General features: G+C 46.8%; 1 protein-coding gene across 2 annotated transcripts; it reads right to left on the reverse strand.

Moving 5' to 3' along the window:
• Positions 1-12,209: 12,209 nt before the first annotated feature.
• On the reverse strand, positions 12,210-41,341 carry FGF9 (fibroblast growth factor 9). 2 transcript variants are annotated; one of them, XM_086329737.1, is made up of 3 exons: positions 41,183-41,341; positions 29,756-29,859; positions 12,210-13,336 (listed from the first exon to the last, which is right to left on the reverse strand). In XM_086329737.1, the coding sequence occupies exons 1-3, from the start codon at positions 41,271-41,273 to the stop codon at positions 13,091-13,093; spliced, it is 441 nt and encodes a 146-aa protein (XP_086185863.1). In that variant the 5' UTR covers positions 41,274-41,341; the 3' UTR covers positions 12,210-13,090. The 2 variants fall into 2 exon arrangements, with proteins under 2 accessions (XP_086185863.1, XP_086185862.1); XM_086329736.1 differs by lacking the exon at positions 41,183-41,341 and adding an exon at positions 38,547-40,087.
• Positions 41,342-72,089: the final 30,748 nt, after the last annotated feature.

The raw sequence follows: 72,089 nt of genomic DNA on the forward strand, positions 1-72,089 counted from the left end.
GTACTTTTTTGTCTAGCTTCTTTCATTCAGCTCAATTATTTTGAGATTCATCCATGCTGTGGCATGTTTCAATAATCCACTCGTCTTTATTGTGGAGCGGTCCTCCATTGTACAGACACATCAGAGTTAATTCATTCCCCTGGAGTACATCTAATACATTTGGGGTTTTTCCCAGTACTTGGCTATTACCTTAACAGCTGCATATGTCTTTTTCTGTTGGGTACATACATAGAAGTGGAATGTCTGGATCATATAGAATAAGCATTCCAGTTCCTCTGAATCCTTACCAACACTCAGAAGGGTCAAGTTTTTTAAATTTTAGCCCTTTTAATAGGTGTGTAATGGTATCTCAATGCAGTTTCACCTCCCATCTCCCTAAAGAGCAATGATGTTGAGTATCTTTTTAGGTAATTATTTGCCATTTGCATAATCCTTGGAGAAGTGACAGTTTAAATATTTTGCCCACTTTACTGAGTTTCAAGAATTCTTCACACATTCTAGCTTCAGATCCTTAGGCAGGTAAGTCTGGACATAACTTGAAGATGTTATATTCTGGCAGTCTGTGGATTTTCTTTTCATTCTCTTAACAGTGTCTTTGAAAGAGATTGTGCTCTTCCTGTGTTGTATCTGAGAAATCTTTATCTAAGTTCACAGATATTTTTTTTCCTGTTTGATTCTAGAAGTTTCATAGTTTTTGGTTTGATGTTTAGGTTTATAGTCCATTTTTAGTTAATTTCTATATATGGTACAAGGTATGGATTGAATTTTTTGTGTATGATATATTCAACTGTTCATACCATTTGTTGAAAGGCTGTCATTTCTTCATTGAATTCCCTTTGTGTTTTTGTCAAAACTTAGTCATCTTGACTGGTAAGGATGTGAAGCAACAGGAACCCTCATCCATTCCTAGTAGGACTCTAAAACGGTACAGGCAGTTCGGAAGACAGTTAGACAGTTTCTTACAAAACTAAGCATACTGTTACCATATGACCCAGCGATCTTACTCCTTGATATTTACCCAAAGAAATGAAAACTGTGGTTCACCAAAAACTCTGCACAGGGATGTTTATAGCAGCTTTATTCATAATTAACAAAACTGGGGGAAAAAACCAGATGTCCTTCACTGGATGATGGATAAATAAGCTGAGGTCCATCCAGGCAATGGAATACTATTTAGTGCTGAAATGAAATGAGCTAGCCAGCCATGAAAAGACTGGGGGAAATCTCAAGTGTGTATTACTGAGTGAAAGAAGTCAATCTGAAAGGGCTATGTTCTGTATGATTTCAACTGTATGACACTCTGGAAAAAGTAAAACTATGGAGACAGCAAAAAGATCAGTGGTTTCTAAAGGCTTGAGGGGTGGAGGACAGAAGACTTTTAGGACAGTGAAAATACTCTGTATGATACTATTAATATAATGATGGATATGTATCATTATACATTTTCCAAACCCCAAAAACGTACACCAAGAATGAACTATAACAGAAATTATGGACTTTCGGTGGTTAAGATGTTGTATGGATTGGGGACGGGGGTAGTATATGGGAAATCTATGAACATAAAATTGCTCTAAAAACATACAGTCTTAATTTTTTAGAAGTATAGAGATAAAAATAGTTAATTTAGCACATCAGATCTCTTTTTCAGTCCTGTTGCTGCTATAATACAATTTATGTATGAGGATTTGCTTCTTAGCATAAAATAGAGAGTAACAATACAATTTTGAAATTGAGGTGTCTCCCGATTTGTGGGTCTTTTTATGGACTTTGTATTCTGTTCCAGTGATGGGTCGGCACAGTCTCAGCTACTGTAGCCTTATAAGCCTTGAATTTACATGGTGTCAAGACTCCAACTGTGTTCCTTGTTCTGGATGTTCTCACTCCTTTCTATTTCCATATGAACTATAGAATCAATCTCTAATTTCTAAAAAAATGAAAAGCCTGTGAAATTTTGATTGAGGTGACCTCTGATCAATAGGCCAGTATGTAGGAGATATACAGCTTAACAACACATAAACGTGGTGTATTTCTCCATTTATTTGACTTCTTTTATCTCAGCCACATTTTGAGGTCTGTGGTGAATTGGTATCTTGAGTATCTTCTGTGACATTTGTCCTTAAATATTTGTATTCTATTAAATGTTACTTTTATTTAAATATCTGATTGTTCATTAAGAATATGTAGAAATGCAATTGGTTTTTGTAGTGCCTGGTGGCTCAGTGGTAAAGAATCTGCCTGCGATACAGGAGACATAGGTTTGATCCCTGGGTTGGGAAGATCCCCTGGAAAAGGGAATGACAACCCACTCCAGTATACCTGCCTGAGAAATCCCATGGACAGACAGGTACACTACAATCCATGGGGTTGCAAAAGAGTCAAACACAACTTGGCGACTAATCGATAACTTGCATCCTTCAACCTAAACTCGTTTTTTAATTCTACTGGCTTTTCTGTAGATATCATCAAATCTTCTGCATAAATGGTAATGTCATCTGCAAAAAAAAAAAGATGGTTCTTCTTACTTTCCAATGTGGATGCCCTTCATTTCTTTCTGCTTAGGATCTCCAGGACAAAGTTGAACAGAAGTGGTAAGAGTGAACAACCTTGCTAAGGGTTTTGTCAGGAATTATTTTTAATTTTGTCAAATACTGTTTCTAAATTTACTGAGATGACTGATAACTTGCTTTTCTTTTTTGCATGGTAATAAGTTGAATTATACTAATTTTCAATTGCCAAGTCAACCCTGAATTCTTGGAATAAAGTCCTACTTTAGACATGATACATTCTTCTTCTTTAAAAAAAAAAAAAAGGTTGGATTCAACTTGCTAAAATTATATTTAGAAGTTTTAAATCCATATGCTCATGATGGATACTGATCTGTCATTTTTTTCTTCTTGTAAAGTCCTTCTCTGTCTTAATTCATAAAATGAGTTTTAAATATTTCCTTCTCTTCAATTTTCTGCATTTATCTTAAAGTGATATTTCTTTTTCTTAAACATTTGGTAGAATTTACTAGTGATGCTTCTGAGTCTAGAGGTTTATTTGTGGGGAGGGTCTTAATTGCAAATTCATTTACTAATTTTGTAACTAGTATGAATATCTATATCTGTTGGTAAAGTTAATATTTCACATTTAAATATTAATAGCAATGATATTAATCCTATTAGTAAAAATAGGGCTATTCATGTTATCTATTTCTTCCTGAGTAAGCTTGGTATCTTGTAGTTTATGTTTTTCAGGTAATTTGTCCATCTAATCTAAATGTTTTAATTTATTCAACATTAAACTTTGTCATCAATTGTTCCTAGCATTCCCTCATTTCATTTTAACATCTATAGAATCTATAGTAAAGTAACCTCTCCATTTTTATATCTCTAAATTGTGTCTTCTTACTTTTTTCTCTGATCAGTTTGGCTAAAGGTTTATCAATTTTATTGATCTTGTCAAAGAACCAGTTTTTTGTTTCATTAATTTTTTTTCTGTTGTTTTTATGTTTTCTGTTTCATTAATTTCTACTCTGATCTTTATATGTCTTTTGCCCTGCTCACTTTACGCCAAATTTTCTCTTCTTTTTCTAGTTTCTTAAGATGGAAGTTGAATTCATTGGTTTGAGGATTTTTTTCTTTTGTTTCTTCCTTTCCTTTTTCTAATAAAGGAATTTAGTAAATATCAATTTCCCCTAAGTATTAACTTAGCAGTGTTCCACAGTTTTTGAGCTGTTGTATTTTAACTTTCATTTAGTTCAAGCTACTTTATAGTTTCACTTCTGACTTCTTTGAGTCATGGGTTCAAAATCAGAATATTTAGAAGTTACATTTTCTTAGTTTTCAGTGTTTATGGATTATCCAGAGACCTTTTTGCTAAATTGGATTCTATTGTGGTCAGAAAGTATTTTATCTTACTGGTTGCTTGATATTTTTTATTTCCATAGATATTATTGAGCATTGTTTGGGGATAAAATTAAGCTTACTTTAAAATAGTTTCATATTTTTTGGTGTTTCTTTTTAAATATATTAGGTAGAACTGGAACAGTGTTTAGTCTAAGGCTAATTACTCTCCACCACTGACTGAATCAGACCTTTCTGTGTACTCCACCCAAAGCTCTGTGAATCCTGAGATTTTTCAGTCTATTCCTCTACCCTTTCTAGAGGGCAATTACTAATCAAATGTATTTATAAATTGTTCATACATCTGTCACACACTCCTTAATATAGTCCCTTCAGTGTGCTCAGAACCATTGGGTGTGGCTCCCCAGTAAGAGAGCCTCATGATAAGCCATCACATGTTTCTGAGATAAAAACAGTCACACAGGAATTTGGAAACTTAACGACTGTTCTGAATTACAAATATAGACTAATCATTATAAAACGTGCCCAAAATGTATGCCAAGTTACATCATACTGACTTTATGTATGTTTCATTTTTTGGAGCTACTTTTCAATTCCAAGTAAACCAAGAAGGAATACCTTTGAGAACAATTCTAAACATCCAGTTGAATGGGAATCCAAAGAAGATCTCCAAGCTACCCAAATCCATTATATTATAAAGCACCAGATGGCACTCTGCTTTAAACCACATCCCAGTCCTCTTCTCCAGAAAAAAGTGATATTTTATACAAAGGGGGCAAGAAGAAAAGTTACGACAATGAACTTATGACATTTTCACAAGAGGTAGGCACAAGTTGTGTTAGGTGCTCAGTTGTGTCCGACTCTTTGCGACATGGACTGTAACCTGCCAGGCTCCTCTATCCATGGGATTCTCCAGGCAAGAATACTGGGGTGGGTTGCCATTTCCTTCTCCAGGCACAGCTAAGTGAGTCCATATAGATTCATATTGTATATGAAAACAAATTTTAACAATTCTGTTCTGCTTTATAATCCCCCAAATATATTAATATTTGCTTGCTGAATAAATTAAGGAGTTTCCATTGAAAAGTTCCCTTCACTTAAATTTTGGTCAGATTCTAAATAATCAAGTGTGTATTATGTTGAAAGATCATGAGTTTCTCTAAGAATAAAACTCAATAGTTGACCAATTTTAAATGGCTTAAAATTTTAAAGCACCAAATGTGACCTTATGACTACAAAAAAAAAAAAAACACTTCTATTTATCCAAGCTACAATAATAATATTTATTCTTTCTATTTTAGTTTTAGTTTTCCTATAATTTGAGCTCCTGTTATTTGAAAAAAAAAAAAACATGACCCAAGGGTCCATAGCAACCAGCTAATTAGGATACAGAGCAGCTCGATGGAGTGCAGTTTGACTGTTTCAAGGAGTTGATGTGTTTGGCAACACGTGTAGTACCATGTAGAATGCAGAGCAGGGCAGTGGCTCTCAGATGAGGACTTGATGTGACTAGACTTATTTTCAGGCACGTTAATTCACGTACTTTGACAGGAAGCACCGCTGATACGACTCTTCCCCTTAATAATCCACATTTTAAGAGAAGCAAGCATTTTGCATCTGGAACCAAATGAAAGCTCTGAGATGAGAACAGCAGAATCCAGCCTTCTCGAATAGGAAATATGCCAGGAGGAGGCAACAGGAAGCATGGACATAGGCACATGAGAGTCACCTCAGAATTTAAAACTGCTTCTTGGAAGCAGATTATCAGAAAAAATCCAAATTTTGCACCCTCCCTGGTGGCTCCACAGTAAAGAATCTGCCTGCCAATGCAGGAGATCCAAGTCCAATCCCGGGGTTGGGAAGATCCCCTAGAGGAGGAAATGGCAACCCACTCCAGTACTCTTGCCTGGAGAACCCCATGGTCAGAGGAGCCTGGTGGGCTAAGGTCAGAGGGGTCGAAAAGAGTCAGACACAACTAAGCAAGCACAGGCAAGCACCAAAGTAGCATTTCAGGACTCAGATCAATCTCTGGACGGCACCACACTGGTGGACGGTCGTGTCAGGGAAATGTTCTGCCCTCGGGTTCTCTCCATCCAGGGCTGGTCATGTGTGTCTCCTGAGGATGGCACTCTCTCTTCTTGCCACTACACTCTGCTTTGAATGCCCCTGGTGGTAGTTGGTGCTGGTTAGTTGTTCAGTCATGTCTGACTCTTTGCAACCCCACAGACCATAGCTGATGGGATTCTCCAGGCAAGAATACTGGAGTGGATTTCCATTTCCTTCTCCAGGGGATCTTCCCAACGCAGGAATCCAACCTGGATCTCCTGCATTGCGGTGGATTCTTTACCATCCGAGCCACTAGGGAAGCCCTGCTTTGAACACTGCTCTAATTCAATTAGCCCTCATCCCCTAAACACAACATCATAAACTCCTCCAGAGAAATTCTAAAGACCACCTACCACATCCCACTCATTCCATTTATTCTGCAGCAGGCACTGAAGCATCTCTACTCTTCAAATATGGGACAAAGAGAGAAGACCCAGGAAAGCAGGAAGCCAGGGCCCCCTAAGCTAGAAAAGGATTAACTACAGATTTTTAATTCTGGTGAAGACAAAATGAGAAGTTTTATCCCCCTAACCACAATGTGTAATTTCATCTCTGCAGTATAAAAGTTGCTGTTAGAGGCCCCTTTATATTTCTCTTTTATTTACCTTTAATTGGAGGATAAATTGTTTTACAACATTGTGTTGGTTTCTGCCATTCATCAGCATGAATCAGCCATAGGTATACTTATGTCTCCTCCTTCTTGAACCTCCCTCCCACCTTCCACCCCATCCCAGTGCTCTAGGTTGTTACAGAGCACCGGGTTGAGTTCCCTGAATCATACAGCAAATTCCCACTGGCTATCTATTTTATACATGGTATTGTATATGTTTCCATGCTACTCTCTCTATTGCTCCTTTCTTTATATTTCAATGAGGTCGGTTGTATGGGAGATGAGGTTGTTTCCAAAGCTTCATTGGTTCTTGTACCTTCAGACTCCTGGTATCCTTAAAAGATATCACAAATATGGAACTGATAACGTTTTGAAATTCTGGTGGGTTTTCCTGTGGATTTGCCCACAGAAGGAAAAATGGTGCAGCCTCTGTTTCAGAAGAAACCCATTTACTGCCCAGGAGCAGATCATCTACAGAAAGAGTCTGTACCATCAAATTCAAGAACACTCTATTAAAACACTGTCCTGGGGAAGCAGGGGTGGGAGAGGGGTGGAGTGAGAGGGTGGGTCTAGCAGATGCAAACTTATATATAGAATGGCTAGCAAAAGGTCCTACTGTATAGCACATGGAGCTACATTCAATCCTGTGATAAACCGTAATGCAAAAGAATATGAAAAAAAGGGGGGAAAAAAACATTGTCTTAAAACAATAGGACTTGAATGGGAATACATCTAACTGTGTTCTTATATATTCCTGTAAATTGGATACATAGTTGAAGACGGGTGACGTTCATGGAACATTCTCCTAATTGCCTTCTCATATGGGCACCCCAGTCCAACAGGATCCAAACTGCACGCTTATATAACAGTCGCCATGGAACTCAGCCTGAATTTAAGTAACAAGCTCTGAATTTGACTTCTTTCCCTCCACTACATCTTTAGCACTGTTTCATGTCGTATAGCAGCTGCTCAATACATATTTATTGAAAGAATGTAGTGGATATTTTAAAGCTTGTATTTTCACCTCTTTTATTATTCTGTATTTTCAGTGCTATCCTGTTGTGGACTGTGCCTGTGACATGAGGTAAATGAGAGGGGGATGTTAAAGTAATAGTAACAAAAACTAATAGGGTCACCTTCCTCTAAACACAACGAAAGTCTGTGCGTGCAGCCCCCAAAGACACCGTGCAGCCAAGCTGGCCTGACTGCAGGCCGGCCACCTCCATCTCCAGGAACCAAGGCCCCGACTGGTGCTGGCCAATCAGCCAGCCCTCTCTACTTTCTCAGGGTCCATCACAGGCGTCCAGGAAACTCCAGTAAAAGACCCAACAAGCCCAGATTCTCCACGAACAAAGCACCATCGACACATCCAGAGGGCCGGCAGCTATAAGCTCTCTCTCCCATCTCTCCTGCTCTTTTATGTTTCATCCCAGACATGACGACCTCAGATCCTCAAAAGTCCACATGAGGCGCATGTACATATCCCGGCCCCCGGCCCCTCCCATCCCCAGGTTCATTGCAATACACCACGGTGCCTGTGGTTTAAGCTCCGGGACCCCTGGGGGACCCCGCCTGTCTCTTTACCACTGATGCCAGCTCCACACAACCAAAGAAAGGGGGAAGGAAGGCATGAGGAAAAGGAAAACAGAAAGGGAGGGAGAGAGGGCAAGATTTGCTCGGCTGTGGAATGAAGAGACATTCAGAGGACCGCCTGCTTCTGAAAGAGCAGTTATAGTCCTCAGCATCCTCATGGGCCAGGAGAAGCCCTCTTTTTATTCATCAGAAGCAGAAATCCCACAGAGCTGCCATCCACTTGCCCTGCACACCCGCAGACACTGGAAGCCAAAGACAACAGCCAGGTGGAGCCTCCAGAGTGCTCTGCCGCACCCCACAAAGTGTTCAGAAAGAAGCCTGCCAGAGTGTGTTCACAAGCAAGGTTCCCCAAGCCGGGCCACGGACATGGTCAGGACCACTTACCCACCCCCGGAGGCCCTGAGCAAAGCAGGCAAACTCAGCAGCTCAGCCCAACATGGGCCGATACACAATCTTGTAAATCCTTCATTCCCAGCATCAAATGTGCCCAGTTCAGTCCATGAAAAACCAATGGGAATCACAACCAAAACCACAGCGTAATCAGAAGGATCTTCAGAAGGGCTGGGAAAAACAACAACAGCCAGTTACAAGCACAGTTGGCCAACGGTTGTTGAGATACCTGGTGCTGTGCTCAGTTGTGTCCAACTCTTTTGGAACCCCTGGACTGCAGCCCGCCAGGCTCCTCTGTCCATGGGATTCTCCGGGCAAGAAGTCTGGAGTGGGTTGCCGTGCCCTTCTCCAGGGGATCTTCCCAACCCAGGAGTTGAACCTTGGTCACTTATGTCTGCTGCATTGGCAGGTGGGTTCTTTACCACTAGCACCACCTGGGAATTTTGAGATACCTGGGGATGCCTACAACTTTTTAAATTCAAGTTGTTTTAAAAATGTTTTCCAAGACATAAGCTGGAATACATTCAGAGAATAATGAGAAACCTAAAGATGGATTTTCTCTTTGACTATCAACCAAACAGCAAAGAGGCCTCTCTTTGGTGTCTTCTCGACCTCCCTGGTTGCAGTCAAAACACTGTCCAACCTTAGAGCCAGACCCACCGCCCTACTGAGTGTGAGCTGGCACAGTGCCAAGGGGTAGGTAGGGCCCACGTGGGCAACACTTATTGCCAATTTCTTCCCAAAGATGATAGAAAAGGCCGTGTCTCATTTCTGCCTGCTCCCCCTACCAACCCAGTGAAGAAAATGTCAAACAAAAATTCTTATAAAGACCTAAGGGAACCGGCCGCCCAGGCACAGGGCAGGGAGAGAAGCCACACGGAGCTCTCCTCCCACCTGGCCAGCCCTACACACTCCCCAGGATGCGGTACTCTTAATGATGGAGGCAGGCACCTTACAGTCTCATAATTCCTCCCTGTCCCACTGGCAACAATAAAATATCAGTTTTAAAACATGAAATGCCTGTGGACACAGTATAACACTGCCTGTATCACAGATGCATGCACACAGACACACGGGCTTGGTGGCTCATGCATGTTTTGAGTCCATCTGGTGCATTCCCCAACCCCCACCATTTCATTGCACTTTCGCACAAGTGGCCACAAACAGTGGATCTAAATCTGGCACGTTTCGAGGTCAAATGACACAGCACACACAGAACGCGACCTCAGACAGAGCCTTTGTCCCCTCACCGTCCATGGAGGCCTGCACACAGCTCCGAGTGCTGCCCGAGGCATGCCCACGCCTCTCTAACCCTGGCACTCCCCACTCCTTCATCTCAGGCTCACAGAAAAGACAGACACCTGGGTGGGTCTGCTCCCCCCTCCCAGCACCCCACCTCCTCGTCCCCTCAACACACACGCAACAGCTGTAAGAGCAAGGAGATCGTGTTTTTAAAATTCCATCAGTTGGTGTAGGCACAGAGTCGGAAGCAGCTCCAACATGGACATCGAGTAAAAAATACCAGTTTTCCAAAGTCTGTAATTTTGTATTTACACAAATTACATAATCCTGTATGTATTTACATACAATTACAGATTATCAAGTAAATAACACAGCATAGTGTCAATGAGATGAAATCACATGAAAACCATAAACTGAAGCTGTTCACTGACCCACAGAGCAGGACATGGTGGGGACAAGTGCCCGGGGGTGACCTGGCATGTCCTGCGGCACAGCCTGGGGACAGGTGCCCCAAGATGACCTGGCATGTCTGTTGGCATGGCCTGGAGACATTTGCATGACAGATGGGGGGGTGATCAATCCATGTCCGTTAAGTCTGTGACTGAGGTGCAGCGTTGGCACCAGTTAAGACAGTGGTTTGGCTGGCCAGGCTCATGTTTGTGAAAACTGGACCCACCACTCCAGAAGTGGAGGGGCAGCTGTCCACGGCCTTGAGTGCCTTACGACAAGAACCGGGTGCAAAGCCAGGAGCTGGGGGGCTCACTCCACGGCCCCACAGGACAGTGCCAGCCCCAGACCTGAGCCATCCACTCCCCTGGCACACTTATGTACAGAAATTGCATAAGTCAGTATTTATTTATTTACACACCATTACAGTTTATTATATCAGTTGCCAAAGCATATAACATTTTGTTTTTCTTTAAAAAAAAAAAAAATCACTGAAAAAAAAAAAAAACCTCCAAAAGTCAACATTAAAGTAGCACTTTCTAGGAACCCATGGAGAGCTTTGTCTTTTTCGCAGATGGTTTTCTTTCTCTCCGACAGGTCAATCCAGCATCTAGTGCTACCTTAAGATCACTTTTGGCTGTCTCCTAAAATCAGTTTCTTCAGTGCTAAACATTGTACCCACGACATCCTAGAAACGTGATCCTTCCCTGTGGTCAGAGGCTTGGTGTTTCTCAGCCAAAAATATTAAATGCCTTTTGGAAAATCTACAGCCTGAATATGTGCACATATTAGCAGCAGCAAAGGGTTAAATAATAAATAAGAATACTACATCTTGGGATTAAATGCAGCTTCTGTTTAGAGGAAAAAAAAGAAAATAAATGAAGAGGACATTCTGACCTTTATCATGAATCAGATATTTTACATTGCTTCTGCCCCCTCCCCCACATCATTTCTTAGTTCCAAATCTTGGACTTGGTTCTTCCTTAATGCACATCAGTGAACCTGCCCATTCTCCACTTTGGGCCAGGGAAGGGGCCCCTGTGCTATTGACAAGAAGCCATGAGCTTCTACCTCAAAACAGCTTTGACTCACCAGTGACATAGTTTTATTTTTCATACAGAATGTGCATCAGAGCAAAACAAAGCTGGAATATTAAACTTTAAAATTAGTTACATAAATCCCAACACATTTTTTAACTGTCACTTTCAATTTCCCATGTAACTGGCTAGAAAGCGTTATATGTGGTATTTGAATTTGTTATAAATTTCTTCTTCTTAAATATTGCTTTAAGAATTTGGCTCTCTTCTCCTTAGTATAGAGTAAGAAATAGTCTCCCTTGCCCAAGGGAAGGTTTCAAAATTATTGCTACTAAAGAAATATGTATTCTTATGCTTTTCAGCATAAAATGTTATAAAAGGCTAGTAAAAGAGATATTATAAAGTAACTTCCCCTCTAAAAAAATCAAGTGCTTGTGAAGACCTTTTTAAAAAACAAAACACAGTCAACAAGTATTTATTTTCCCTCTCATTGTCATGATTGATGGAGATTTATTAGTTTCATTTTGCAAGTCTTATTTGAAGGGTGTTTTTACCAGGTATTATGACAGGTCACACGGAAAGCAATTTTCTATAAAAGATGTTACAATGACCCCTATGGTGCTTGTGTAATTTAATATCTGAAAGCCAAGTTTATAAGAATTATCCTGCTGTTTTGATTCAGAGTGTTGTCCCCTAAAAAAAAAAAAATCTGTACCAAGTAAGCTTTTTTTTCCTTTTTGAGAATTCTAAACCAGTACATGTTTGACATGACTCCTGTTGTTCTGGAGCTTGACTAAAACAAAAACACAGTCATTGTTTAGCTTTGGTATATTCTGCAATAGATTTCGACAAGTAGGATATATACCAACCATTATGTTCTCCAACCACGATAGAGGAAGCCACTTAGGAGAGAGGAAATAGTACAGACACAGAATAAACGTTTGAGACCCAGTTAATCTTTAATCCTCTGGGGTAAGCTATGGGACAAGCAGTCTGAAGAGTGGATACTCGGTGTCATGAGCGGTACGCGTCAGTTTACAGTAACATGGGCACGACAGCGGCTGTCGCCTTCGGGACACAGGGCCATTCGAGTGTCTGAAATCCATGCACGCCACGTTCGCACGTGGACTCACCACAGGTTCTAGCGGACTTGCCATTTAATGCTTACAGAGCCTAAAGCTTCCAAATGCCTATCTGGCCTGTACATATTTCATTAAAAATAAACTCTATATAATAAATAAATATATAAAATAAATAAAATGTCGCCTTTGGAATCTCTATAAATAAATTTAACTTTTTTTCTTTTTCTTTTTTTTTTTTTACTAAGAGGTCTTTGCTTTAAATTCACTGGGATGACACCCGTGACAAGGAACCGAGAAAGTCTTGTCGGTAAGACCGCGCCCGCCGCACCTGCGGAGACGCAGCGGGCCCGTGGCCGCCGGCCAGTCCCGACGCGTCCAGGTGGAGCGGCTGTGCTGACCAGGATGAGAAAGGACAGACCGGGCAGGTACATGCATGGCCTGTCCTCTCTGCTCCCCTCTCTCTGCAGGCCCTGCCCCCATGTGCCCCCCACCCCACATCCCCAGCCGCCCTCTGCCCCAAGACCCACCCAGCAGCACAGCAGGCAGGGGTCCCGCGGGAGGACAAGCCCGGAGTACAGCACAGTCACACGTCCCCTCCACGCCTCCGTCAGGCTATGCATGCGACAGAGTTTGGCAACAATGGATGTGATGACACAGCAAATCAATAGGGACCCACCGCGTGAAACCTTTATAGTGGTTACTTTTTTAAGGGCTCAAGTGAAGAAAAGGTCTTTGTCAACTTTGGCTTAGGATATCCTTATAGAGTTCGGGTACTTTGTCAGGGTCCACGGGTCTGGGTAAAAAATGGGTGAATTTCTGGTGCCGCTTAGTCCTGGTTCCTTCCCGGGGGGTCCCGTCCTTATTTAACGCGACGTAGAACCTCCGTCCAGTGTCCACATGCTTATACAGGTTGGAGGAGTACGTGTTGTACCAGTTCTCTTCAAACTGTTCTCTGAAGACACACTCTTGCGTGAGTTTTTCCTGTTAAAAAACAAAAGCAAATATTTTGCAAAATTAGCTCCTTTCTGTATTTAAAAGTTGTTACATAACTGGTGAGAAAATACCGATTTTAACCCACTTTAAAGGCACTCTGCAAAAGCTACTTACCTCTATAAATTCAACTATGTTCTAATTTTTTTTGTAACGATTAAAGCACAAAAACAATCTAAATTTCTTCTAGTTAAACTTTTCCGAGTGCCAATTATCTGAATGAGTCAGCAGGCAAAGGCAACTAACACCATGAGCTGTTCCTGTTTTCACCACAACGGTTAGGATGGAGACCATCCTGGGGGCGGGGAACCTTCTCGTGGACAGAGCTTGAGAGCCGCTTCATCGTCAGCATCCTTTCAGAGTCCTTGCCGTGTGGACCAACATCACCCATGATGTTACAAGTTTTCTGCCCTTTGAAGCAGTGGAAGTTATTTATTACTCTACAAGAGTGGTTTTCAAACTTCAGCGTGCAGAAGAATCACTTTGGGATACTTTTTTTCTTTCAATGTAGAGTTCCAATCCCCAGCCCTTTACAATTCTGAGCCAGAAAGTCTGGAAATACGAATTTTGAACAGGCCATTGGGGACTTTGGAGGCAGCCACCACTGGGTCCACAAGTTGAGATACAAAGCTTTCTATCAGGACTGGGTCTTCCTTAGTACAAAGAAGTGAAGACAAAAATCCCAGCCCTTGGGCTTCCTTCAATTTAGACAGAAGAACCATTCCCCTCCCGGTTTAAAAGCAGAAAGGCTCCACATTTTCATAAATGTATTGCACTTTGCCTTTCACTGGAGCTTTATGAAAGCCTGGATTCCCAGGAACCACACAACCAGGGCCCCTGCAGTCATGTATCCTGAGCGCCAAAAGGAGTAAGGACCGGAGGCCCTGCTCACATCTCACCCCGACCGCGAGCTCACTCCAGGCACAGACACAAATGAGGCAATGCGGGGCGGGTTGGTGGGCTGCTAAAACTTCAAGGTCCACACCTTCCCAGGTGGTAATGTAAAAAATAAACACTAAAATGACTTTTGAAAATATTCCCCTTGCTCTTGCACACCTGGCCCCTTATGTAAGTAAGAAAACCTACAAATATATATTCACGCAGTTACACACTTGAGGACACAACTCAGCGCACTGATTCACAGCCAGCCTGATGGACAGTGAGGGTGAGGACAAGGGGGGCGAGTCCTGCTGAGGATGCTGAAAACCAGAGGCCTCGTGAGCCAGCTTCCTGACATCGTTCACCAAACGCTTAAACCACCCAAGGCACACAGGACCCACACCTCCTAGGAGGGGCACTTCTGGATAATCAAAATGCACTGAGTGAGTTGGTAGCAAAATATGTCCTTGGACAAGTCTCTGTTAAGTGAGCTGAACCAGGGGAAAGGATCGAGCAAGAAAGACCAATGGGGAAACACTGGACCACTGATGCCAGGTCTACAGGGACAAGGGTGTTGCAGGGGGAGCGGCAGCCCCTCCCCTGGGAACTAACAGAAAGGCCCCCACCTCCCTCCATGAGCAAACCCAGAGGAAACCCCCACACTGGGGAGACCAGGCTGAATGTGATTTCTCTTCCATCTCCATTAAAGCGGACAAAATAAAACTAGTGTTAAAGACATTAACAGCTACTTCAGACTTTACTTCCATCTGTATAATAAATATTCTCCCCACAGACAAGATTACTCTTGGCTTAAAAGGTCTGGTTTGAGTTTGCAGTGATTAAGTAAGTTTTCTAAGCAGGTGATGTTCATTTATTTTCTGCTTAATAAAGTGGACCAAAGAATGGAATTGTAGAGCCTTCAGTTCTACCAAGGAAATCAAAAAAGGAATTTTCTTTTTCTTAGCAGGAAACCACATTACCTGACAGATGCATGTGTGTGCTAAGTCACTTCAGTCGTGTCAGACTTTGTGTGGCCCCCCTGTACTGCAGGCTGCCAGCCTCCTCTGTCCATGAGATTCTCCAGGCCAGAACACTGGAGCGGGGGGTTGCCATGCTCCCCTTCAGGGGATCTTCCCAACCCAGGGATGGAACCCATGTCTCTGATGACTCCTGCATCGGCAGGTGGGTTCTTTACCACTGCACCGCCTGGGAAGCCCTGGAAGATACTTTGTTTATGAAACAGGGTTCCCCTCCTCCTGGACCCTGAGCTGTGCCCCGGCCTCCATCTGCTCTGAATACGGGTCACACCTGCTGGGCACTGGCCCTCCATGGATCAGGACAAGACATGCCACCTCAGGGTCTGCACCCATGAGGGGCCTGCCTTTGGAGCCACAGGCATGCTCCCAGCTTCAGCCTCCACAGCCCCTCCTGGAGCAGGTCAGCGCCACACCTGGGGCAGGGCCAGGTCAGGCGCACAGCTGGGGACCGGCGCCCAGAGCTCAGGACACCACTGGTCATCAAGGTGGCTGTGGTCACATCAGAACCTCTCAGAACTGGAGCAAACCTCAGCCAACAGCAAGTGTGTCTTTCCCCCGAAAATGCCCTAGACGGGGGTCCCTGCTCAGGATCCTGTCGTCATGGTGAAGGGGCATCTCCAGGAGCCCTGCCCAGACTCCCCACCTCCCACTTCTCACTAACAGAGGCTCCCTCCAGATACCCTATCCGTCCAGAGACTTCCAAGGCCCCTCCAAAGGGGCTTTACATGTTTGGGGGGTATTGTCAGTTTACAAAAAAACCTTTTTAAAAAAGTTGAATGTGGTTAAGAAACTGAACTAACCTTTTCACTGCTCCACAAACATGGCTCTGTTTCCCTTATGAGGCTGTTGTAACGTTGTTACACATACAATATAACTTTTTAGACAACTCAGAAAATGAAGTAAACTGTTCCACTATGATCTCCAGACAGCAGTTTTTGTGATGGCTGAAAGGTCAATCATCTCATTCTTGGGAGGGCTGGATAACTTCAGTTAACTATTTAAATGAGGCATGCAGACAATACATTGCCAAACGCCTGGTCCAGTTGAACTCCTCTAATTATTATGCAAGGATTACAATGCCGCTCAGATAAACCTGCAGACCTTAAAAACTTTTTCTAATTTAAAGGATCATAAAAATTGAAGACCCTGATACCTTTCTATACCATGTATACGCTTTCAAATAATTTTTTCTTACTATTTGGGTTTATGTTAATTAGTGATTTTTGTTTTAGACAAACACAAAGTAGCAAGAGTTACAGAATTAATCTTTTCATGACCAGACTTCAGTACTTAGGGATAAAATATTTAGTTGAGGTGAATATATTTATGTTAGGAATGTGCAGTCCAAAGTTATTTACCTAAATTAAAAATAAGTAAATAGATGCAAATCAGGACAGCAAAAATATATACATTAACCTGTATTTTTATATATATATGCAAAGGAGAAGAAACAGTTTCTGCCTTCAAATAAACTATACACTTTAGAATTATAGAACTCAGATGTTTTAAAACTCACCACATGTTTCCAATGCAGACGGTTTATAGAGTATTCCACTATAAAGTGATCAATTCTTGTTTTATTGTATTTCCATGTTTTAATTTTTTTTTTAGATTATTTAACTGTAGCTGTTTATGGCATACCTATCTTTGAACTGCTGGATTATGTCACTAGGCTTGGGTGGAGAATGTGGCTTTAATTCAAAAGTCTTCTAAAGCCCATGCTTTGGAACAAAATCTGGTGAATGTTAGCAACTATGGAAACCTCTTTTCATTTTATATCATCAAATTCTAAGCAGTGGGAAAAACTGAAATTAAAACTTCAAAACTTTTACCAATCCTATTAAAACCAAAGTATGAGATAATAATGTGAAAATTATAGTATGCCCCAGAGAATACTTAGGAATGTTATACGACATAAACTCATATGGACACTAATTTCAACTATTTGACAATTGGAAAATGTGTAATTCACATGGGCGTTACCATGCCCAAGTCCCCATTTAAAAACTGAAATCAGAAGTTTTCAAACTTTGAGAGTCAAGAGTTCTCATTGAAAATACATAGACTTATGCTGCTATTTTAAAACATGGTTCCATTTTTATACATATAAACATATGGTGTAGTTCTAACCACACCATCCAAATGGTTGCTTGTGTTCAACTCAAAGAGTTGTTTAAACCCCCAGCATAAACTCACAATATGTAAATCCCAAGGTCAGAAGTCACACTGATAGGAGAGTTTCCGACCTTTTATAAGTTAATGATTTGATGTGATCACTCATTCTCTGTTGTTGTTGTCCAGTTGCTAAGACCTTTCTCATCCATCACCGAGGTTTCCACGTGCAGGCTTATAGATTCAGCAACCCCGCTCTCCTTACCTCCTTGTTGTTCAATCGCCAAGTTGTATCTGACTCTTTGCGACCCCACTGACTGCAGCACACCAGGCTTCCCTGTACTTCACTGTCTCCTAAAGTTTGTTCAAACTCATGTTCGTTGAGTTGGTGATGCCATCCAACCATCTCATCCTCTGTCATCCCCTTCGCCTGCCTTCAGTCTTTCCCAGCATCAGGGTCTTTTCCAATGAGTCAGCTCTTCGCATCAGGTGGCCAAAGCATTGGACCTTCAGCTTCAGTCCTTCCAATGAATCCTCAGGGTTGATTTCCTTTAGGATTGACTGGTTTGATCTCCTTGAAGTCCAAGGGACTCTCAAGAATCTTCTCCAACACCACAGTTCAAAAGCATCAATTCTTCAGCACTCAGCCTTCTGCCTATCGTTTATCCCAGTCACGGTATTTAGACTTCCCTTAACTCCAATTACTTGTATAGATGCACCTTCCTCATTAGTAATCCAGCTGTAAAGTCTTAGTGGGAACTGTTGCAAGGATCGGGGTGATTAAATATAATGATGAAAGGACCACTATTAAGAAGCCAGGTCTTTTAGTGCTTCTCTCCTGGGAGAAGTCTCCAAACAGAAAGCAACAAACACAGAGAACAGGTGGGAAGACACTGTGTCTTATTTGATTAGAAGCTCCATTTAGGTCCAGTCCCTTAACATGTCTCACGTCCAGACTCATGTTTCAAAACCTCTTTAAAATCCCCACCATCCCCCATGGGCCTGCTTTTACACCTGCAATCCTGGCCATCAAATGTGCCACTGGAATTGGGGGAACATGTGAAGAAGCAGATGTGTCTGGTGAATGCACATAGAACAAGGTGGACAGGCAATACTGTGTCATCAAATATACAGAAAATTAAGAATTCCTACATTCTCTCCACTCCTTCCACCAAACCAAACCAAACCCTCCAGAAGTGGCTTAAGCATCTGTGGACTCGAAGGCAGGGCCCAGTCTGAATCTGGAGGAACACACCGACATCTCCTAGGTTGTATGCTCACCAGCCACGTGGTACCCACAGTTCAGCCAAGGACAAGACCTGCCAAGAGTACTGCAGGGCAGACAAGGCTACTTAGAGGTAATCTTCACAGCTACCCCCAGAGACAGACATTTGTTTCGTACATCATGTTAGTTCACATACTTGCAATATATTTTCAGAGATGGAGACCCACAGGGGAAAGAAAGTCCCGCCCAAGGTTGAAGAGAATTCCAGTTTGAGAAGTTTAATATTCACTGTAGGCAATATTCTTACTTCTGTCTCAGTGTCTAGACAATGCACATTTGATTCATCTGCCAAGAACTCTACAGGAAAAGTTCATGAAATTTCTTTCAGGATCTTCGAACACCTAGTTAAAAAGAAAGCTTATGTAACATTTCTTACCACAGTAACTATCTTGATGAGAGAAGTCATTCAATGACCACTTAAAATGCACATCACAGACTTGCAAAAGCTGAAAAAACTTCAAGCTAAATATTACTCTCTCTAAAAACTGAAAGTAGAAGCACAGACAATGGAGGAAAAGTGGAGAGCTTCAAGGCAGGGAGGTGGAATGAAGGAAACAATTCCTGTTGTTAAGGACACACCTAGAAACAATGGGACCCAGGCACCGAGTCTGCAGGACAATCAACACACATTGCAGGGAGTGGAATCAAAACAGAAAAATGTACCAAAGATTTTCTGTGGTAGACGAAACAGGCAAAGGCCTTGGGTTGCAGAAATGAAATTAGAGAAACTGAAAGATTAACAAAGACAATGGCTGTATAAGCCCAAAGGCAATTTCTGAAGAACTACAAGATTCACAGAATCTCTGCAGTGAAGTGATGGTGACCTCACACACACACACACACACACACACCCACACACACACACACACCCACACCCAAAATGGGGTTGATCAGCCATCCTGGGCCTCAAGTTCCTTCTCTGTGAAGAGAGGGTACAGGACCCAGAGACATCTAGGGTCTCTCTCAGCCTAAGAGCAAATGGTCCAGGCTTGGAGCATCCAGTGTGGAAGCCGAGATGCCCACAATGACTGGAGAAGGACACGCTGAACGGGAAATGGAAAAGGAGCTGCAGTGTCGCTGGAAAGTAGGGAAGAAACCAACTAAAATGTGCAGCATCCGTTGCCAACGCAAGACGCGGCCAAGTGATGCTTCTGGCAGCAGCCAAGCAGGGAAGCTGCTGTTTCAGGGAAGAAAGGACAGGGACAAAGACAGGGCTATGGCACCAGGGGCCCCTCCTTCCCTCCCTGGGAGACTGGCACGACACCCCCCTCAGAGGGTGTCTTATGTTGGGGGCCCACCGCTGACCTCTTCCCTATGTTGACCTCAATAATCACAGCTCGTGAATGAACATCTGCCTGACCAACAAAACCTGTGTCATGAGCTACCCCAAGAGAACTGACTGGGAAGAAAAACCAAAACCTGTAGCAAAACAGTTCTCAAAGTCACAGAGTATCCAGAGCACATGCGTGCTTAGTCAGTTAGTTGTGTCCAACTCTTTATGACCCCATGGACTGTAGCCCACCAGGTGCCTCTGTCGATAGGATTTCCCAGGAGAGGTTTACCATTTCCTTCTCTAGGGGATCTTCCTGACCCAGAGATCGAACCCATATCTCGTGTGTATCCTGCATTGCCAGGGGGATTCTTTACCCACTGAGCACCTGGGAAGCCTGGGGAGGGCCTAGAGCTGGGGGCAAAGCTGGACGTGTCACACAAGGCAGAGGAAAGGCGGCCCCAAAGAGCAGTGACCAAGGACTGGGAACTTCTCAGACACACACAGTCATCCCCCCAAGATGCACAGAGAAACCCCTCATGGGGTCACACACACACACGTGTCTCTGCTACCTCCTGACTCCCCGGGTGCCCCCACCACTCAGCTCCAACTGGATTCACATCAACCCAGACTCCTCTAGAACCAAACTCATCCTCCCAGCCCCCACCTGGTGGTACAGAAATGGCCCCATGCTCGTGGAAAGTTACCGGTGCCATTGTCCCTTCCTCTGGGCAACATGTGGGTCACTCTCTCAGGGCCCCTCTGCTAACAGCCCACTTCCAGGACAAATTCGAGCTGACACTGTCAGTCACCCTGCTCCCCCCAGGCACCAAATCCACAGGCCATCATGGGCCATTTTCAAAACAGTGCTGTCACCCTGAGACCCCAACTCTGGGGGTGGACACTCTGGTACTGCCATGGCTGGTAGACTTTGCCAGCATGTGGACAGGAGAAACCATCCTCACCACCATCAGTGATGGAAACTCTGTCCTTAATAAAGAAATCCAACTATTTAATTCAACTAAGAACATAACATACTAATGTGCTGCACTTAAGAAGAAGGTATACAAAATGAACCTCGGCAAACACAGCTTTATGGTTTACAGTCTGAAGGATAAAGCAAGGGATGTCATAGTTTGATCTGAAGGAAAATGCTTATTTCCTTTCAAACATGATGTCCTAACTCTTAACTTCTGAATTCAAAGGTGCAAGAAACACGACTTCCATGGGTCTTGCACAGGGAACTCTGAGGTTGGACGGGACAGCACATCCATCATGGCTGCACTCAGTCCTGAAGGAGGTTGAGGAGCCACTGCTTAGCCCCCAGGAGCCCAGACGGCGCCCACGCCAGCCATCCTCACAATGGTTCCTACTCCAGCCCACAACCCTGAAGCCTGGAGCTCGGGTCCCAGCCCTGTGTTTCCCCCACTCCATGCTTCATCTCCAAGTTCAAAGTCTTCAGGATGCAAGAACAGGCAGGAACCTTCCATAGAGACACAGCAAGCTGAAAACCAACTTCAAAAGACAGGGAGGGAAGGAAAAGGGATGCAAGCCGCTCCAGAGGACCCGGAGACAAGGCCCTGTAGACAGCGAGGCCGAAGGAAAACAGGGTTGGGGGGGTGCGGGAAGGAGGGGGTACAGAGATCAACCCTGGGTGGGGAGCAGACAGCAAGCCCATGTCCACGTCCCGGGCAAGGTCCCTGCAGGCCACGCAGAGCTGCCCGGTGGCGGCTTTGGCATTACCCTGGCGGGTCCAAGCTCACACCACACAGACACTTCCCACAAAGGAGAAGCAAACTGCGGCGGTGATGTCAAGACAGGGACAAGGATGACAAAGGGCTGAGGGAGGAGGAGACAAGCTTGGACAGGATCCTAAGTGCTCACAAGCCCTTCTTGGGCTCCACTTGACACCACGGCCTCCCCATCCTTGGGGGGCCCTCAGCCGGGGTGCTGGGAAAGCAGACACATCTTTCAGCTGCCTGTGAGATCACCGACGGACACCCAGGTCAACGGACAAGCCCTCCTGACTAGGGCGGGGTGGTGGCGGGGGTAGCCCCAGGATGGGGGGCTTTCTCAGAGAGGCTCCAGAGCGCCAGCCAGGACACAGAGCAGCATGGCAGCAGTGTCCCCTGAGCAGCTAAGGACAGTGACAGTGGAGGACCCCTCAAATGTCAACGTCGTGGCCTCTGGCAGCTGCCAGGAAAACCAGAAGCAGAGACAGGACCGCTGTGTGTGTGGGGGTGGGGGGGAGCAGAATAGGGACCCGTGAGCAGCCGCGTCTCCAAACCCTGCAGCCCCAAGGTTGCCTTCACACCGGCCCCTCACAAACTGTCTTCTCTGTGAACCATCCAGACCTCCCTCCCAGCCCAAGATGAAGCCCCGCCCCCAGCCCTCTCTGGACACAATTCCGTTACCTCAACCACGTTTGTACATCCAACTCCCCCCAGAGTGGCAAGTGCCCCTTGAACCAGCGCCAAGGTCACCCAAGGAGGAAGCAGCCTTACGCGCGAGGCCACTCCATGTGGATCAGGCCCTGAACTGCAGCTCCTGGGGAAACACGGGTTCAGAGCCTGTTTCTCTGCTCATCACATGCTTGTCAATCAACCAATACACAGCCCTGCTTTGTTTTGTCTCCATTTAAGTTAATATCGTGGATTTTTCAGCTGTGGACGCAGGGCAGTGACCCAGGCCGGCTGAGACTCCTGTGAGGCCCGTGTTTCCTCCGTGACACACACCCAGACTCCTGCACTTGGGACACGCACAGCATCTCAGCACTAGGCCCCGGGGGCATTCTGATCAGAGAAACCACCCTGGAAAAGCACAAAAACATGAGACCCCAGGCACTACACAGATGCAGGAGAGGATGCTCACTCAGCAGGAGTTGAAGGCACAAGGCTGCATGGCCTCGTGGGGCCCTGGCCAGCAGTAGCTTCTGCTGCTGCTCTTGGCAGGTTTGTGAGTCACACCATTCCAGGGTCATACAATTGGGTACACAAACCCCAGCTGGTGGACAAACGTGCAAGCACGTGACCTGCAGTCAAGAGGGTCGACTATTCTCCAGCACCGACAGAAGTGTTGGCCTGTGTGCACAATGACACCGCCAAACCCTGCAGGGTTATGAAAACGAGTGAGTGTGCACTTGTGTGTGGGTGCGTGTGGCAGGGAGTGTGCACGGCTGCCCCACGGCATCATTGCAAGGAACGCGGGGATGCAGACTGAAGAGAATCAGAAGGTCCTGTCCCGATCATCTAAGCCCCAGGCCAGGCCCCACCTGTTCTACAAAGAGATGCGATGTGTGGGGCAGGGGGTGGGGGGGAATCGGAGCACCGACTCAGGAAGCTTCTGTACCGAGATCCCGGAGCCTAAAGGAAGCCCGCCCCTGAGCACGAACCCCAGTCCCGGGCCATCCCTCTCTTCCCCTCTCTGTGCACATGGGTGCACTGAGCCCAGCCCGTGGGCCTGACGACGAAAACCAGGTCCCTGGTGGCTCCGACAATAGATCATCTGCCTGCAATGCAGGAGACCTGGGTTTGATCCCTGGGTCAGGAAGATGCCCTGGAGGAGGAAATGGCAACCCACTCCAGTATTCTTGCCTGGAGAATCCTGTGGACAGAGGAGCCTGGCGGGCCACAGTCCATGGGGTCACAAAGAGTCGGATACGACTTAGTGACTTCACTTTTCATAGCCTGTGATGCCTCCCCACCTGTGAGCCCTGCCGCCGCTTATCTGCCAGGTTAGCCACACAGGCCTCAGAGCATCAGGGGAGTCAGCTTGCTGCTTAACAACAGAAACTTGACTACAGTTACATAAAGAAGAAGATAAATTTTTTTATAAAAGATGATTTTCCACTAATTAACAGCCAGGAGTATAGATGCTAAGGAAACAAATGAACCACTAAGTAAAAACTAGGCTGCTAGAAGGAAACAATTGTTTCAAAATCATGTCTGTGAAGGGCAGACTAGACCCTGCTCTAATAAAAGGGTTATTTCTGGGGGAAAAAAAATATATATATATATTTTTTTTTTTTTTTTAATTCACAAAAACAGATGGCCACTCTTGTGTGTATTGGACAAGATTAATTCACCTGCATTCAAACCAAACTCCTTCCTTACCCTCTGTGTGACCTTCACTAAGGTCACTAAGCCACCAACCCCCATCTCCTCACCTCCAGCACAAAGATGCTCTACTAGCTAAACTGGCTAATACAGTAGGAACGGTCTCCCGAGGCGCTGCCCTCCTTCACAAAGAACCGCCACGCAGTCCTCTGACAGCCGGCAACCCGCGCATAGGATGGGAGGCCGGGCTCCATCACTCAGTGTCTGCTTAAAGCCACCCACTTGCAGAGCACGCCCGCCCCAGGGAGGCCACCACACAGAAGACTCTTGCCATTTCCCCTGCAGGAATGACACCCTGACTCAGCATCCAGGACCCACTGGCATGGCCGCTGCCGGAGTTGTCTCAACTGACACAGCACACAGACAAACCGCTGAGTCCAGCGGGACTGGCCACCAGGCATGGTGTCCTGTTCCACAAGCACACGCTCATTCTGCATGTGCCCACGCTGCTCACACAGGCGCTGCAGACGCCTCACAGAGACCACAGGGACCGCCCCCATCCCGGCACGTTTCCACAGCTGCACGTACCGGGAAGAAAAAGGCTAATCCAGGGGCAACAAGCTTCCTGCAGGAGCATCATCTCGGACTTTTCATCTCCCAAAAAGTAAAGGAATCCTTCTAAGGCCACTCAAGACCCTCCTGAGGGCTGCCTATAACCACACATGGTCGCCTAAAGATGTGTCTGTCTCTGACGTCACCTTCAGCACTGAGCAGCAAAACCCTCACCACTGGGACTCACAGGAAGAGAAACGACATCCTTGGACCATCTGTGAGGGCCAGGTGACACCTGGCTTCCCAGCAATTCACCCAGGAGGCCATGGGAGGCCGCCCCCGCCCCAGGAGCCCTGGGGACAGGTGTGCTGCGCCCGAAGCTGTATCTCAGCCCCACTCAGGTAGCTTCACCCATCACATCAGACCCCGCCTGCCGCTCCAGAGTCCAGCCATTCCACGGTCCAGGGTGAATTTTAATATACGTATGGTTTGCGTTGCAGTCACCAAAGGAGCACAAAGTGTCTATGTTTGTACATATTCACTTAAAACAAAAATAATTTAAGGCAAATGGGGTTTTGGGATCTGAGATATTTCACTGTTTCCTCTTACAGGGGTGGACATACACCTTCATCCTGGGATGGGTGGTCCTTGAAGCCCTCCAACCACTGCCTCCCTCCATGGAAACACTGCACGAGGGACAGCTCCGGTTCACACAGGCCCAGCCAGTGTGGACAGGCACCCCACGTGACGTCTTGGGCTTTAAAGTTTCTACGCAGTGGAAACACAGTTTGAATCCAGCACACCCTGGTTACTGATTACACGGACTCACGTGGACCCAGCCAGGCACACCTGTGTCTCTGGAAACGTAACAACTAACCGACGGTCTGCAGGTGCCTGTGTGACCAGCGTCTCTGGCAGGTGGTGGCCAGGCTCCCATGCTCCAGCGCTGGTCTAAGTCCTCGCTCTGCCCCACAAGCTCTGGCCCAGGAGCAAGTTACCCCACCTCCTCTCTTTCAGCCTTAATATCTAAGCAAGGTCCCAACAGCAGAAAACCAGGGTGGCCCAGGTGGAAATCAGGACAGTGGAGGTGGACAGTGACAGCTCGGGTCACGCTATCTACGTGTGACATACTACACGGATGCAGGCGTGACCAGCCAAATGGCTGGGGTGATGACCCTACATGCCAACAGCATGCGACATACACAGCACGGCCTTCGGGAGACAGAGACCGGCTCCTAAGAGCCAAATTCAGTGGGAAAGACCAACGGGAATGAAAACTCCAGACAGAAAACGGCGGGTGCTGAAAGGGATACAAACAGGGGTCTGTCATCGTCCTCACCACGTTTTCAGGTCCCATGTTCCCCTTTCCTGTACCATTACAGTTTTAGAGACTGTGCTGCCTCTTTTTAATGAAAATGTCAACAACTCTCATTAAACGCAGGCTTCTTGAAACAGATTAATTGTTTTCAAGGCATTCTTTTTTAAAGAGGTATTTATTACAGTGAATTATTCTTGACACTGTGAAGTAACCTGATGATGCTCAGATGATTTAGATTAAGACTCTAGAGGTAATGAAGCTTTACATCTACTCTTTCTCTGTCATGAGAACAAAAGTGAAAAATGTAAACTAGTACTCTAACATTTTAATTCTCTGCCCAAGTACACACTCATGTGTGTGTGTGTGTGAGAGAGAGAGAGATCTAATACCCTTCCTAAATCTCACCCAGGCAGGGTATTCTAATCTTTACATTTGAAAAATTACATACCTTTCCTTTTATGCCTCCCTTTTTTGAGACTCCTATACATCCCTCAAAACCCAGTGAAGTGCTGCCACCCAATTTCCCCAGGCAATTACTTAGACACTCTTCTGGATTCCCAGGATATCTGTGATTCCTCTAACATGGTACAGTTCATACTGCACTGAATTATTTATAGGTATATTTCTCCCACCAGAGTCTGAGATACTTGCTGTGTTATCTGGGCACATATTAAGTATAAATGTTTGTGAAAAAATGAGCAGATGAATGGACATAGGGATGAATTCAAAACAGGATTACAATAATCAGACTCCATCCCAGAAATAGAATGGCTCAGATTTTCCTTAAATCACATCATAGTATACATTAGCAATAAAGTTTTTTCTATTTCCACAGTATGACAACGTGTGTACATGCTAAGTCACTTTAGTTGTGTTTGACTCTTTGCAACCCTACGGACCATAGCCCACCAGGCTCCTCTGTCCATGGGGATTCTCCAGGCAAGAATATTGGAGTGGGTAGCCATTCCCTTCTCCAGGGGATCTTCCCAACCCAGGGATAGAACCCACATCTCTTATGTCTCCTGCACTGGCAGTTGGGTTCTTTACCAACTGCCATCTGGGAAGCCCTCTAACAGGGTTCAGAATCCTATATATTTTTCTGAATAAGTATTACCCCATTCACCTCTGACCTTTTAGATCTAATACTAATATAGTCTTGGAAGCAAAAGAACCACATAAATGAAAATAGAAAAAACAATCCTAAATACATTTTACATTAACTTTTGCTGCACTTACACATGCATAGACTTTATAAAAGTGATGGCTAATTCCCCAAATCTCCTGTTCACCTTCTTTCCCAATGAGATCAGTCTTTCCAAGGTTTCCTCAATGTTTAGAAACACATCTTCTCCACTCCGCTGAGCTTCACACAACTTCACATAGGTAAACTTCTCAGCTACCGTTTCTGGCATGCTAATAACAGAATCGCTGTCTGCATCTCTTTCCTTCTCTCGGTCTCTCTGGGATGGAGAGGAGATGTGTGGGTCACCCCGTTCTCACTGCCACACAAGGGTGATGACAACCACAGTGCAGTGTGGCTCTGGCCACCAAGGAGATGGACTCCCTCACACCTGTGTGAGGTATGCACACAGGCAAACCAGGCAGGCAGCTTGGAAGAGGCAATCCTGCTGTGTAACATCATGGGCACACAGAGAACATCAAAGGACAGGCAGAGAAGACGGGAGTGAAGCCCGGGGCGCCCAAGGCATGAAAGGCCGAGACCCAGAGCAGAGGAGCCATGAGGCCACCAGAGTCCAGCCCCTATCTGGACAGGAAGAGCAGGTGGGGGAGCCTGGTGTCCCAATGGCCACCACCCTCCTCAGACACCATCCTCTCCAGCCTCTGCCTCTCCCCCCAGGGATGGATGCTAGGACAACACGTCACAGCCTGGCTCAGCAGGGGGAGAGCAGAGATGGACATTCCCTCCAGCAGGGCCCAAGGGACACACTGACCACACAGGCAGAGACAGCCAGGGCCACACATTGAGGGTCGGGAAGCCATGAATAAACCACAACGTTCAATCCACTGCAACCCAACTAAGACCCTCGCCGCTGCAGGCCCAGGCTGTGTGCAGAGCAACACTGAAAGGAAACCTGCAGCCCCCACCTCAACACCTAGGGAACGCAGACCCACAACCAACACAGAGACACAACCACATCAGAAGTCTACATTCCTGGAGTGGACACATAACAAACATGGATATAACCAACATGGACACAACCAACCTGGACACACAACCAACACAGACAAACAACCACACCAGAAGTCTATGTTCCTCCAGTGGACACATAACCAACATGAACACACAACCAACACAGACACATAATCACACCAGAAGTCTAAATTCCTCAGGTGAGGATGGAAATATAAAGAAGGCACCGCCAGAGCCCAGAGGACACACACACATACGAGATGCTGACCCAGAACTTGGGCTCCAGTGGGTAGGAAGGTTTTGTAGAAGAGGCAGTATTATCACTGAATCCTAAAGAAAAAAAGCTGTCTCCTGAGGCACAGGGAGGAGAGGATGGCAGGGCGGGGTGGGGGACCCGACCCCACAGCCCATCAGGTGACAAGTGACCAGAGAAGAGCAGGGGGCAGACTCGAGGCACATGGGACAGGGGCAGGAGACGGCCTAGCAGAGCAGACCCGGGCAGCAAGGTCCGGCGAGGCGAGTGCCTGGAAGCAGGTGGCCAGCGCCTTCAGGGCAGGAGCTCAAGCGGTCTGAGCAGGAAGCAGCGGTGTCGGGGGCTGAGGGACCCTCTGTCGGCGGGACCAGGGTGGGCACGGGGGAGGCTGGAGGCTGAGGAAGGAAATGAGGGAAAATGCAGGCCTGGTCACCGTCCACCGAGCAGGGCCCCAGCCTGAGGACACCTCCAGGCCAGCAAGGACACAGAGGGCCAGGGGGCTGTCCCACCTCTGCTGGGCACCTCAGGCTCTGAACCAGGCAGGGGGCCTCACAAGCCCGCAGTCAGGCCTCCCCGCTACCCCATGGTCACCAGGTCTCTGCCCCAGAGGGGCTCAGCCGGGGACACGCGGAAAGGGCGGGGGCAAGGAATGGGGCAGATGGGCCCCTGGAGAAGCCCCCACAACGGGCCACAGCCTTGAGGACACAGGTCCATCTGCTATGGACAGAACATGGCCTCTGACTGCCCACTTGTCCATCCCTGCCTTCACAGCACTTCACCTTAATGCGGGCTGCAGAAAACAACATAACATATATGGGCTACACTTTATGTACACAACTTTTAAACAATTTGACATGAGGCACTGAGATCTACGCTCAGAAAACTCTGGAGACCACCATTCCAGGTGCCCGGCCAGCTGCAGTGAGTGCTCTCTGCCTCCACAGGGAGCTTCCAACCCACTGGAGACAGGAAGGAAGACACAAGAAAAAAGAAACTCATAATAGTTACAAATAATTATTATATTTTTCTATTCCTTTTCGCCTACAAGAATATCTGACAGTAATTTCCATCTCCCTTGTCTCTACATAATGAAAATCTTATGTAGCTCAGAAAAAGGGCCGATACTCACTGCATGGTCTATTTCTAGTTTTAATTACAATGCTTGCCAAAGCTGGGGAGAGATCATTTCAATTCATTTCAAAAATTACTCCCATTCAATACCAGAAGATAGGATTTTTCACAGTTTTGAATATTTTATTTACTGGGTAATGAAAATGGCTCAGCATATAAATAAAGCATTTGCTTTAGAAACTTTGGTCTAGAGAAGATTGAGGGCTGACATCTATTCATAACAATGAAGTGGTTTTCTTCAAAAAGTGAAAGCCTACACTCCCCTTCCCACCACCACCAGTTTCATTTCTATTTATAACCTCGAGAAAGAGTGGTTCCCAGCAAACGTGAGTCAGGGATGCTGGCGAGGTAGCCCGCTGCACTTACCGATCCATACAGCTCCCCCTTCTCATTCATGCCGAGGTAGAGTCCACTGTCCACGCCACGGATGCTGACCAGACCCACGGCTATACTGATGAACTCCAGGATCCCTGCAAGACCGAGACAGAGGGACACAGGTCAGGGCGTGGAGCACTGCCCTCTGCGTGTCCACAAGCCTGGGAGCACCGAAGAGGAGCATTTACTCAGGAACCGTCTTCTCTTAAAACCACTGCCCCAAAGAATTGATTTTTCCACTAGATCTTAGCTTCTAGTCATGAGACAAAAACACTTATCAACATGACACATAACAAAAAAAAAGTTTTTAAATAAAAAGCTAGCATTTCTCTTTTAAACTTTTTATTTTATATTGGAGTATAGCTGATTAGCAATGTTTTGATAGCTTCAGGTGGACAGCAAAGGGATTCAGCCATACATATACATGTATCCATTCTCCCCTACCCTCCCCTCCCATCCAGGTTGCCACATAACACTGAGCAGAGTTCCCTGTGCTGTACAGGAGGTCCCTGTTAGTTATCCATTTTAACTACAGCCGTGTGGACATGTCCATCCCCAACTCCCCCCAGCCATCCCTTCCCCCTAATCTTCCCCCCAACCTTCCCCCACCCTCATAACCATAAGTTCATTCTCTAAGAAAAAACCTGGTATTTACACAGATGTGGTAAGAAATGACAGGTCAGATAAGCCAGTGTACATGTTCTAACTAACTTATATGAGCATAATGTAAGAGAAAATTTACTTCTACTTTAAAACTGTGAAATGAAGTATCCGTGTATGGACATGGATTGGAAAAAAGTTCTATTCAGAGAGAAGTCTATGTCTCTTCAAGTAAGAATGGAGATGCCAACCAAAGACTTCTCTGGTTTACATCGAAAATTATCCAGCTCTCTCTATCCAGTATAACTGTATTATGCTCCATCTGGAAAACTAAAAGGCCTACATCCCAAATATTTCTGCTTAAACAAAGTATTGATTTTTCTCTGTGCTTATCTAAGCCGCAAAGAGATAGTTAGGCAATTAAGATAACACAATATTTGGAGGAAAAAAAAAATGCTCATTCCAAAAAAATGCTCTTGATTTAAAATAGACATGGATTACTATAACCCAAAATCAAATCAACATAACAATCTTATTTCCTTCTTTCCTCTTGCTTACCTCACTAAGAATAACATTGCCTAAGCTGGGCATAAATCCAGAATTTTATAGTCACACAACAGCAGCTCTAGGTTCCGTAACAATAGTGTTGTTTTAACATGACTATCCAATGGCATTTTGGAGACAACAGTAAGACACTCACGCTCAGCCATTTTCTCCACATTTTGTATTAAAGTGCTACACTCTATGTAAACCTTGCATTAACACATACCAAATACTGCATTACCTTGCAGAAATATCTGCAAATATTAAAATAATTTACTTACATTTTAAAAGTTTAGAAAAAAATAGGGATAACACTGCACTACAGTCTCCTGTGACTTGTAAAAAAGCACTTACATGGATTTTTAAACAATTAATTTTGCAACTCTCACAAAACAGACTGTGCAGCAATCATAGCAAGACATGAAGTACATAAATCTAATAAAGCAAAGGTTCCAAGGTGATGGACAAAGAGAGACTGCTTATAAAAGGGTGTTCCTAGTCCTGTTATAAGCACAAAATGTAACAAATTCTTTGAGCTTAGTTTACAGACTGTCCATCTGAACCTGCAAAAAAAAAACCAACTATGTATTTTTAACAGAATGTGAAATAGTGTGTGGGAAAATATGATGAGAAATTGCCTTCTGAATCTGATAACTGGTGAGTCTCGAATGAAAAACACATCTGAAATAAGTTCATTAATCAGCCATTCCCTACCTCACAAAGCAAATGGAAAGACAAATAAGGCAATATTTCCATGAGAGTCAGTTCATGTGAGATGCACGCCCTTATTGATGAATCATTTTATTTCATTATGCCACATCCAACTCTTAGGATTAAAAATAACTTACACTGTGGCATTTTATTACTAAAGGAGTCACATACTACAGTGTGAGTCTCTTCTTAGCTACCTGAAAACACACACTGTAAATCATAGTAATCCTGAAATAGGATAAGGAATTCATTAACATCCAATTTTCATTGTAAAATGGAAACATTTTGCCCCATTGCAGCTGAACAATTTAATACACTATGTCAACTGAAAGTCATAAAACTAAAAGATACTTGCACCTTCTAAGAGGGTATTTGATGATCTTTGCTTTCCCTAACATGAGGCAGCTCTGAGAGAACTAAGAACAGCTATCAACCAACGTTGCCCATCAGCCCCAACAAAACCTAAGTACACGAGCTCTCACAAAGCCATGTGCCTGGTTGGTCTACAGGACATCCGGAGCACCAGTCTCGTCAGTGACAACCCCAACAGCCGGGGTCCTCCAGCATCTAGTGTGTGCCCAGTGAGAGGCCTGCCACTCGGGCCACATAACAGCCCAAGGCGTCATCACATGCGAGCCCTCAGATGACATATGGGGGTACTAGGCTTAAGGACAACCTCCCTGGGAGCAATCAGACTCCAAGGCCTAGGTCCTTACTGACCACGCACATCTTCCCATCAGCTTTACCTTTCCTCAAAAGTCTGGGATTTCTGTACCACTTTTTTTTTTATTAATTCATTTTAATTGGAGGCTAATTACAATATTGTAGTGGTTTTTGCCATACATTGACATGAATCAGCCATGAGTACACATGTGTTCCCCATCCTGAACCCCCTCCCACCTCCCTCCCCATCCTATCCTGCAGGGTCATCCCAGTACACCAGCCTTGAGCACCCTGTCTCATGCATCAAACCTGGACTGGTGATCTATTTCCCATATGATAATATACATGTTTCAATGCTGTTCTCTCAAATCATCCCACCCTCGCCTTCTCCCACAGAGTCCAAAAGTCATTCTTTACATCTGTGTCTCTTTTGCTGTCTCACATACAGGGTCATCGTTACCATCTTTCTAAATGTCATGTATATGCGTTAATATACTGTATTGGTGTTTTTCTGACTTCCTTCACCCTGTATAATAGGTTCCAGTTTCATCGACGTCATTAGAACTGATTCAAATGCATTCTTTTTATTAGCTGAGTAATATTCCATTGTGTATATGTACCACAGCTTTCTATTCCATTCATCTGCTGATATATATAGTCATTCTCTCACTAGTGAAATGGAAGATGTTGGCGAGATGAGACTTGGCTGAGCCAGCACTCAGGACAAGCAGCAGCAGAGGAAATGAAGAGCAGGTGGGCTCCTGTGTCTGCACTTTCCTCACACAGGACATGGGAAGGTGGGCAGCTCCAGGTGCTAACATACTGATTTTGTGCACACACAACATAAGTTCTGAAATGATTATTACACATTTTGGAAATGAAAGTGGTAAGAGATCAATCTTGTTATCTCCTGGCATCAATAAGACATGCACTCATTCATTAAATCAACAAACTAAGGAGTAAGCCAATGGGCATCCCTGGTGGTTCAGCAGTAAAGAATCTGCCTGCCAAGGCAAGAGACATGGGTTAGAACCCCAGGTCTGGAAGATCCCCTGGAGAAGAAAATAACAACCCATTCCAGTACTCTTGTCTGGGAAATTCCATGGACAGAGGAGCCTGCAGGGCTACAGTCCATGGGGTCACAAAGGAGTCAGACACCAGTGAGCAACTGAACAACAACAAATTGTAAGCCAAGCACCACACCCTTTGTTGAGAATATGACGATGAGCAAGGACTAGACTATGACCTCAAAGAGCTTCCCATCTAGTGGGCAGGACAGACAACCAGGTAAGTGTAATGACAATGGGGGGGGGTGCAATGAGAGGTGGGTATTCATGGTAGGCAGGCAACTCACTCAGGCTGGGAAAGGGGAGTCTGGGGTGCTTCCAAGGGTTAAGACCAGAGACAAGTCTTCAAGGAGAGAGACTCCAGATGAGAAGGAGCTACATCTAGGGACCCCAGATGAAAAGGATGTCATCACCTCAAACTAGCATCCTTAGCTCTGCAGCCCCTTAAGACGCAGAGACCTCAAAAGAACAGCCCAGCTTTTCATGAGGTCACCTCGTGATCTGGGGGCAAACAGAATCTAGAACATCTGAGTCACAGCTGCTCCCCCACATGCAGAGCTCATCAGAGCTGCAAGGCCAGGAAGACCTGGCAACATGGCAACAAGCCCCCGCCCCACCCAGACTGGAATCCTTGATATTCCTGGTATTATCCTGTCCACCAGGAACTCCAGAACCTCCAGCAGGTGGGTTACCCTCTCTCTGGGCCCAAGCCAGTGCCAAGCATCTGCTTCAGAGTGCACTGATCTGAGTGGGGTTGCCCCCCTCCATGGCTGTTTCCACCAGCATGAGACACAGGGTTGGGGGTGGCTGTTGGTTCAGGAAGAACCTGGGGAGAAGGCTTCTGTGTAGACACAGAAGGGCAAGAAGGAAAGAACTAGGAAGAGTAGAAGGGAGGGAGGGAGAGAGTGGCCCGTCTCTTCTAGGCAGTGCAGAAGGGCCACAGCCATAGGCACTGATGGAGTGACCTGGGCAGCTGCTCTCCGTGATGGTGGCATCTAGCTGTGCCCTTTCACAGCAGGCAAGCACGCCCATGAGAATGCAGTCCCTGGGCCCAGGAGGTCTGGTGGGGTCTGACGGGGCCCACGGTCATCTGTGGTCCACAAGAGGCCAGGTCAGTTCCTGAACCCCTTCAGGAAAATGACCTCCGCACAGCATCCCCCTGACCCCAGACTCACTAGGTAAGTAGTGTTTGGCCCCATGCTCTGTTCACATGGACCATTACCCCAAAGCTGGTCCTGCTCCCAGGAGCCCCTCAGCCCTGGGCCGCACCTCCGCTGGCCCTGGGAAGTGCGTGGACCATGTGAAACAACCCTCCAGCCTAAAAGCCCCCAACACTTAACAGACCTGCATTCTTCAGAGGACAAGAATGTGTGCAGGCTGTGGAGAGAGGCACCAGGGCAGGCTTTCTAAAATAGATTAACCTCCCCCCTCCAGCCCCCTGCTTGGGGAGAACCGCACACCAGGGCTGCCAGATCAGTCATCTCAGAGCCTGAGGCCTTGAGCAAAGCCCAGGGTTCATTTGGGAAATAACTAGCTGAACAGGAGCCATCACCTTACCGATTTTTCCAGAATCCGGGCCTATCCTGAGAACAGCATCCTTTCCCTTACTGAGATACTGAAGAACAGATACACAGAACTAAGTTGTTTCAAGCGAGACCCCTGGAAATAGGACTGTTTAACCTGTCTTTTTAAAGCACGGCTATTGATCATATTTCTCCCCTCTGGCACTACTACTACACCTGACCCCAGGACCGGCCGCCCCAAGGCTCCGGCGAGGACCAGCCGGCTCCGCACCAGGCCAAGTCAAATAGCGGATCAGGCCCCAGGCTCCCTGTTTTTATTATCCACATTACCATTTCTTCCACTCATTTTTCTGCTCACTCTTTCCGTCCAGCAGTATTAGGGAACGAACCGTCTGGTTCCCCTGGGCCTATCACCCCAGATGGGATCCCGGGTCCCCTTCTCCGGGCCTGGCCTCCGCGCCAAGCCAGCACCCCCCACCCGGGGAAAACAAAGGGCCCCCCGCGCTCCCCGTGCCCGCATCGCGGCCGCACAGCTCCTGCAGGCACAGCCGCGAGGCTCCCCGCCCCCCGCCCGCACTGCCGCTGCTGTGTCACCGCCGCAGCCGCAGTCACCTGCGTGGGGGCGCGGGGGGGGGGGGGGGGGCGTCTCTCCCGCTTCCTCTGCCATTTCCCCTGTCAGGTGGAAAACGCACCTTATGTTTTAACCGAGGTGCAAGCCCCCTTTGCCCCCTACCCACAGCTCCTCTCCTCCAGAGGCTCGGAAGAGAAACCCGGGATGCACTTGAGGTCCCCAGGGCGCGGCTGGGGGGGCGCGCGCGGGGGAGATGAGGGGGTCCTAGGTGCTGCGGGCGGGGCGAGGTGGGCTCCAGGTGTGCTGGCCGCGGCCCCCCCGCCCCGCGCAGGGTCCTAGCGCCCACACTCCCCCGCGCGCGCCCCCGGGCGGGGCCCGGAGCCAGGGTGGGCGGCCGGCGCCGCGCCACGGACATTGCTGACACCCGAACCTGCGGCGCTGACGGCTCCCGTGGGGGCTTCTCCGCGCCGCCCCCGGATGGAAGCCGCAAGAAGCCGGCCGCCGCGCCCTCCCTCCCCGCCCCCACCGCCCGCGCCGCCCGCTCCGCCGCATCCGAACCCGGCGCGGGCGCGCCCCTCCCCCGCCGCCCGCTGCGGCCGACCCCAGCCCCGGGCCCGGGCTTCCGCTGCCCGGCCCCCCAGCCAGCGCCGCCCCCAGCTGCCCGCCAGCCGCGCGGGCGGACGGGGAGAGGACGCGTCACCTCCGGGATTGGGGGCGGGGGTGCCGAGGCCGCGTTTTGTTTTACGGTCTCCGTGCAGCCGCCGGGCCCGCGTCCTTGTCGGCTGACCCCGGAGCGCGCCTCTCGGCCGCCCCCCGCCCCCATCCGGCCCCCAGCCCCCTCCGTCCACCCTGGTCCCTCGCTGTCCCCGAGGCAGAGGCACCGGATTCCTAATGACCAGGTTGCGTGTAGCGAACGTCCTACCCGAAAGGTGACTGCGTTTAAAAAACAAAAAAAAAAGCGCACGGTGGGGAGGAGAAGCCCCAAGCGGAGCCTCCCGGTCTTCCCGGGCGGGGTCTGCTGCTCCGCACCGGAGGTCGCCGGCCGCACGCGGGAGCCCATGGCGGGCTCCCCAAGCGGAGAGGGGCGGCGGATCCGCAACAATGGCACGCGGCCCCCTGCCTACGCCGCCCTTTGTCCCCTCTCTCTCCCCCGCGGCCCCGGCCCTGCTGGCCGGCCCGACCCACCTCCGGCGCCGCGAGCCCACCGCTCCGGGACCCGGCTGTGCGCTCCGAAGGACGGAGAGGGGTCCGAGACGGGACGGGACTCCTGGGCCTCGGCCCCGCCGCGCGCGCCTCCGGAGGCTCCCGCGCCACGCGCGGCCCCGCTGCTCCTGGCGGCGGCCCGATCCGCTGGACCTGCGTTCTCACACCGAGAACGCGAAGGGACGCGGCCCCGGGCTCAAGGAGCCCGATCCCTAAACGCAGCCGGAGCACGCCCGGGCCCGGCGCCCCGGACTCGGCAGTCCCAGCAGCCCAGGGCGCGCGGGGCGGGGGCGAGCCGCCGAATCCGAGCGCGTCTAGGACCGCGCGGAGCAAGCCGGCGGCAGCCGAGTGCGCGCGGGGCCGGGGCGGCCGAGTGGCACCTGCCGGCCGGCGCGTGGGGGCCCGGGCTGGGCGCTACGTCCCCGCACCGGGCCGCCCTCCCTGGTCCGGAGCGCGGCGCGAGCGCTGGCGGCCTGGGGGCGGCCGGGGTGAGCGCTTGCGCGAAGTTTCGTCCTCTTTCCGCAGCGGCCGGAGCCGCCTCCACTGCTCGAGCTTCCTCTGGGTAACTGGAGACTGCAAAGCAGACGGGGGCGCGGGGGCGGGGAGGGGGGACCCTGAGCCGTCTCCCTGGTGGGTCCCTCCGGGCCGAGGCTCGGGGAGGGAGGACAGAGGCAGGAAACCCCGGGGCCGGCCCATCTCAGGCCCGGGCCGGCCTCACCTCGGCCATCGTCTGCAGCCCACGAGCTACACGGACAGTTCAGACCGTGCTCAGCATCTGGCGTGAAGCTTAACGAAGAGAAAGCACCATAGGACTTTGCTTTTACGACCTAGTTTAAGTTGTCAGGTGGGTTCGCTCAATAAGTTAACTCCTTCCAACAGTCCGGTTGCCCAAACGCCGCCACCTCCCCCCACACACACACCCCCGCTTTATTTTTAAGTATGGGGTGGGGGGGAAACCGGGAGAAGCCCCTCCACCCACCACCCCCGGGGCGCTGCCGTCGGGCTCGACGGCTCAGCAGGCACGTGTGTGCAGTCGTTAGAGCGGACGGTCTCCATCCTCTGGGGTCTGCAGCCCTCGTGCTGAGTCACAGACACCCTCCTCGGGAGATGAAGCCCTAGGAATGCCCTTTAAAATTAGCTCGCCGCTTTTGCACGCGCGCACACACGCACACCAGAGGCACCCAGGAATCCTACACAGGGCTGCGCGCGGTAGGAACTGGACAGAGCACAGGGCATGATTCGATGGCTGGAAGGACAAACGACCCCGGACAGGGCCCTGCCCCTGCCCGAGTCCGTCCCCCATCCCCCCCTGCGCCCTGCCCCTGCAGCCCCGGAGTCTGAAATACGACTTCAGTCTCTCCTCCCACGGAACAATCTGCAACCTTCTCCTAAAGCGCCCCAGTCCCTCTCGGTGGGAATCAGCAATACGCTTCATATACAATTTAAGCAGGACACTTCTTGGAGGAATAGAGGGAAGGGGCAAAAACTTCATTTGGCACGAGATGGTAACCATTGCCTTGAGCAAAATGCATTTTAAGTTCTCCGTAGTTAATGATTAAAGCTTGAAACTCGTGGAATCAGTCCATTCAAAAGAAACTTCCTAAACCCGATCTTGCCCGCCTTTATGATGCAAAAGAACTAGGGGTATGTGTTATATTTATAAATCATGCCCTCCTTAAAAAAAAAAAAAAAAGCCTTCCAGTGTAGACCCGCATCAGTGCCAGCAGCAGGTCTGCAATTCCGGAGGCCTTTTTCTCCCCTGGAGCTAACGAGACCGAGTCAGTCCGAAACCAAGGGAGGCAGACCCCTTCCCGCATCCGCCACCCGCGCCCGGCCGCCTTCAAGGCAGCTGCGGTCCGAGCCTGCCAGCTCGGGCCCTCAAGGGTTAACGGTGCACCTACCGAACCGGCTGTGGTCCTTCCTGGTTCCCTGGATAGTACCGTTGGGGAAGATTTCTAAGTGAAATCCAGTCCTGCAGTACAGCTGCCTCCGCCTGAGAATCCCCTTTAAGTGATCCAAGTCCGTGACCGCGGGTCCCCTGGGAAGCCCCCCTGCTTCGGACTGACCCAGGTGGTCACTTAGCAAGACCGGGCTGTCCACCGGCAACACCGGCCCGTTCCCGAACGGCACCGCATCCTGCACGCCGAAATAGTTCCCAACTTCACCCAGGGGAGCCATCGGCAGAGTCGGCAGGCGTTCCGAACACAGCGATAAACAATGATGATGGTGCCAACCCAGGAGGTACTCGGCGAGGTAAATCCAACTCCGTCCCTCACTGCAGTTGCAGAGAGAAGAAAAGAAAAAAAAAAAAAAAAAGGTCCTTTTCTTCAATCCATGAAATGCATCAATAAAAGTAACCTGCCGTTTCGCTGGCTCAGGTTCAAGGTCAAACCGCGGATAGTCTAAGCAAGCACCACTTTATACTCGCACACTGACATATTGATAAACGTATCTATGTATCTCTACACACAGATCCCCAGCTCTCGGCAGGCACGCAGGTCTTCATCTCATCCGACCGTAGGGAGGGAAAAAAATCCGGAGTTTCTCCATTAGGCTTGCGACCAGAATGACCATAGCAACTTAAATGCCTAGGCGTTATTATAGGGGTTTTTAAGATGCACGGGCTACGTCAGAATTTACGGATCCTGACTCCAGGAAGGCATGCGCTGTTTTTACTCTAACCGACTCTGCAGACATCAGCAGGAATCCTTCAAGGGAGGAAAAAAAAAAAATCTCACGTTGGTGGCGGCGACGAATCTGCAGCCCCGTCCCCTCCTCCAAAAACGAGAAGGATGATAATAAAACAAAAAGAAGGGAAAACTTTAAGCGTCCAAGGCTGGTGTCCAGAGTCCTCCGGAGGCTCGGCTGGCGTCCATCGGCCGGGCGCGGGCGGCGGGCGGCGGCGGCGGCGGCGGGAGCGAGGGGCGCCGCGGCAGGACCCGCGTGCCGCCGGCGGCCGCGAACAGGTGTCGCCGGGGCGCGGGGCGAGGTGGCCGGAGCGCTCCTCCTGCGCAGCCCCGCGGCGCGCAGAGTGGCGCAGGCGGCGGCATTGGGCCGGGTTTAAGGTAGCGCCGCGCCGCCCGCGCTCCCCGCGGTCCTAGCGCCCGCCGCGCCCTCCGCGCTGCGGCAGGCCCCGCGCCGCGCGCCCGAGCGCGGGGACCCGGGGGCGCCCTGAGCCCCCAGTCTCACAAAGGAAGCGCGAGGCTGCGGGCCCCCGGGCCACTGCGGCCGCGTCGCTCACACGGAGTCGCAGCCGCGAAGCTAACCCCTCGTTCGATGCGGCGGCGGAGGTGCAGACTGAATCGGGAGAACTAGTTTTCCCACTTGGGGCTCGGGGGCTGCTTTGAGTTAAGAAATAAAACTTAGCTAAGAGTTGGAGTGAAGGGGGCTGATTTAATGAGCTTGAACGGACCCCACAGTTCCGCTCTCATCTCTCCTGCAAGCGGCGCGGCAGGTGGGACCGGCGAGGCGGGGGCGGGGGACTGTGCGCCCAGCCCCCTCCCACGCGCGCACATCGGCCGCAGTGGCCGCTCCTGGTCGGGTTCGGGGCTCTCCCGGCGTCTCTCGAACCGGCGCTGCGTTTAGGTCCCGCCCCGCGGCGCGGCCGGCTTGGGTGGGGGGGCGCCCGAGCACCGCCTAGCTCCGCGAGCTCGCCTGCGTCTGCGGAGAGTCCGGGTGCAGGAGCGCGCGCCGGGGGCTCCCCCTACCCTGGAACCCTGGACCGCGCTCCGAGGGGCCAGCTGGGCCCGCCCTCGGGAGATGAGAAAGCCGAGGGCCCCGGGTCCCTCGCGGCCCCGAAGCCGCCGCCGAGCTGAGGGAGCCCGGTGCGGGGAGCGCCCGAGGGTCGCGGATGCTGCTTCCTGCTCTAAACCCGCGGGACGCACGTGGAAGCCGGAGTCCCGAGCCCTGGGCTCGGTTCTGCTCGCGGCCGGCGGCCCTCGCGCCCAACCCCGGGCTCGGGACAAAGAAATCCGGCGCCCGAGCGGCCAGGGAGCCGCGCGGCGCGCCCTGCGCCCGATCCCCGCGGGGCCGGTTGGAGCGCGGCGCCCCCACGCCCGCCCCCAGCCCGCTAGCGCGCCCCGCTCGCCCCTGCTCCTCTTTGTTCACATTGTCTTAGAAACGGCCAGACGGTGAAAGTTGCCGAGACTTGAGCACCGCTCCAGGCCGCGGGACGTGCCAGGGAGAAGCAAGGTGGGACGCAGACCGGGGCCCCGGCGCTGGGAGAAGTAACCGCAGCGTTTTTATGGGGAGAAGTCGGGTCCGCCTCTGCGGCCGGCGGCAAAGGACCGGGCTGGCCCTACTCGGCACGGAGGGCTGTCGCCGGAAGACGAAAGGGAGCAATGAATGTGCAGATTTCTCGGGCGCCGGAGGTGCCGGCGACCCGGGGCGACCTGCCCCTGCCCCCCAGGCTGGAAGGCGTGCTCGGCCTGCCGGGGGGGAGGGAGGGGGGCGCGGCGTCCTGCCCCTCCGTGCCCACACCCGCCGCCGCAGTCCCGGGTCACTGCGCGTCCGGGGCTGCCTCGTGCGTCTCGCTTACGTGTGCGCGGAGCTCCGGAGCCCTGCCCCGCGGCCTTTACAGCAGTCACGTCGACGGTGGGCTTGAACCTGAACTGCCCGGCGGCAGACATCAGAGGCGGGGGAGGAAGTGTCCCTTCTCAGAAACCACCCGAGCTGCTCGCATCCACCACGGAGGCGGCCAGCGGCGCTGGGCTAGGCGGGGGCGTTACTGGACCACTTGGGTACAATGCGCCGGGTTGCTTACTTTTTTTTTTTTTTTTTTTGGTAAAACCTAATGAAGAAAGACAGGCGGGCGGGCAGACGGAAGGAGCGATGCCGAGAGAGGGAGCCGCCCGACTAGGCAGGCCGAGCGGCACGTGGGCACGGGCCCTGAGGCCGGGCTGGGGACGCTTCCCACCCGCCGGCCCCGAGCGCATTCTTTCGGTCTGGATTTGGACCGGCAGCCAATGAGCCGAGAGCATTTCCGCTTCCGAACCCCGCAGCCGCGTGACGGCCCCAGTAAAAGCGCTGCGGCGGCGGGCGAGCCGGTGGAGCGCCTTCCCCGCTGCCGGGCGCCCCTCTCCGCCGCAGTCTCTCCGCCCGCGCTCCTCTGCGTCTCCACCCCCGGCTGCAGGCAGAGTGCGCGGCTCCCTCGCCCACCGGCTAGCTCCCCCTGCCCCTCGTGCAGGGACGGACGCCGTGTCCTTCCTCTCGCCCATCACACCCCGTTTCTGCGGACCTCACCCACCGCCCGGGGCGGACGCCCTGCAGACCTTCCCGGCTCCGCCGTGGTGCACGACTCCCCTGCCCTGGCCTGTGCGTATGCTGCACGGGTATTCTTCAGTTAGTGCACAGAGGCTCAGCTCCGAGAGGACCCAGGCCTTGCTTTCTTAGAGGCACGCAGTGTCACTGCCTCGGAAGACTGTTGTTAGGAATAAAAGAGAAAATGCCATGGAACAGGCAGCACACAATAGACGCTTAAGACGTGGTGGCTGTGACCACACTCTTCTTAACACAGCTCCGTGGCTTCATCTGCGCGCGGGGTATTCAGCAAACACTTACTGATTTGAACCCAAAGCCACGTTAGGCTACCTCTTCCCAGTACGTTCATCCTTCTGGTTTCCCCGCCTTCCAGTTTGTCCCTTGTCTTTCCTGCTGATAATTTAGTCCTCGGACCCAAATAGGAGACTTGACAAGGGAAATGAAGAGATTCTGAGGGGAGTGCGCACTAGGACGGGGTGGCATGTCTGCACCCGGCTTTGCCACCCCACCCGCTCCCTGCGACTTCCGGTTCCTCCCTCGCGGTCCTGCTGAGCGGATGCAAAGATGGAGCTAGGATACCTGTGTGTAAAAGTGGCCTGAAGCTATTGACTCGCTACAAACCTAAGGAGACATTGGAAATAGTGCTCTGCCCACCCCTGTTGGGGTGGTAACCTGCTGCTTACTCCATCCGCGTGTTTCTCCTTTGATTTCCTTGGATCCCCAAACGCAGACCATCCAGAACCCTTTCATTCTTTTCCTACAACAACCAGGTAAGGGGTCTCTGCCCTTCCAGTTCCATCCCCCAATCCCCCCACACAATAGCCCTTCCTCTACTGGTGGGCTTCGTGTGAGAACTGGGAGGCGGGCAGTGGTTCCCGCAGATTGGAGTCAGTTCCCACTCTGACCCCCATGGACTAGATTTGAGCTTTAATGGTGAAGACAGAACCACAGTAGCCAACATTGATCTGTGGCTTCCTGTGCTCCAGAGACTCTACTAAGGGCTTTCCTGCTTTATCTTTTTAACCCGCAAACTACCTTACGAGGAAGGTACTGTTACTATCCCATTGTACACCAGAGGAAATTGGCTTATAAAAGTTAAGTAACAGTACCCAGTGCCACGGTGCTCCTAAGTCGTGGAGCCAAGTCCACAGACCTCAGACCCCTATGGTGCAGATCCCAACTGCCCTCTGTTTTACTGGATATATGCTTGTAAAATTTAGAAATAGCATGTTTCCGTAAAATAAACATATACACATAAAAACAACCAATTAAAATATGTAAGGAAGAAATAAAGGCCACACTTAAAATAGGAAAAAAAAGATAAGATTCACAGGAAAAAACTTAACAGAAATGCACAAGATTTATATGAATAAATGTGTTTAAAGCTCTCTAGGGACACAAAAGAAAACATGAACAAATGGAATGCCACACAATGTTCTTAAGTGGAAAAACTAATTTCATAAATATGCAATCATTCCTAAATTAATCTAAAAACAACAGCATCATAATAAAAACAGCTGTTTTATTAGAAGAATTGATGCTAAAATTAATATAGAAATTTTAAATTGACAAAAAATGTTTGAAATTGACATTAAAAATAAGAAAGTAAGTAGCAGCCATAACTATTTTAAAGTTGTACTAATTAAAACAGAGTAGCATTATCCTATAACATTCATTTCAGCATGTGAATAAAGAGATAAAGCAATAACACAGAATAGGAATCATAGAAATAGACACAAATGCATATTGGAATTTAATACATAATAGTCAATGGGGGGAAAATGTGAACTATTGAGTAAATGATTTTGAAACAACTGAATAGAGAGTAGATATCTAAATAGTATGTAGTAGTATCTATACTTCACATTCTACATGAAGATGAAACCTAAATGGAGCAAATATTTAAACATAAAATATAAAACCATAACAAGTACTAGAAGGAATAATGGAAGAGTTCCTTTATAATGTGAGCTATGAAGGCCTTACTAATTGTGTCACAGAATGAAAATGTCTAAGAGAGAATAATAATAAATTCAACACACACAATATTTGTTTAACTGCATGGGGAGAAAACACAAATTTAAAATATAAAGGACAAAACGGGAAAAAATGGTCATCTTATATCAAGACAAAGGACTGATTTTCCTAATATGCAAAGAGCTCCTACAAATCAATAAGACAAATATGACTTCTGGTCTCAGTCTGGACCTGCAGAGCTTGGAAGTCTCTCTTCACAGAAAGAAAAAGGTTGAACAAAGTCAAGTCGACAGCTCTTCTTAGATCCATCAGAGAATTGAGGTCACAGGACAAACTGCTTGTCTGGAAACTGGAGAGACGGATGCAGAGAGTTCTTAACTGGAGCCCACAACTGGAACCAGGATCAGTAGGAACATTTTAAACTATAATTGATGAATTTCTGGGGGCTCAGTGTGGACAAGTTTGACAATTAAAAACTCAGAAGAGCCCCAGTCTTAGAAGGGACTCCACACTTTCCTGAGATTTACCTCCAGAAATCCTACCAGGTTCTCACTGAGGAGATCTGAAAAAAATTCCTGCTTCCTTCAGGAAGAGGAAAAACAGTAACCATTTTGAAACATGCCCAGAGCTCTCTGTTCTCCTTAACATAGCTTGCCTTCAAGGGGAACTATTTTACCAGCTCCTAACACACCTGTAGGGAAGGGAATATCCAAGTCCAGCCCTTCTAGCCTTCAACATGGGGGAGGGGAAATCCCAGACTCCAGCTGGCTGAGAGACTGAGACCCAGTCATGGGACCACAGAATACTTCCCTGCCCGCACACCTCACTGGCTGCATCCACAGGGCTTCTGTGTGGTAACAGGAGTTAGAGCTAAAAGAACTACAGGCTCAGACCCTATTTAAGGAATCTCCAGGGAAACCCAAAGACAACAGGGGAGGCAAAAACAAGGACACCAGAAGAAATTTTAGCCCCTGACACCATAGCTACTGCAAACAGTAAAAGCAGCCTAGCTCCCAGACAGATAAATATAAAACCTCACACTAAGGGACTATTGACCTCAGCAGTTTTTATCCAATACAACTAGCTTTCAACAAAAAATTACAAGGTGTGCTAAAAAATAATTTTTTAAGCCTGTAATATGAAGAGACAAAGGACTCATTGGAATCAGACCCAAACAGACTCAGACATGATAGGGATTTTAGAAGTATCACACCAGGAATTTGATATAACCATGATAAATATGCTAAGGGATCTAGTTGGAGGAAATGGGCAACATGTGAGGACAGACAGACAATGTAAGCAGAGAGATCAAGGCTAAAGGAAAGAATCTGAAGGAAATGCTACAAGTAAAACCACTGTAACAGAATGAAAAATGCCTTTGATGGACTCATTCCTAGACTGGACACAGCCAAGGAAAGAACAAGTGAGTTTGATAATATGTTAATAGAGGTTTATCAAGCAGAAATGCAAAGATAAAAGAAACAAATGGAACAGAATATCCAATAACTGTGGGACAATTATGAAAGGTATAACATATATGTAATGGGAAGATCAGAAGGAGAAAAAGAAGTAGAAATATTTGAAATGATAATAGTTGAGAAGTTTCCAAAGTTGATGACAGATTCTAAGCCACAGATCTAGGAAGCTCAGAGATACTAAGTAGGATAAATACCAAAAAATCTATGCTGTATCCCACATTCCACGTATCATATTCCATGTCTACAGTGTAGACAACCAAGGACAAAGAGAAAATCTTGCAAGTGGCCAGAGAGGGGAAAAAAATCTTGCCTACAGAGGAACAAGAGTAAGAATTACATCAGACTTCTCTTCAGAAACTATGCAAGCAAGAAAAGAGTGGAATAAAATATTTCAAGTGCTGAAAGAAAAAAGAAAAATACTAACAATAGGATAAAATAGTTTACAGAAAAGAAAATATAAATGGTTCTTAAACATTAGTAAATAAGCTCAATTCCATTCATAACAAGAAGAAATAAAAATAAAGCTGCTGATATACCATTTCTTACTATAAATTTGACCAGTACTAAAAATAATATGAAATGGTATTAGAGTTTGGAAAATTCAGGTACTTTCATACATTACCATGGAGGTGAAATTGACACAGTTTGGTAATATTTATTAAAATTACAAATGTACAACAATGTCTTTGATGCAACAATCTCTCTTCTGGAAATTTATCTTAAATACCTGTACATACATGTGCAAAATCATATGCTTAGGAGACTCCTCACTGTTGCACTCTTCATGTTAGCAGAAGACTGGAAGCAGCCCATCAAGAATATCCATCACGAATAACTAACTTGTCATGTGACTCATAATAAATCCATAAAGTAAAACCTTGAGCAGTTTGTTAAAGGAAAAAAAAAAAAAAATAGGGAAAGTTTTCTTATACAGCTCTGAACCAATCTCCAAAGAATGTGCTCAGACACATTGGACTTCTTGCATCCCCTGTGGACTGTAGCCCACCAGGCTCCTTCTGTTCATGGGACTTCCCAGGCAAGAATCCTCAAACGGGTTGCCATTTCCTTCTCCAGAGGATCTTCCCAAGTCAGGGATCGAACCCCCGTGTCTTGCACCTCACGTGTGGGCAGGTAGGTTCTTTACTGCTGAGCCCCCTGGGAAGCCACAAAACCAGGGAGACCTTGATAAGAAATGAGAACTCATTCCAGGTGTGGTGCACAACCACTGTGACGACAATTCCCTTGCAAGGGTCCACCCAGTGGGCTTCACACTGCACTTATTTCTCTTTTCAGACATAACAGACACAGAGCAGGGTTTAAAAACACCATGGGTGTCCTCTGCAATTTCATTAACTCATTAGAATCAGTCCTTATCTTTCCCAGTACTTCCTGTGACTCCATATTCTTTCCCAAGACTATATTTCCCCAGGTTTCCCCACACCCACTTCTCCCCAACTGAAGCTTAATTTGTAGCCAGGCGCCCACTACATCATCTGTCCATGTCCCCCACTCATATTTCCTGCCTCAGAACCTTATCATTAATGAAACATCCAGCTACCTCCTTTCTCACAGTCCTATGCCTTTTCAGCAATTCAACGGGTAATTACCGAGTTATTGTTTTTATAACAAGTACCTAAGAACATAAGACATAGAAAGAAGAGAAAAACTATAAAAGCATAAATTATATTAAGGGGAAAAAAATAGTATTAGAGGTGTGGCTTAAATTTCTAGAAGCCATACATCAAATGTGGTAAAGGATGAGTAAAAAAGGAAAGAAGGGTAAAGAGAAATTCATTATTTTTTAAAGTAGTTTTTATTACTTATTTATTTTTGGCCATGTGGCATTTGGGATCTTAGTTCCTTGGCCAGGGATCAAGCCTGTGTCCCCTGCAATGGAAGTGTGGAGTCCTAACCACAGACGACCAGGGAATTCCAAAGAGAATATTAACAAAGAAAATTGCTATTGCTATTGCTAAGTCACTTCAGTCATGTCCGACTCTATGTGACCCCATAGATGGCAGCCCACCAGGCTTCCCCATCCCTGGGATTCTCCAGGCAAGAACACTGGAGTGGGTTGCCATTTCCTTCTCCAATGCATGAAAGTGAAAAGTGAAAGTGAAGTCGCTCAGTCGTGTCCGACCCTCAGTGACCCCATGGACTGCAGCCTTCCAGGCTCCTCCATCCATGGGATTTTCCAGGCAAGAGTACTGGAGTGGGGTGCCATTGCCTTCTCTGAACAAAGAAAATAAGGGCATCTAATTCCTATTATCTCTCCTAGCAAAAACTTTATAATTCATGAGAAGGGCCAGGAGGGGCTTGTCCAAGGGCTTTGCTGGCCTGGCCAAGCTGTGTCTTCTGCTTTCTCCTAAGGCCAGCTTGGTAAGGCTCCTAGACAGACAGGAAGGATAAACATGTCTTCCTCTGATATCAGAGGAAGACATGTTTATCCTTTCTGTCTCTGATATCAGAGGAAGACATGTTTATCCTTCCTGTCTCTCTAGAGAGCCTTACCAAGCTGGCCTTAGGAGAAAGCAGAAGACACAGCATCTTTAAGCACCTTCTTGACAGCTTGGCCAGGTCAGCGAAGCCCTTGCCCTAGGGCACAGCGGCCACTCCCTGGCCCAGCTGGTCCTCAGCATGGTGGTCAGCAGGGCTTCTGCACTGACCTCTGGACGTGATCCAGAAAGTTTCCCTGCCCAGAACTTCTCCCCTTGGACTAACGCAATTAAAACCGAACAATGTTCATGTTGATGTATGGTAGAAACTAGCACGATATTGTAAAGCGATTATCCTACAATAGAAAATTATAACAACAAACAAACAAGAAGAGCAAATCAGAAGGGGAAGGGCTGTGGTCTTATTCACAAACTGGTCAGACTCTGAGGACACCATTAATATCAGTGGGGTGGGAGCACTTACAGGGCTTCCCTCATAGCTCAGTCGGTGAAGAATCCGCCTGCAATACAGGAGACCTGGGTTCGATTCCTGGGTCGGGAAGATCCCCTGAAGAAGGAAATGGCAACCCACTCCAGTATTCTTGCCTGGAGAATCCCATGGACAGAGGAGCCTGGCGGGCTACAGTTCACGGGGTCCCAAGAGTCAGACACGAATAAGCGACTAAAGAGAGTGAGCATTTACTCAGGAATAATTAAATTGCATGAGCTCAGAGAAAAGGAGGAATATGCAGCCACACCCAGCACACTGTATCGTGGCGAGTGGTTAATGTTGGTGAGGCATTCTTCTTTGCAGTACACAGGAGTGACTTGAGGGCAAAGGAGGTGGACGCATGTTCTAAACACCAACAGTGCTGACACTTCCTCCTCCACAGGGCTGTGTTTTAATCCATCGCCCATGTTTGGGGCTGTTTAGGATGGCATCGTTTACCTCAGTAGGTTATATACACAGTGAAAGGACAATGAAGAATTCTTAGTGTTTCTAAGCATACCCCAACATGGAGAGAATGCTACATTTTGAATCAGTTCTCAGTGAAAAGGTACAATGAGATCCATTTGACGGGACCCATTAGTAGTCTTTGAATGTTTCTTTAAGGACAGCTGGATTTTTCTTAGTGGGCTTTCCATCCTTCCAAAAGGGCTGGGTGTCCATGGAAGGGGTTTCAAGTATGTATCTGACTATGTGGATTTCAAATGGGATAGTTAACCAGTGATGAACCCAAACCTAAAAACTATGGCTTTTTCCTCTGCAAAAAAATGATTGGAATGTGAACTAAATTTGAAAACAAATTAAAGCAAAACACCAATATTCATGCACTTAAAGAAAAAAGGTGTGCTCCCCTTTGCTGAGTTGTAGAAAACTATTTACACTAAAACATAAAATACAGGGCCAGATCCTGAGTCTCTGACATATTCTTTTCAACAGAAGAAGATGCAAAGGGATGTTCCCCACAGTTCATAACCCCTGGATCCACAGACGATCGGGTGAAATAAGCAAAACAAGACAACACAGCAAGGTAGAAAGAGGACTGTCTTCAGAACCCTGCCACCTGGCAGATTGGACAGGCTGGACAAACTCATGAATGGTCCTGAGACCAATTTCCTCATCGGATGGTATTTGCCATGTACTTGCTTTGAGAATAAAAACAGAGAGACCATGGAAGACGCCTGGTACCTAAAAGAGACTCAGTAAAAGTTATTAATGAGCATAAATTAATGTTACGTACACAGTAAAGCTATTTTCAACAAAGGAACAATAAAGAGGAAATGATATTTATGAAGACTATTCATAACAAAGGGAAAAGCAACAAAACAAGAAACCTCTTAAGACAGTATGACCCCCACCACACAGACGCACGTTTGCCTGGGGCAGGGGGGCAGGAGGGAACCCTGGCGGACCTGTGGGATGCCCGGTCCTGCTGGTCACAACCCTGAACTCTCCGCGTGTTTGTGCTCTAGTTCACAGACTTTCAATGGTGGGCTGAATGTTACTTACATAATGAAAAACACTGTTTTTGAATTTTGAAAGCTAAACGATGCCCTTTTCCATAAAAATCACCTCCTTCCTAGCAGAGACATTCAAAATATTGTTTTCTATACTCCAGAGCTGTTTGCATAATTGCTCATAATAATTTCATTCAGTTCATCATTTATTGAGCGCCCATGTGCCAGGGTCCAGGAGGAAACAAAATAAATGAGATAGGGTCCTGTCCTCATTATGTCCCTTGACAATAACAATGGTGGTGGTTCTCCTATTGTAAATCAGTTTGTTCATTAGGCTTCCAGGGAAACACAGAAGGGGGAGGGGTGGGAGGTTGATTGAAAGGCACTGTGGGGGCTGGCTTGGCAAATTCCAAGTTGGGCAGGCTTGCAGGCTGGAACGCTGGAGCACAGCAGAAATTTCCTGCACTTCAAGGAAACCTCACTTCTGCTGCTTCTTTTAAATGAGCATTCTTTTTTCTTTTTTTTTTTTTTAACTTATTAACTTATTTTTTCTATTTTTTGACCATGCTGAGTAGCATGTGGCATCTTAGTTCCCCAACCAGGAATCGAACTTGCACCCTCTGCAATGGAAGCACGGAGTCTTAACCACTGAACCTCCAGAGAAGTCCCCTCATTTCTGCTTCTAAGGTTAAACTGATAGGATCAGACCGGCCAGGTTATCTAGGATCATCTCTCCTGCTTCAAGCCATGTGGTCCGGACATTAACAAAATCATACATACTGGAGAGCAAGCCTGGTGGATGGTTTGACTGGGTGACGGGGAGCTGCAGCCTCTCCAGGTGGACACCTCACACCGACCACCCGGGCACCCAACTTTTCTCTCCCTCATCTTCTCCTACTTCCTCCTTTGCTTAAAGCCATTCATGCTGCTAAGCTGCTAAGTCACTTCAGTCGTGTCCAGCTTTGTGCGACCCCATAGACGGCAGCCCACCAGGCCCCGCCGTCCCTGGGAGTCTCCAGGCAAGAACACTGGAGTGGGTTGCCATTTCCTTCTCCAATGCATGAAAGTGAAAAGTGAAAGTGAAGTCGCTCAGTCGTGTCCGACTCTTAGCAACCCCATGGACTGCAGCCTTCCAGGCTCCTCCATCCATGGGATTTTCCAGGCAAGAGTACTGGAGTGGGGGTGCCATTGCCTTCTCCAAAAGCCGTTCATATCTCAGCTCATTTCAGAAGCAGGGCTCTCAGCAAACAACATTCTTGCTGATCCTCGGTCTTCCCTCCCAGGACCGGCAGGACACACACTTGGTGGTTGTGGAACTGTCCATGGAACTGAACCATTGCTACTCAAACACAGTGTCATTACTACAGGGTGTAAGAGGTCTCTCACTAGACGGTGTTCTTATTCTGGGTAGGCTGCAGCCTTGATCCTGGCAAAACTAGGGTGGAGAGGGACCAGGGAAGTCACGCACAGCAAAACCCCTTCCTGTTAGCCACATGTCAAGTGTGAGGAGCCAACACTGCAGGCTCCAAATGGTCTGAGATTCCTTGTGCGTGCTCAGTTGCTCAGTCGTGTCCGACTCATTGCAACCCACGGAATGTAGCCCACCAGGCTCCTCTGTCCATGGGATTCTCCAGGCAAGAATACTGGAGTGGGTTACCATTTCCTTCTCCAGGGGATCTTTCCCACCCAGGGATCGAACTTACATCTCCTGTGACTCCTGCATTGGCAGCTGGATTCTTTACCACTGAGCCACCAGAGAGGCCAAGGGATTCATTAACTTTTACCTTTCTATCAAGCAGGCTCTTGTTTGAACTTACTTGAGGCTTCGGTCCCTCACTTAGTCACATGCTTGGCCTTGCTCACTGCATCTGTGTCTACACTGCAGTCATTCTCTCCCCAGGGACTCCAAGCAACAGCTGGAGATCTGTTTCGTTGCCACCAATGGGGGAGCAGGAGTGCTGCTGGCACCTACAGGGTAGAGGGGCATCTACACAGATGGGCAGGCCCCCCAGTGAAGCATTATCCAACCAGATGCACCGATGCTGAGGTTAAGAAACCCTGGTCTAGTGTGAGTTCTGCCACAAATTCCAATCAAGTGCCTCGAAAACTAAAGCTACACAGAAAAACAACTTGTTAAAATTTCTTAACTTTTAGTTTCCAGACATTGCTGAAATTGCCCTTCAATATTATGTTAGAGTTTTTAGTGATTTTGAAAGCATAAGATGAAGAAAATATGTCTGCTTTTAAACTAACTGAAAATACTAGTGTTCTGAGTGAAAGTAACTGATTGTGGTAAGAGTTTTAAATGTGATCATGTGCATGAGATGTCTGCCACACTGTTGTTAGTTTTTCATGAGACAATTTACGTTATTGATGTAACATGTTTCAAGTGATTTATTCAATTTTCATTTATTCTTTAACTGAACCTACATTAAGTCATTTGCTCCTTTCAAAATGCATTTCACCTCAAATGTGGAAGGGGAGGAAGTTTTCCAGATCACAAGTGTAGCATCCTCATGCCCAGTGGTTCTGATTTACAAGTAACACAACATTTACTTTTCTGCTAACAATCTGATACATTTATCATTGAGGAAAAATATAAAGGCTAAAAATACATGAAATACTGTGAACTTTTCATTACTCATTGTATTAATCAGGGTTCTCTCAGTCTAGTTCAGTCGTTCAGTCATGTCTGGGAGTTTGTGATCCCGTGGACTGCAGCATGCCAGGCATCCTTGTCCATCACCAACTCCCAGAGCTTGCTCAAACTCATGTCAGTGATGCCATCCAACCATCTCATCCTCTGTCGTCCCCTTTGCCTCCCGCCTTCAATCTTTCCCAGCATCAGGATCTTTTCCAATGAGTCAGTTCTTCCCATCAGGTGGCCAAAGTGTTGGAGTTTCAGCATCAGTACTTCCAATGAATACTCAGGACTGATCTTCTTTAGGATTGACTGGTTTGATCTCCTTGAAGTCCAAGGGACTCTCAAGAGTCTTCTCCAACACCACGGTTCAAAAGCATCAATTCTTCGGTGCTCAGCTTTCTTTATAGTCCAATTCTCACATCCATACATAACTACTGGAGAAACCATAGCTTTGACTGGATGGACCTTTGTCCCCTAAGTAATGTCTCTGCTTTTTAATATGATGTCTAGATTGGTCATAGCTTTTCTTCCAAGGAACAAGCGTCTTTTAATTTCATTGCATAGAGAACCAGGGTTGTCTAAAGAAATATAATCAATATGACATATGTGTGCATGTATATATATGTAGGGGCTTCCCAGGTGGCACTAGTGGTAAAGAAACCACCTGCCAATGTAGGAGACACAGGTTCGATCCCTGATCCGGGAAGATCCCACAAGTCGCAGAACAATTAAACCCGTGCCCCACAACTGCTGAGCCTGTGCTCCAGAGCCCGGGAACCGCAACAAGAGAAGCCACTGCAGTGAGAAGCCTGCACATCTCAACTAGAGAGTAGCCCCTACTCACCACAGCTGGAAAAGAACCCTCGCAGCAACGAAGATCCAGCAGAGCCAAAAAATAAACTAAAAAAAAAAATTTTTTTATGTTTAAAAGGGAGAAGAGGGAGAGCAGAGGCAGGGGGCGACAGGCTCCGAGGACCCTGTGACCCTGCAAACCTCTGCTAACCACGCCCCCTGGACTAGCCGCCCCCAGCAAACCTCCTCTAACCACGCCCCCCTGGGCTCAACCCAAGTGCGTCCCACTCAGTTCTCCTCTGGCAGATGCTGGCTGTACATCCTCAATGAGAAAGGAAATAAACAAACTCATAAATAGACACCACAGAAACCTGCACTGAGAGTGGAGGTGGGCGCACAGACAGCACACCTGGAAGTGTGACCCAGCCCCCCGCACGCGGATGGCACGGACTCCTTACCTCTCTGGAAGAACAAGTCCCTTCCGGGAAGTGCATCCTCACCTGGGAGTCAGACACGAAGCGTGCTCTAACCTGCAGAGCTGTGCCTGGTTCACGTTCCGTGTTTCTCTCTCTAAGACGATCCGTTAGTGAGCCACGTTCAGTACATTAGGGCTGAATCAGGTGCCATTGATCTCCTTGTTTTTGCTCCACTGGCTCCATATCCTCTCCCTGCACCTCCTTGAATTCAGATTTCTCTCCTAGTTGACTTTTCCCTCTGCTTTGTCCTCAGAGTCATTGTCGTCTCCAGATGACAATTCTTCCTAATATGAATACCACCCTAAGTCTCCTCTCCACCGATTCTGTCATCCCACTTTCATTGTCCTCATTTCTGACCTTACCCTGTGTCTTGGGTTTTCTCCTCACCTCCCGTAGAAGAGGACATGTTCCCAACACCACCCAGGGGTGAGCCCTGCGGTCACCTGCACATTCAGGTCCTCAGAAGGGGCTGCCCTATCGCAGGGGCTCAGCAAAGAGGATCTGCCACCTTCCAGGTCTGATTCCACGTGACAAGTGAACTCTGCACCAGAAAATTCAGTTGCCCTCTCCTGACACAACAGCTCTGGTGGCCAGGGTATTTGATGACACTGCACAAGAGGAGACCCTGGAGAAGGAAATGGCAAACCATTCCAGTATTCTTGCCTGGAGAATCCCATGGACAGAGGAGTCTGGCAGGCTGCAGTGCGTGGGGTCACAAAGAGTCTGCACAACTAAGTAACTAAAGCCACTAAACTGAAGCAACTAAACACCAACAACACAAGAGGAGACGTTCTTGAGTTCTATGAGCTAGTACCTGTGACTTCTTTCCAAAGTGTTCCTTTTGCACTCAAGCTGTCTTATGCACACCAGCTTTAAGGTTATAGTGCTCTTTGCCTCTAACATGTTTCATTCCTGGTTTCCAGAAAGAACGGCGGTGATGTTTCATGCCAGGCCCCAGCTTTACCCTCGCTTCTGGGTCAGCATGCCCTCTGGTGTGATGTACCAGAGACTGTTGACACTGGGTCAGAAGCCAGTTTTGAACAAAGGCTGATGCTAACATCTTCCTCTTCCTGTGTGAGTGGTTATCTCCTCGCGTTCGCTCCTGAGCACAGTGACTTCCGGGAGAAGGTCTCCAGCTTGGAAAACTGGGGGCAGATTTTAGGGGAACTAGGAGCTCGTCCCTCCTCTCCCTCCATGTAGGGACATTTGCTGTTGTTCCTCAGCCTATGCAGGAAGGAGAGGAAACCCTCCAGGAGGAACCTGAGCAGCCCTGACGGCTCCATTAGACCCTGGCAGAGGCCCAAGGAGACCACCAAGCTCGCTCATAAATGCACGGTGTCTAATAAACATGTGGTGATGATTTCTATGATACATTTATTGAGCAGAAGAAATGCGCTACATTTAAAAATGCATGCACTCTGCTTTTCATACCTCCTGATGGGTGTGTAGAAACTGCTAGCCGTATGTCTTCCCCGGTAACTGCATCTTGCTATCCTGGCCTGAGGGCTGCCCACGGCCACCATTCTGCTCATGTGCTGGGGGTTATCTGTGGATCGAGGGCTGACGGCCATCCCACGTCAGGACCACTTAACTGTGGGGCGAGCTTCCGTCTACAGATTGCGTCAAGGATGCTTAACTGTGGGACAAGCTTCTGTCTACAGATTGCGTCAAGGAGGCTTACTGAGCCCAGTGGATTTTTTGTTCTATGTCTCCAGAGGAAAGCATTCGTTTGAGCTTTCAAAGTGAGGGATTTGCTTCTTCACCCCAAAACTACACACACACACATACGTACAAACGCCATCTCGTACCCTGAATCCACTTCAGATATAGAAATCGCTGCAGGAAACCAGGATCCTCGCAGCCCCTTCTGTTTGGAGAACAACAGCAAGAAATTGGTTCCTCGGGGAATTTTCCCCAACAACCATGACGTTACAAGCACTTTATCAACTCAGGCAAAGTGTCTTAAACAGCACGTGTTTAACAAGTGGGAAACCGCAAGTTGTGTTTCAAACCAGAAATTGGTGCTCTGTGCTCACTTTCTCTAAACTCTGCAAAGAAAAGAATAAACCCAGTCAATAGAAAACTCTTAAATCAAGTGAAATCTGTTTTTCTTCCTTCTACTCCTTAAAAGCTAGAAGTCAGCAAAACGACCCAACCAAGGCAGAGAAGGCACATTTTGGGACCCAGCACAGGAAGGCCAGTACTCAAAATGCCCCCCCAATTTTCGCACCTGCAACTATTTTCAAGCTCAATGATAGAAGTAAAATGGGTCACTTGTGAGCTGAACTCAGCACTGGCTCCTTATTTTGACTGCATCAGAATCATCTTCTAGTGAAATTATATTTTACAAGCAATTTTTGTGTCTGCATGCAAGGGCTGAAATGAACCACTGCAAAAACAACAACAACTGCTCTCCTTAAAACTTAGTAAAACACAAAACGTGTTTGTCATGTTCTCCCCTCCTTACTTTTCTAAGATGATAAATTAACACTTGCCACACATGCAGAATCAAAAACAGCTAAAATAAATTCAAAGTCTCTCATGTTTTGTTTTCCCAAAAAAAAAGGTCTGGGTTTAAGTCTATCAGTTATGCTTAAGAAAAATTCTTGTGATAAAAATGACCCAGCTTATCTCCAAATCCACTCAGAAAAAAATATTGTCTTATTTTTTTCTGAGTTTTTGTGTTTAAAAATAGTCTGCAATTCCCGCAACTCCTGTCTTTCTGCACAGAGGAAGTTGTATATGTGTCCATGTTACCACAAGCTTACCAAGGTCTTAAGTGCAATAAAGATAAATGAATGAACTCACTTAGAGAAAGTGCCCGTGACTAGACCCCAAGGGGCTCATATGGGGAGGAATTGGGGCGGACACATGAGACACCCAGGATGCAGAGTTTAGGGGAGCCCTGGGGAGCTGGCCCTGCCCTGGAGGGACCCCAAGCAGGAGGCTAGCTTTCTCCCTCCCCTGAGTCTGGGTCACTCTGGAGTCCTCAAGGATGAGGAGACCAGGCAGGGATGGTCCTTCTCACAGACTGTGGCCCTCACAGCCAGAACTGGAAGCCCCCATGCACCCTCTCCTGCTGTTTAACCTGTGACGCTGAACTGGGCGAGTCCTTTGAGTAGGAGCCCTCCCTCCCTGTCCACTGTTCCAGGGAAATGTGGGTGAAGGTGGGGGGCTCTGTGCTGGTTGGAGGTGCAGAGATGTCTTTGCACTCTGAAGGCAGAACTTGGGAGTCATGTTCACGGGGCCAGACAGGCTGGGTGCGTCTATCTGGACCCCAGCTCTCAGGGGAGCAGCCCCCGGGGCTCACCGGCTCTCCGGCCCACGGGCATTGTTGCGGTTAGCCGGGCCGCGGCGGGCGGTGGCGAGAACTGCCCTGGCAGTGGGGCCAGGCCCGCTCATGTGGAAGGGCAGCCGCGCTCATTCCCAGGCCCCCAGCCATTAGGGAGCGAAGCAGCTCATTAGAGGTCCTCCCCTCTCAACGCCAATTACCCCCAGATAATGACGGCCTGGCCACTCTCTGCCTGCCCGTCCTCTCGGCTGGCGCATCCTCACCCAGGCCTGGCCTCCCCCCACCAGCCTGGGAACTCGGCCCCCAGCTGGTCTCTGTCCAGTGCTGGTCGGAAGGCGGGTGGGGTGCCCCCCCAGAGCCGGCTGGTAGAGGCGCCCCGGTCGTCCTCTTCCAGAGGAGCCGGCTGTGAGTGGCAGAGGTTGCCATGTTTCTTCTCATTGCAGAAAACACTACAGAAGAAAAAGCCAGCCTGAGCCCCTCCCCATGGCATATTAGTTTAGGAGTAAAAGGAATGACTGGAAAAGGAAATGGTGACCCCTTCCAGTGTTCTTGCCGGGGAAATCCCATGGACAGAGGCCAGGCTACAGCCCCCCAGGGTCGCAAGAGTGGGACATGACTTAGTGACTAAACTGACACTACCAAAAGGAGCGGCAGGGAAGCCAGAAACGAGAGAGGGAAACACTTCCCATGAAAGCAGAAAACAGCCTGAATCTGTTCAGAAGCTGCCTCTTCACCAGGGACTGCCTCTGGACTGAGGCCCTGGGCTCGGGCGCTGCTGGGCACATACTTTTGTCTGCTATCACCAAGCTTAACTTGCTCCTCACTCTCTGACCTGCGTACTTCACTATCTGTGCTGCAAATTCACATCGAGTTTGAAAGCCACGACTTTTTTGTTTGTTGTGTTGTTGTTGTTCAATTGCTCAGTCATGTCCAACTCTTTGCAACCCCATGAACTTCAGCACACCAGGCTCCCCTGTCCTCCACTATCTCTTGGAGCTTGCTCAAGAGTTGGTGGTGCCATCCAACCATCTCATCCTCTGTCATTCTCTGCTTCTCCTGCCCTCAATCTTTCCCAGCATCAGGGTCTTTTCCAGTGAGTTGGCTTTTCACATCAGGTGACCAAAGTTGTTGTTTGTTTTTTAATTTATTTATTTTTAATTGGAGCACAACTGCTTTACAATATTGTGTTGGTTTCTGCACACACATCAAGATGAATCAGCCATAAGTGTACATATGTCGCCTCCCTCTTGAACCTCCCTCCCACCTCCTACCTCGTCCCACCCCTCTAGGTTGTCACAGAGCACCAGGTTTGAGTGTCTTGCATCATACAGCAAATTCCCACTGGCTGTCTGTTTTACATATGGTAGTGTATATGTTTCCACACTACTCTTTCAATTCATCCCAGGTTCTCCTTCCCCTGCTGTGTCCACACATCTGTTCTCTATGTCTGTGTCTCCACTGCTGTCCTGCAGAGAGATTCATCAGTACCATCTTTCTAGAGTCCACATATATGCATTAATATACAATATTTGTTTTTCTCTTCTTGACTTACTTCAATCTGTATAATAGGCTCTAGGTTCATCCACCTAGTTAGAACTGACTCAAATGTGTTCTTTTTTATGCCTAAGTAATATTCCATTGTACATATGTACCATAACTTCTTTATCCATTCATCTGTCAATAGACACCTGGATGAAAGCCACGATCTTTAATTTCCAGCTTTCTGGCCACGTCAAGCAGTTTGTGTTTGATCACCTGTGCCCTCACCTGCAGCTCCTGCCTTATATCTGGTGCCACTGAGAAATGTCACATGACTCACATCTGACCCTGTTAAGGGAATGTCTCCAGGGCTGTCACTGTCATGAGAAAATGGATCATCCCATTGTTTCACTATCTTAAATGAATCCACTTGTTTTCTCTGTCATGTCAATACTCTTTCAAAGACTCAGCAGCACATTTTGGAAACTGTTATTTTACGGGCAGATCTGGTTCACGGGAACTGATGAAGGGGGTGTCTTCAAAGATCATCCAAACAGCACGGAGTCCATCCTTTAGAGGGACACGAATGGTCAGGAGAGGCAGAGCCCACGCTTCCTGATGTCCTAAACTAACATCCCAGAGTCCCAGTGGAAAAAAGTCACAACTGTTTGTATAGTAACAGAACTACCGAAAACGACACAAAATCAGCTGTGCAAACGGCCAAAGCTAAGACTCTCTTCGGTTTATTCTGCGACAGGGTGAGAATGTAAATGGTGGTTTCCAGGTGGAAAATGAATCCAAAGAATGTAGGCGCCCCCTTGTGGACAGAGCCATCAGTGCCCTTCAGGTGCCTCGTTTACATCACTGTGTGTGGGTTCAGTCGCATCTGAGCGACCCCGTAGTCTGTAGCCTGACAGGCTCCTCTGTCCCTGAGATTCTCCAGGCAAGAACACTGGAGTGCCATGCCCTTCTCCAAGGGATCTTCCAGACCCAGGGGTTGAACCCATGTATCTTACGTCTCCTGAATTGCAGATGGGTACCACTGAGCCTGCGGGGAAGCCCTATTTACATTAGAAGTGTTAGTTGCTCAGTCACGTCCGACTCTTTGTGATTCCCTTCTCCAGGGGATCTTCCCAACCCAGGGATTGAACCCGGGTTTCTTGTATTGCAGGCAGATTCTTTACCGTCTGAGACACCAGGAACACCTAGGGCCTAAATGGCAGGTAAGTTTCCCAAGATCTTCACCTTCGTAATTACTGCTCAGATGAACATGCACCCTCTAGGCAAGAACATCAGAGCTTCGTATGCTATGTAATCAGGGTCCTTGACCCCAAAAGTCTCCCTAGCAGACCCACTGTGGGTCTCCCGAGCCCCAAGTGCTAGTGGCTCTGTGGCTGTCCCCCTCTCAGGGCACTCAGGGCTTCCCCGGTGGCTCAGTGGTTAAGAACCTACTCTGCAGTGCATAGGACACTGGTTCCATCCCTGGTCCCAGAAGATCCCACATGCCACGGGGCAACTAAGCCCGTGCACCACAACTACTGAGCCTGTGCTCTAGAGCCCAGGAGCTGCAGGTACTGAAACCAGTGGGCCCTAGAGCCCGTGCTCTACATCGAGAGAAGCCACCGCAATGAGAAGCCCACGGACCACCACTAGAGAGTAGCCTCCTCTCTCTGCAATGAGAGAAAGCACAGCAACGAAGACCCAGCGCAGCCAAATATAAAAATGTTTTAATAAATAAAATTTTTAAAAATGAGAGCTTGTGATAAATGAAAAATACACTTTCTTAAAAAAATCCACCCAAGTCAAATGCACTTGGATGGAGGCATGAGGATGTGACAGAGGTTAGCAGCGACACCTGAACTGAAAGGGAAGCAGGGTCCCTCAGTGGCAGCTGAACCCACAGTGGCCTGGCCGGCGGGGAGGAGTGGGGGCCAGGACACACCTGGCCTCTCCTTTCTGTCTGTGGGATCCAAGCTGAGGACCTGCCTACCACATGGCCCAGAAAAACGATTTTTTATCATCTGTCAAGGCAGGAGACACATCTATGGCCACCGTCCATTTAGAGAAGCTGTGTGCATGTTGTACAAGAATCCATCCATTAAGACAGATAAGAAAACAAGGAGAGTTGAAGGTAGGGAAGAAGTAAACAGGACTTCAGTCGTTAACACCCTAACACAACAGGCTTTGCGTTTGCTAGTCTGTGTGTAGAATGCAAAAGTATTAAAGCCTGGTAACGCGATGGTGTTTGGTTTTTTGTCTCTTTTCTTTTTCTTTTTTTTTTTAAGTGAACTTTTTATCTAGAGGGAAGTCCCTAATGAGGAGTCGGTAAGTCTGGACTAGTGCAAGAGCAGTAGAGAAACATCCAATCTCTGGGCTCATATTACTTCCTTTGTAAAATTAGAGGGTTAATTTAAAATTTTCCAAGGCTTCTTCCAAATCTAAAATTATATACTGCCTCTAACAACTCAACAAAAATTTTCAATTTCCATCTTTTATTTTTCTTAACTCTAGTTTTGTATATCCATTATTCTGCCTCATTTTTATGGCATGTACATGAGTGAGCCATGATCCTACCAAAAATGACTCAGTTGGGGGAGAGTCAGCTCTGAAAAGACAGTAAATCAGTAACGTGGTTCCTCAACCTTCTCCCAGGTTGGGGAGAGCACAGCCCCAGGGTGAGGGAGGACAACTGGATCAGACTCTGCTAGGCTCCTAGCCTCAGCCCCACTGCACCCAGTTTAACGATGTGTACTCCTCCGGCCGCTGGGACGCATGAAAGGTCTCACACCCAGAGCATCCTGCCAGCTGCGTGAAGCCACTTATATCGGCCATTACTACCCACACTAGTTCTAAGGAAAAGGTTTTTCTTCTTCTTAGTATACAAGGCTTACCGGGTGGCTCTGTGGTAAAGAATGTGTCTTGCCTGCCAATGCAAGAGACACAGGAAAACGTGGGTTCAGTCCCTGGGCGGGGAAGATCCCCTGGAGGAGAAAATGGCAACTCACTCCAGTATTCTTGCCTGGAGAATCCCATGGACAGAGGAGCCTGGCAGACTACAGTCCATGAGGTCATAAAAGGTCAGACATGACTTAGCAACTGAGCACCCGAATACAGTCAGCATATAAGAAATTTGCATAACAAAATTTATCGTGAAAAAAGAGTTTTTAAAATTTTCTGCTCAATGAGTCTTTCAGAAATAAAATTAACTTCCAGAGAATTCAAACATTTCTATCATTATACATAAAGGACAAATGGGTCTTTTTCTCATATCATTAGTACAAATATTAGAAGAATGATAATACCTTTTCCTCTATTCAGATAGCACCTCTTTTCCCAAGGAGTTCGATGTGTTTCTCAAAAGTATTTTCTTTAAATGTCTTGACTACAGGAAATAATCTTAGTTACATACTCTTTGTCATCTCCAGTATCATTTTTAAAAGCATCACATTTTAAGATAGACTTTACTATTAATTATTACTATTAACAATAATAATGCTAATTATGATCATTAGCCCTTGGCAGCTGCTCACACGGAGAAACTAAAGACTCAATGAGCTTCTTCGAGTTTAGCGTTTCCGTGAAACATATAATTTTGAAATACTGAAAATAGATTTAAACACTAGTAATTCTGTATTTGTGTCCTTAATAGTGACGTAATAGATTTCTTTCCTACTTAGTTTTTTCCAGCTGCATACATAGCAATTACCCAAAACTCTGTAATTCACGTTAGACTTAGATCCAGAGACCCCAATAAATCTTTCTGGAGTTTGGAGTAAAATATATCAATTAACATTGTTAAACCTGACGTGATTTATTATGCTTCTTCATTAAGCTTATTTGAGAGCCTAGAGACAAATATATATGTGTGTATGTATGTATATGCATTTTTATGTATATATGTATGTGTGTATAAGTATGTATATATCTATATATATATATATGTATATGTAGATGTGCGTGCATTCTCAGTCACTCAGTCATGTATGATTCTTTGCAACCCTATGGACTGTAAAATTCTCCAAGTGAGGCTTCAACAGTACGTGAACCAAGAACTTTCAGATGTTCAAGCTGGATTTAGAAAAGGCAGAAAAACCAAAAATCAAATTGCCAACATCCGTTGGATCATACAGAAAGCAAGAGAGTTTTAGAAAAACATCTACTCTGCTTTATTGACAATGTCAAAGCCTTTGACTGTGTGAATCACAACCACCTGTGGAAAATTCTTCAAGAAATGGGAATATCAGACCATTTTACCTGCCTCCTGAGAAATCTGTATGCAGGTCAAGAAGCAACAGTTAGAACAGGACATGGAACAACAGACTGATTCCAAATTGGGAAAGGAGTACGTTAAGGCTGTGTATTGTCACCGTGTTTACTAACTTATATGCAGAGTGTCGGTGGTGGTGGTTTAGTCCCTAAGTTGTGTCCGACTCTTTCGATCCCATAGACTGTAGCCCATCAGGCTTCTCTGTCCATGGAATTCTCCAGGCAAGAATACTGGAGTGGGTTGCCATTTCCTTCTCCAGGGGATCTTCCTGACCCAGGAATTGAACCTGGGTCTCCTGCATTGCAGGCAGATGATTTACTAACTGAGCTATGAGGGAAGTCCCCATATGAAGAGTACATCATGTGAAATGCTGGGCTGGATGAAGCGCAAGCTGGAATCAAGATTGCTGGGAGAAATATCAATAACCTCAGATACGCAGATGACACCACCCTTATAGCAGAAAGTAAAGAGGAATTGAAGAGCCTCTTGATGAAAGTGAAAGAGGAGAGTGAAAAAGTTGGCTTAAAACTCAACATTCAGAAAACTAAGATCATGGCATCTTGTTCCCTCACTTCATGGCAAATAGATGGGGAAACAATGGAAACAGTGACAGATTTTATTTTCTTGGGCTCCAAAATCACTGCAGATGGTTACTGCAGCCATGAAATTAAGACGCTTGCTCCTTGGAAGAAAAGCTGTGACCAACCTAGACAGCATATTCAAAAGCAGAGGCATTACTTTACCAACAAAGGTCCGTCTAGTCAAAGCTATGGTTTTTCCAGTGGTCATGTATGGATATGAGAGTTGGGCCATAAAGAAAGCTGAACCCTGAAGAACTGATGCTTTTGAACTGTGGTGATGGAGAAGACTCTTGAGAGTCCCTTGGACAACACGGAGATCCAACCAGTCGATTCTAGAGGAAATCAGTCCTGAATATTCATTGGAAGGACTGATGCTAAAGCTGAAACTCAGATACTTTGGCCACCTGATGGGAAGAGCTGACTCCTTAGAAAAGACCCTGATGCTGGGAAAGATTGAAGACAGGAGGAGAAGGAGACAACAGTGGATGAGATGGTTGGGATGGCATCACCGACTCAATGAACATGAGTTTGAGCAAGCTCTGAGAGTTAGTGATGGACAGAGAAGCCTGGCATGCTGCAGTCCATGGGGTCGCAAAGAGTCAGACACGACTGAGCGACTGAACTGAACTGAACTGGGCTGTAGCCCACCAGGCTCCTCTGTCCATGGGATTCTCCAGGCAAGAATACTGGAGTGGGTTGCCATTTTCTACTCCAGGAAATCTTCCTGACCCAGGGTTCAAACCCATGTCTCCTGCTTTTCCTTCATTGGCAGGGAGATTCTTTACCACTGAGTCACATAGAAATCCCAGTATTAAGGATACATGATGATAAGGTTCAGCGTACCAACAAATTATTCCAATTTCAAAACTTATACCGCTCAAAATGTAAAAAGCAAATATTGCTAGGACTCCAGGAAGAAAGTAAAACTACAATCACACGATGTATATGCAAAGTAGAGAGATTTCAACATATCCTTCTCAAACAAGACATGTCAAGTAAACAAAAATAAAAACAATAGCAACTATAGCTATGGAAGAATTTGGGCACAACAAACAAGCATGACTTATCAACAGATGTAGGATGGATTTAATAATTAAAAAATAAACATTCTCCTCAAGCACAAATGGAACATTTACAAAAAGTAATATAAAGCAAGCCTTTACATTTTACAGAAATAACATATAAGTCACATTTGCTAAAGAATACAATGGGTTAACAAAAGAAAAAAAAAGTCCCTCTATTTGGAAATTAAAGACTTCTGAAAATGGGTCAAAGAAGATACCATAATGGAATTTTTTTAATGTTTATAAATAAATAATAGAAATACCATATTTGAGAACCTCCTGGGATATAGCAAAGGCAGTAATTCATGAAAATTTAAAGACTTAAATGCTTATTTTAGAAAAGAATGAAGACTGAAATTTAAGTGTGCACTTCAGTTAGTAAAAAGGGAAAAATAGAAATGAAACAAAGGAGAAAGAAGGAAAAATAAAACAGCAAAATAAATATCAACTTAAAAATAGGAAAACACAGAGGATAACAAAGAAATTGTCCTCTTATCCAATTATCTAAATCGGTGGCTTTCAAACTTCAATTTGCAAGAGATCATGTGGAGGGCTTGTTAAATGTGGGCTGTTCAGAATTATCCCCACAGTTTATGAGTCAGTAGGTCCGGGAGGGGCCCAAGACTCAACATTTCTAACAGACTCCCAGGTGGTGGTGGTGCTGCTTGTCCGGGGACCAAGCTTTAAGAATCACCGATCTGAGTTAATGTCTTTAAATCCTAACCAAAATAACTGTAAAAGCACTTTTAATTCCACTTATTGAAGACAAATTGCACATACACATATATCTTCTCTCCCTTCTGAGACTCTGCTAAAAGGTAAACCCAGGTAAAAGGCAAAAGATTTATACAATCTGAAGAGAGACTGAGTGAGATGTATGGAAAGAGTAATATGGAAACTTACATTACCATATGTAAAATTGATAGCCAACGGGAATTTGCTGTATGGCACAGGAAACTCAAACAGGGGGTTATCAACCTAGAAGGGTGGGATGGGGAGGGAGATGGGAGGGAGGTTCAAAAGGAAGAGGATATATGTATACCTATGGCTGATTCATGTTGAGGTTTGACAGAAAACAATGAATCTCTGTAAAGCAATTCAGTTCAGTTCAGTTCTGTTCAGTCGCTCAGTTGTGTCTGACTCTTTTCGACCCCATGAACTGCAGCAGGCCAGGCCTCCCTATCCATCACCAACTGCCAGAGTCTACCCAAACCCATGTCCATTGAGTCAGTGATGCCATCCAACCATCTCATCCTCTGTTGTCCCCTTCTCCTCCTGCCCTCAATCTTTCCCAGCATCAGGGTCTTCTCAAATGAGTCAGCTCTTCGCATCAGGTGGCCAAAGTGTTGGAGTTTCAGCTTCAACATCAGTCCTTCCAATGAACACCAAGGACTGATCTCCTTTAGGATGGACTGGTTGGATCTCCTTGCAGTCCAAGGGACTCTCAAGAGTCTTCTCCAACACCACAGCTCAAAAGCATCAATTCTTTGGATCTCAGCTTTCTTTATAGTCCAACTCTCACATCCATACATGACTACTGGAAAAACCATAGCCTTGACTAGACGGACCTTTGTTGGCAAAGTAATGTCTCTGTTTTTAATATGTTATCTAGGTTGATCATAACTTTCCTTCCAAGGAGTAAGCGTCTTTTAATTTCATGGCTGCAGTCACCATCTGCAGTGATTTTGGAGCCCAAGAAAATGTAGTCAGCCACTATTTCCATTGTTTCCCCATCTATTTGCCATGAAGTGATGGGACCAGATGCCATGATCTTAGTTTTCTGAATGTTGAGTTTTAAGCCAACTTTTTCACTCTCCTCTTTCACTTTCACCAAGAGCCTTCAATAAAAAATAAATTAAAAAAAAAAAAAAAGATAACCCCGGATAACAATGAGAGTCAACAGATAAGAAAGTAAAACAAAGTTCTGGAAGAAGGTGATGGAGGGAGTGGTGGCAAAGCCGGAAGTGAAGAAAGCCATGCCCTCCGTAAAGACTAGACGGATCTGTGTGACTCCCAGCAGGACTCCGAGGGGATCAGGATCAAGCTGGTGTGGGTGAGATCAGAAAAATAGGAGCTACAGGGTGGGGGGCGGTTGTGGGGGAGAGGAGAGAGAAAAGGGAGAAAAACAGAATTAGTGAGAGACACAAGAAAATACAATATTCCCTTAACATTCAAACAAGTTCTGTTCCAAGAGAACGATCTCAAGTCCAATTTGTTTGTTAAGTCCAACAAAGATAGCCCAGATATCCAACCATAAAGTTGGACCATAAAGAAAGATGAGTTCCAAAATGATGCTTTTTAACTGTGGTGTTGGAGAACTCTTGAGAATCTCTTGGACAACAAGGAGACCAAACCAGTCCATCCTAAAGATCAACCCTGAATATTCACTGGAAGGACTGCTGCTGAAACTGAAGCTCCAATACTTTGACCACCTGATGGGAAGAACTGACTCATTTGAAAAGACCCTGACTCTGGAAAAGACTAAAGGCAGGAGGAGAAGGGGACAACAGAGGATGAGATGGTTGCATGGCATCACCAACTCAATGGACATCAGTTTGAGCAAACTCCAGGGAACCTGGCGTGCTGAAGTTAATAGGGTCACAAAGATCCAGACATGACTTAGCAACTGAACAACAAGGTACCTAACTAATACAATTGACTATATAGTACTGTACTAATAGGTTTATAATAGTTTTCACACAAATAATACATTATAAAAAAAACATGAAACAAAGAAAACATTTTTAATCTTATACTACAGTACCCTGAAAAGTACAGTAGTCCTGAACAACAGATGGTACACAGGAGCTGGTATTGGGTGGACAGGCAAGAAGAGTGACTGACTGGAGGAGGTGGGAGATGGCAGAGCTGAAGGGCTCTCTGCAGTAGGAGACGGAGGGCAAACTGCAGTCTCACTCACATGTGATGCTGATGACAAGGTCTGGCTCCTTGCTGGAACCAGATGGACATTCCCGTCTTTGAAAGTTTGCAACTTGGAGGTTCATATGTAGGGGCTTTAATATAATTTGGCTTCAAGTGCCTTACGATGTAGTTGGATGGATACAGGTACAAATGAAGATGTTGATTACGAAGCCATCAAGCTGAGTAACAAGTAACACAAGTAAAGAAAGATTCTAGAAAAGAAGTAGAAACTGACCAAGTCCTTTACTGCCTATGTTACATAGGTAGCAAGAGTTTTGTTTTTGTGTTTTGCTGTTTTGAATAGCAGTTTTATTGAGATGTAATTCATAGATCATACAATTCACTCATTTAAAGTACACAAATCAGTGGTTCTTTAATGCTTCACTTTCTAAACTAGTTTGCATCATCAATGGGTGTCCCAAGGTAGGTTGCAAAACTTATCAAAATATTAAATAGATGACTTCCCTGGTGGCTCAACGGTAAGGAATCTGCCTACAATTCAGGTTTCAATCTCTGGGTCAGGAAGATCCGCTAGAGAAGGAAATGGCAACCCACTCCAGTATTCTTGCCTGGGGAATCACATAGACAGAGGAGCCTGGCAGGCTACAGTCTACAGGGTCGCAAAAGACACGACTAAGAAACCAAATAAGACAATATTTGATAAAAACTATAATCCTGGAGAAATTATTAAGGAGAATTGTTAATCTTAAATATTTGAAGCAAGCAGGAAAAGTAGATAATAGAAATATTTTATGAGCACAAGGTCTTCAAATAATGTAAATATTAAATATATTCAAAGCAATATATTTTTATTCCAAAGACCGTGGAAATTCAGGAACAATTAAAGTACACCATATACCTTAGTTCTTTGACATTAGGATAGATTCAAAATGAGTTTGTGAACTTATAACTAGAGGGGAAAATGGAAAAGATTAAATTTAAAACTTTAATGTTAAATACTTAGTTGTACCTCGGGTCTCCACATTTCTTTAAATCTTGCCCTAAGTCATATATCACTAGTATGTGTAATATCATAGAACAGAGCAGGAATATTAAAAATGATTGAGCCAGTACACATTACCTTACATTTTACATAAGGAATGCTAATGCTAAGTCACTTCAGTCGTGTCTGACTCTGTTCGACCCCATAGATGGCAGCCCACCAGGCTCCGCTGTCCCTGGGATTCTCCAGACAAGAATACTGGAGTGGATTGCCATTTCCTTCTCCAACACATGAAAGAGAAAAGTGAAAGTGAAGTCAATCAGTTGTGTCCAACTCTTAGCGACCCCATGGACTATAGCCTACCAGGCTCCTCTGTCCATGGATTTTCCAGGCAAGAGTACTGGAGTGGGGTGCCATTGCCTTCTCCGTTACATAAGGAAAAGAAGATCCAAATGTATTCAATAAGTCCATTAATTGTTATTTTCTTAACATTAAAAAATCAAAATTTTAGTTTAAAGAAAAACCTTATCAGCAGTTAGTTTTTTATGTGGTGGTATAGAATTTAGTTCAGTTGCTCAGTCATGTCCGACTCTTTGCGATCCCATGGACTGCAGCACGCCAGGCTTCCCAGTCCATCATTCCGGGAGCTTGCTCAAACTCATGTCCATCGAGTCGATGATACTATCTAACTGTCTCATCCTCTATCGTCCCCTTCCTCTCCTGCCCTCAATCTTGCCCAGCATCAGGGTCTTTTCCAATGAATCAGTTCTTCCCATCAGGTGGCCAAAGTATTGGAGCTTCAGCTTCAGCATCAGTCCATCCAATGAATATTCAGGACTGATTTCCTTTAGTATTGACTGGTTTGATCTCCTTGCAGTCCAAGGGACTCTCAAGAGTCTTCTCCAACACCACAGCTCAAAAGCAGCAATTCTTTGGTGCTCAGCTTTCTTTATAGTCCAACTCTCACATCCATACATGACTACTGGAAAAACCATAGCTTTGACTAGATGGACTTTTGTTAGCAAAGTAATCTCTGCTTTTCAATATGCTGTCTAGGTAGGTCATAGCTTTTCTTCCAAGGAGCAAGCATCTTTTAATTTCATGGCTGCAGTCACCATCTACAGTGATTTTGGAGACCAAGAAAATAAATCTCACTGTTTACATTGTTTCCCCATCTATTTGCCATGAAGTGATGGGACCAGATGCTATGATCTTAGTTTTCTGAATGTTGAGTTTTAAGCCAACTTTTTCACTCTCCTCTTTCACTTCCATCAAGAGGCTCTTTAGTTCCTCTTCACTTTCTGCCATAAGGATATAGAATTAAACTTAGCTTATTTAGAGAGACACCTTTGTTTGACAGTGGCTGACACCAGTCTGGGACAAACACACATTGCAGTGCTTTTTAACTAACATTTAATAAATGAAGCGTCATGAGTCTACCTTAGCAAATGGAAAACAATAAAGGGACTGCAAAAATCTTATAGTGAATAAGGTTGATTTTTCATCTTCATGGGTTTTTTTCTCCCCACAGGACATTTTCCTGGACATCTATGTGATCATCACACTGTTGAACACTTTTTAGGAAGAGATGGGCAGAAACGGTATGGACCTAACAGGCAGATGATATTAAGAAGAGGTGGCAAGAATACACAGAACTATACAAAAAAGATCTTCACGACCCAGATAATCATGATGGTATAATCACTCACCTAGAGCCAGAATCCTGGAGTGTGAAGTCAAGTGGGCCTTAGGAAGCATTACTATGAACAAAGCTAGTGGAGGTGATGGAATTCCAGCTGAGCTATTTCAAATCCTAAAAGATGATGCTGTGAAAGTGCTCCATTCAATATGCCAGCAAATTTGGAAAACTCAGCAGTGCTGTGGCAGGACTGGAAAATGTCAGTTTTCATTCCAATCCCAAAGAATGTTCAAATTACCACACAATTGCATTCATCTCACACACTAGCAAAGTAATCCTCAAATTCTCCAAGCCAGGCTTCAACAGTATGTGAACCAAGAATTTCCAGATGTTCAAGCTGGATTTAGAAAAGGCAGAGGAACCAAGGATCAACTGCCAACATCCATTGATTCATAGAAAAAGCTAGAGAGTTTCAGAAAAACATCTACTTCTACTTCTGCTTTATTGACTACACCAAAGCCTTTGACTGTGTGGATCACAACAAACTGTGGAAAATTCTTCAAGAGATGGGAATACCACACCACCTTACCTGCCTCCTGAGAAATCTGTATGCAGGTCAAGAAGCAACAGTAAGAACCAGACAGGGAACAACGGAATGGTTACGAATTGGGAAAGGAGTACGTCAAGGCTATGTATTGTCACCCTGCTTATTTAACTCATGTGCAGAGCACATCATGTGAAATGCCAGGCTGGATGAAGTACAAGCTGGAATCAAGATTGCTGGGAGAAATATCAATAATCTCACATATGCAGATGACACCACCTTTATAGAAGAAAGTGAAGAGGAACTAAAGAGCCCCTTGATGAAAGTGAAAGAGGAGAGTGAAAAAGCTTGCTTAAACTCAGCATTGAAAAAACTAAGATCATGGCATCTGGTCCCATCACTTCATGGCAAATAGATGGAGAAACAATGGAAACAGTGAGAGACTTTATTTTCTTGGTCTCCAAAATCACTGCAGATGGTGACTGCAGCCATGAAATTAAAAGATGCTTGCTCCTTGGAAGAAAAGCTATGACCTACCTAGATAGCATATTGAAAAACAGAGACATTACTTTGCCAACAAAGGTCCCTCTAGTCAAAGCTATGGTTTTTCCAATAGTCATGTGTGGATGTGAGAGCTGGACTATAAAGAAAGCTGAGCACCAAAGAATTGCTGCTTTTGAACTGTGATGTTGGAGAAGACTCTTGAGTGTCCCTTGGACTGCAAGGAGATCAAACCAGTCAATACTAAAGGAAATCAGTCCTGAATATTCACTGGAAGGACTGATGCTGAAACTCCAATACTTTGGCCACCTGATGGGAAGAACTGACTCACTGGAAAAGACCCTGATGCTGGGCAAGATTGAAGGTGCGAGGAGAAGGGGACAACAGAGGATGAGATGGTTGGATGGCATCACCGACTCAATGGACTTGAGTTCGAGTAAGCTCCGGGAGCTGGTGATGGACAGGGAAGCCTGTTATGCTGTGGTCCATGGGGTCGCAAAGAATCAGACACGACTGAATGATTGAACTGCCTGACTGGGCAGAAAGTACACAGCACCTTTTTAAGTCTCCGGTATTTAAGGTTACAATGATCGCTCTATTCCTAAAGTTCCTTTTGTCCCTTCCCCAAACTCTCTATATCTTCTATCTCAGCCAGTGTTGCCGAGGTATATGCAAATACAGTCCTCCATCGTTTAGAATGGACCAGAAGGAAATGGCAACCCACTCCAGTGTTCTTGCCTGGAGAATCCCAGAGACTGAGGAGCCTGGTAGGCTGCCATCTATGGGGTTGCACAGAGTCAGACACAACTAAAGCAACTTAGCAGCAGCAGACTACCTCATACGTTGTGGTATATATGTTCATGCTTCGAAAGCATCTTCCAGCTTAAGAGCTGCTCCTACCCACATAGTTCATCAGAATTAATTCCTGGTCCTCAGGTGTCTTGAACATCTTATACTTCCCTCCCACATATAAGTATTGCTAGTGGGTTGAATATGGATGAGATGACTGTGTGCTGGTGGCACCAATTATTGAAAAACACACATTAAAACACTTGTTGATGAGCTCAGACTTTGGATTCATTTTGGCTTTAAGATTACCAAGTGACACTATGCTATATTTAAAACAAATAACCAACAACAACCTACTGTACAGCACATGGAACTCTGCTCAGTGTTATATGGCAGCCTG

The sequence above is a fragment of the Bos grunniens genome, chromosome 12 (assembly GCF_055505025.1).
Source record: "Bos grunniens cultivar Pamir isolate PY7600 chromosome 12, Bosgru_T2T1.0, whole genome shotgun sequence".
Lineage (NCBI taxonomy): Eukaryota > Metazoa > Chordata > Mammalia > Artiodactyla > Bovidae > Bos > Bos grunniens.

Bases quoted from the DNA above. Each gene is read 5' to 3' on its own strand.
- FGF9 (XM_086329736.1), bottom strand. From the start codon at position 38,823: ATGGCTCCCCTGGGTGAAGTTGGGAACTATTTCGGCGTGCAGGATGCG. The intron at 29,860-38,546 runs GTAGGTGCACCG...TCGGTCTTGCAG, and splicing joins GAAGGACCACAGCCGGTTCG to GGATCCTGGAGTTCATCAGT. The intron at 13,337-29,755 runs GTAAGTGCAGCG...GTTTTTTAACAG, and splicing joins AGGGGGAGCTGTATGGATCG to GAAAAACTCACGCAAGAGTG.